The following is a 72,089-nucleotide window of genomic DNA, read 5'->3' as shown; positions in this document are numbered from 1 at the left end:
TCAGAGCTTTTGCTACCGGTGGAGCCACAATCTCTGAAAAAACTAAGTTTTAAATCAGTAAAACGCGCTCTTGATCTCTTTTCACCTCTTCACTCTCAATTACCCCCCTCTGATCCTCTCAGGTTTTCCTTTCTATTCCCCCCTTCATTCTATATACACACACATATATACATACATATATCTATATATATATATACTCCAATAATAATATAACCTAATTGTTTATTCATTTATTTATTTTTTCAATATTTCTTACAGCAAGAAGATACGTATCAGCCATAAGGTTAGTTTTAATAATTCTTACGAACTATTGTTTTTGATATTGAATTTAAATTAGGTTTTTTTTTTATGTGTGTTTTTTTATTGATACTTTTTTTTTTAATTTTAATTTAATAATGTGGATTTATTTTTGTGTCTGTTTCGGTGATGGTTATTAGATAGATGTTGAGTATGGTGGAATAAAAGCGTCTTCGAATCAGCCTGCGAAGAACACGTCGCAGAGTCAAGTTGCGCCATCTAGCTCAACTGCTCTTGCTAGCAGGTACCTTGATAATATGCCGTATATTGCATTGTTGATTATTGTATACGCTGTAGATATAGACTATAGAGGTCGTTTTATTTTGGCTAAAAATGTATAAATGTTAGAACTTGGATGTGAACTATGTGACGCACAATCAATGCTCAACGATAATCTTTTTCCGGTTTGTTTTAGAAATGATACTTTGTTGAAAGGGACCAAATTAATTACGGATAGGGTAGTAAGTAAACAAAATGACGAATTTATTGATATTCGATGCAATATAATGTTTTGAACTACATTAACCTTTATTTGTAGGTCCTGAAAAGAAGAGTGGTACTCAGAGTGATTTGTCCATTACTCCTGCTATACCAAAGAGCATGTAAGCAGTTTTTTTTTTATTTTTTATTTTTTTTTACTTTGAATTTTAAGGCCTTTCCTGCCTGCATCTGTCCATACATTAATCTGTTTCTAGTTTATTAGCTGTTGAAGTTGAACTGATTTATGTATGTGAATTTCTGTTTGACAGAGGTGATGGTAATATGAATGCCAAAAGTACTGCTGTCATTCCTGCTCACGGGACTTCAGACAGGTTGGATTTGCTTTTACTGCTTATTGTTATCAAGAAAGTTGTATTTTTTTTACCTTGTTTTATTCATCAATCCCTGTTTCAAGTTTATCTGTACGGTCCTACGATCAACACTTTTTCAGGCAATGTTACTAAAGTGATAATAGTTTTACTGTTATACCATAGTTTGAAATATTACTTGATGCATTAGGAGTTAGGAGTGCTAGAAGCCTAGAAGTATATTAGAATCATGCAATGTTATTGGTTGCTAGAATACTTGAAACGCACAAGACCTGTTTTTTGTTTATATTTGTAATGAGTAGAATTCTGTTGGTGCCTTATGTTTGAAAATTCAAATGTGACATTGTTATCCAATATGCTATAATTGCTTTATGCTACCTTGAGTTTGATGATTAGGGTATTATATAAGGTTATTTGTTTGCATCAGCTTCTTCTTTTACATCTGCAATCAATGTAATTTCTTGTGAAGTTTTGTCTTTCTGTTCGTAATAGTTTCACTCGTTTCTTGTAGGAATCTCTCAACTGCAGCCCTTATGGAGAGAATCCCTAGCAGGTGGCCGCGTCCTGTATGGCATGCTCCATGGAAGAACTACAGAGTGAGATTCTTAATCGTAATGACTTTTGTTTGCATCATATCAAATAAGAACGTTTTATTAGCATACTTGAGTTGAGTTTTTTCAAATTCCCAGGATAGCCCTTATGCAATATATATTATAGGGCAAGAAATCGATAGTCTCTGCTGCTCTGCATGATCAATACCCACATACAGATGAATAGTAAAGCTATGTTAACTATATTTGTTTTGTGACTCAGTTTATGCAGTATATAATTAGTTGGTATTTTTAGGGTAAATTAAGGGGTTATTGCCGATAAATTAACCTAACTTTTACCGATAAAGATCTTGTGAAGAACACCACACATTCGCATGTGCTAAGTTCCATGTAAAAAATTACTTTGGTAAAGCTTCTATCAAATTATGTTTCTGTATCATTATATATGTATTACAATAATGGTAATTTGTGGGTCAAGCATTATTAATTTTTAATTATTTTAGTATTATGCTTTCTTTGGTTGCTACTTTCTCATTAATTAGTTAAAAAAAATAATTTTTACTTTAATTTTTGATCAGTCCCATTTGGCTTGAAATTCCAATCAGCTTATATGTGCTATGTGATAATCTGACACATATATACTCAACGCAAGTGGGAGCCTTTTTTTATAAGTATATATATAATGTCTCTAGTTGTTATTTTTTCCTAGCTTGTCATCGGCTTGTATTTTGCATGTATGTATGAATTAAGTATTAATTGTTGTAATAATTAATAATGTGTCTTAGATGTTTATTTTGCTTATCATGTAAAAAGCAAAATAAACATCTAAGACACATTATCAAATATTACAACAATTAACACTTAATTCATACATACATGCAAAATACAAGCCGATGACAAGCTAGGGAAATATAGCAACTAGAGACATTATATATATACTTATAAAAGAAGGCTCCCGCTTGCGTTGAGTATATATATGTCAGATTATCACATAGCACATAAAGTTGATTGGAATTTCCAGCCAAATGGGACTGATAAAAAATTAAAGTAAATTTTTTTTTTTTAACTAATTAATGAGAAAGTAGCAACCAAAGAAAACATAATACTAAAATAATTAAAAATTAATAATGCTTGACCCACAAATTACCATTATTGTAATACATATATAATGATACAGAAACATAATAAAGATAGAAGTTTTACCAAAATAATTTTTTGCATGGATTATTTTCTTTATAGACTTGGTTGAAATAAGATATTTTAGCACTGTTATGACTTTGAACTCATGTTTTCGGGAATATATTTATTATATTCTATTTCTTTTAGCAGTATCTATATAATTCCATGCCGTGCTGTACTTTTCATGACACCTCATGTTTCCGCCAACGGTGGGGTGTTACATTGATAGTGAAAGGATGGTGGTTGTCAACGTCCTATTGGCTCCATGTACTTCTATGCAAGAACATTTGTCTTATTTACCAAAATGGGTATGAGAGAGAAGACCCTAGTTTTGGTCCCAAATGTACCTTTTCCATCCAAGGTAAATTACAATTGGAGAAACCACCATGTGACTTTTGTCTTCATCTGATTTGAATTCTTCCCACCTTAACTAACAAATTGGGCAGCATACAACCCGCTGAAGAGTGTCACTGGACTCGCTGACGACCAACGTCAGCGAGCAAGTCTTATCAACGAATCCAAGAGTCAACAACTTCCTACTCTCTCCAACTTGGCAACCTGTTCCTTAACCCTCTGCTCCAACCCGGCTACATATTCCATTGTCGAAAGTTCCATCACCTCCATCTGTTGGTTGAGGACTTCATTCATTCTTTCCAGATCATCAATCTTCTTGTCTTTTCTCTCACTCTCCCCATATAAATGTTCAATGGTATTCGTGGTGATAAACGCATCTACTTGACCATCAGCAGACTTAGTTTCTCTCAGAACCACATTCTCAGCCTTTGCAACGTTACTTTGTTCAATAAGCACCTTGATCACATCGTCATAGTACCGGGAATCCACTAGCATGGCACTAGACGAAGTGCGATCATCTGCCGGTGAATCCTCATACTCAAACGAGTATTGGTTGAGTTGATTCATTAAACTTGGGGCACCCAATTGCATCCTTTCAATGGCCTAAAGCAATAAAAGGTTCAAAAGTAACTTCTCAAGACACTATTTGTATATTATGCATGTATTTTCAATTTTCACTCTTCAGCGGGTTGTATACTGCCTAATTTGTTAGTTAAGGTGGGAAGAATTCAAATCAGATGAAGACAAAAGTCACATGGTGGTTTCTCCAATTGTAATTTACCTTGGATGGAAAAGGTACATTTGGGACCAAAACTAGGGTCTTCTCTCTCATACCCATTTTGGTAAATAAGACAAATGTTCTTGCATAGAAGTACATGGAGCCAATGGGACGTTGACAACCACCATCCTTTCACTATCAATGTAACACCTCACCGTTGGCGGAAACATGAGGTGTCATGAAAAGTACAGCACGACATGGAATTATATAGATATTGCTAAATGAAATAGAATATAATAAATATATTCCCGAAAACATGAGTTCAAAGTCATAACAGTGCTAAAATAGCTTATTTCAACCAAGTCTATAAAGAAAATAATCCAAGGCATGTAGCCATAAAGTCTGAAACTAAATAAAGAGCACTAATCTCCGAAGTCCAGTCTAGCATAACAATCTTTATCCTCGATTAACCTGAGCACATGAAAAGTATACTAAAACATGTCAACACAAAGGTTGGTGAGTTCGTAGGGTTTAAGTCAAGAGTCTAATAAAAGAAATAAGTCTTTTGTCGATTGTTTAAAGTCTAAACCAGTAATAATTCAATATATAACGAGCAAAGTTACGCCATAATAAGTCCAAATGCCTCAATGTCACAAAGTCCGGCCTTACGGTACCTGCCTTAGTCCAAAGTCTCAAGTCTCAACACACACAATAAGTACGTCCAAAGCACAACAAACAACACATAATCACATACATACAACATGATCAAAGCACGTCATATGGCACAAGTAACTCTATACGCACAGGCTCAGTATTAAACATAAAACAGAAATCGACAAAACTGTTTGAAAATAAGTATACTTTCCACCCCAAAACTTGTAAAAAGAGGGGCTACGAAACTCACCTAAAAGCAGCACAAGCACAAATACCCTAGATGAACGAACAAGAACACGAACAGTCAAATACACTTGAAATGAGCTCACTATCTGTCCAAAAGTCATACATTGTCCACAAGTCATCCAGTAAGTACTTACTTAATTGTATAAGTCCATGTCCTATACTAGTGTCTTAGGAAATGCCATTATATCTCATCAAATGTCATACTATTATTAATAGTCTTTTTGTCCTTATAAGTTGTCCAAGGAAATAGTTCATTTAATAATGTCCCGTTTTACTGTTTATATCCGTTAAGTCTTCGTGTCAACGTCATTATAAAATATATTAAGTCCGGAAAGTCATATAGTTGGTACATCGTCTTTACAAAGTCTTTTTATTCTTTGTCTATCCCTACATTATATAAATCTCACTTCAAAATTTGTTAGTTATTGCCTATGTGGCATGCTTAAAAATGCAAGAAAGCCCAAAAATAATTACAATATTGCTCCTTGAAAGGTCTACGGATTAGTTATGCTTTTAAGAAGTTCAAATTTTCGAAAACGGATTAGTTATGCTTTTAAGAAGTTCAAATTTTCAAAAATTTGAAAGTGTAACCGTTCGTGTATTGCCTGTGGCGGTTACTTCCTTGCATGTCTATGTCTATATAAGGCCACTTTCATTCAGTTTTAAGGCATTTCAAAACAAAAACACATTTCAAAACGTAAACACATAACATAACAATTTTAGCATGGCTTCACTAAACCATATTTCAATTAGAATTTAGCGTCCACATAATAAGCCATGTACGATAACGGTTAGAATTTTGCGGCTATGGTAGCAACCTCTATATGGAGATGTTAATAACATAGGTAGTATTGAGATGATCCTGATGGACGAACATGTAAGTATTCATTGTTTGTGAATTTTTCTTTTTTATTAGATTACTTTATATATTGTATTGTATACTGTATATATATGCAGTATATCATATTGGTTAATATTTATTTTTAGAACAGGGAGATCGTCTTCAAGCATCAGTTAGGAAAAACTTGATGAAAACCTTTGAGCCTTTGTTAATTGAGGGCGAGACAGGGAGGTTCACAAACTTTTTTGTGAATGAGAATGTTGGTTCCTACATGATTCTAGACAATCCAGTGAAGATCATGCTTCATAAACTGAGTTCGGTTAAGGTGTTTGATAACTTTGATGGTCCGCTTCATGGATTCATGTTTGTGTCTTTTCGTGATATTTGGACGGAAGAGTGGAAAATAATCAAGTCATTGGTATGTCTCTAATTTATGTAGTCAAAAGTTATAAATAAATTTATGCTTCTATTTTCCCTATTTGCGGTTATATTCGACGAATGCAGATGTTATAGGACATGTCAGTGGATGTTCCGATGTTGTGTTTGGAGAAAAAAGTGGTCATCCCAATAAAAGGCTTGATATTCAATTGCAGGATTTGGAGTAATACTTACTTTTATTGATTTTATTTTTTTTTTTTTTTTTTTTTTTTTTTTGCTTTACTGAGTACTGATCTGAATTTGTGTTTTTGAAGTGGTGTTAAACTTAAATGTACATTTTGGGACTCTTATGCTGATGATTTTAAGGCCAAGTTTGCTGAAGAAAACTGTGACATCAATGTTTTAGTGATTCAGTTTGCGAAATTACGTGAATGGAGAGGTAAAATGATGATCCATGTTACAGTTTTTAACCTTAACCGCCCATTTTTAAAATGACTTGGTGGTTGTTGTTTAGATTATGGTTTTGGATTAATTTGTTGTTTTAATATATACTAATTCAAATTTTAATTATATGTAACTTTGGCAGGTAATTATACTGTTTCGCATGGATTTCATGCGGCAATGCTTATGATAAACACTGATGATATACCTGAAATTAAGAATTTCAAGCTAAGGTTGAATTATAATTATAATGAATAAGTTGTTTACTTTATATTGTTACGTTCAGTTTTTTGATTTATATATGATTCCCAGATTTGTTGATATTGTAGGCAAATCTAAATGATGTTCTTTGCTTCCAATCTTGACGTATCCAAATATTATATTGATAACCAACACTTTGTTTACACCGTCACAAAAATTTCACGTGATGAAGAGTTAATTAGGGGCCTTGATACTATATTCCATAGAGTGATCAGGTATTAACTATTGTATTTTATGATATGATTTCGGATGATATAAATTTTGGAATCAAATAATTTGTTACAATATAGACCGTATGTTGGCATTGTATAATAATCAAACTTACATTATTCCAAATGGCAGTTAGGGAGTACTTTGAAAACGAGAGGAAGAACATTGAAAACATAATCAAGCCGAATCTTGGAGTTGTAGATATCTTCAAACGCGAAAATTTGCAGGTTATCCTTTTTTTCTAAGATTTCATTTATCAAAAAATATGTGCCATTTATAAACCTATGCCGAGTTATTTTTTTTTTAATTTTCAAATGAGATCTTGTGGAAGAGGTCAAAGACTCTGTTGTCGAGTTTAAAACCCACCAGCACATGGGTATGATGAGAGCGTTCGGGAGCAGGTATACTAAATTCGTGAATTTTGTTTTGGTTTTTACGAGTGGTTGGATCAATTATTTAAAGAGTGGTTAGATGACTTGGATCAATTGTTTGAAACAAGGTGTATTGTGTCTCACAATTAAGACTACTAAGGTAAAAGATCTATTTTAAATTACGTTGAGCAACACCATTGTCGAAATGCTCTTTTTAAGTATAGGGGCCAATGGATGGGGCAGGGAGTGATTGATGTTCACACACTTCTTTTGTAAACATACCCAAATCATTGACCCATTCACAAACAAGTTGGTCGAATACTCGAATAGCCACCTCTGTAAAAAAAGTGGAAGAAAAGAAACCACAAGCCTTCATTTATTTTCTGCTCAACCCTAAATGCATTATAGTATGCTTCTATAATCAGTTGTAGTATAATAGATTAATAGGTTAAAGTAGTGATTGAGTTTGCTTTTGATGGTTAAACACAGAATACTAGAATAGCTACATTTTGTTCGGTATATAAAAAACCAAAAGACTTCTCTTGTGGCTTCAATTATAAGTAGGGACTCAGATGTGAAGAAGAGTGGCTGATGCAGATGGGTTTGTAGCAAATTTTGTGGAAAGTGAAGAAATTGTACATTTAAAAAGGATATACAACATCGATTGTACAGGTATACCTCTATATAATTCTGTGTTTATGTTTATTTGCAAAATTAAAAATAGGCTTGCTTCATCATGCTCTTGCTTAGAGGTGGAAAAATGGGCTAGCCAGGCAGTTTGGGTAATGGGTCAAAATTGGTCATTTTTGGTACGGTTTAGAGTAGGTCATGTTTGATTCTTTGAAAAGTTCAACTACTCTTTCCAATTTGATTAGAACTTTCATAGATAACATGCGAGAATACAAAAACTACAAACACCAATAACAAACTAATTAGTGTCAAAAGAAAAGATATAGTTTATTTTAACATTAAGGTTACACCCTGGGCAACTTTTTTCCGTTGAACATTTTCCACACAATCCTGATTTTTATTATACAACTTACTAATAGTGAAATATTTGGAAATTTAGACATTTACACTTTAATGTGCTCTTGAAATTTGCAGGGCACATGATTTTAGCAAGTCTAGATTCGACCCTATAACTGCCATAATATGTGATCAGGTGCTTTCCATTATGGAATAAGTTTTTTGTTTGTGGTATACATTGATTCCGAGTTCCTTTGGATTGTATTGGTCATTTTTTACCTATTTATCCGGTGTGAGAACGAGTAGCATGTTGACGGCATGAAGTCACCAATGCTGATAAACTAATATCCGGATGCACCATTATCGGTCAGGTTAGACACAAATCATCATGTTGGCACCATTTGGTTTTTATATTAAATTAAAAATCTTTTTTGGCTTATGGTTCTGCAACTCTGCAAGTTAAGGATCAATGCTCAAAAGATGTCAAGACCTGGAGCAGTTAAAGATCAAGCAACAACAGACAACACAGTTCTTGACCAGCTTTGAAAGGTACATGCTTTTCTGCAAGATGTAAAAGGGGTTCACTAGGTTGAAAGGAGGCCAAAGCATATTAAATGCAGGGCCACCTTAAAAAAAATCCTTTTATATGGCATTTTAGGTCAATGGCATGCAACATGGAATATGACACATCCTGACCCAAACCCTGTATAACAGTTACCCAACCTGCCCAATTCACCAACTCAAAGACTCAAAGATTAAGCATTTATATGTTTTTATATTGTTAAAGTTGCTTCAAATGGTCATTCTCATTTGCAGGTTCATGATGTTTTTTGCGGATATGGGTCATATGTTGAGGGTCTGTTGTAATCTCTAGATTCATTCATGATAATTCATGTCCAATGCTACAGTTGGTGCGTTTTATAGCTGCTGTTTGCTGGTGGTATCTTTGTGTGTTGATATAGACTATTAGTATGGTTCTACTTCTATATTTAGTTAAAGACAAAATGTCTTCAAATGCAAATTTTTTTTTTTTTTTTTTTTGTTATCGCCATGAAAGGTTTGATATTTTGGTGTCATAAGGTCAGCGTTTCTCCCCCTTTTTATGTAGAATGTTACTCTGTATAATAGTAATCGTATATATCGATGGTAATACTTTCTTTATGCCATTTATCCACTTATCAGTTTCATGTTGATAAGACAATGAGGCAGTACACTTTTTCACTATTTTCTTCCAAATAAGTAAGCCTCTTTTTCTTTTATTTTCCTATTTTTATTCTTGATATATAATATAAAGCATCAAACTTTAAGTCTTTGAATCCAAGCTTGTGGTCTAAATGTAGAATCAATTGTGTCAATAAAGCAAAACCACCCGTTGGATGTACTGTAGTTGCAGGCCAACCGTAGATCATTGGTCGTGATATCAAGGCTTCCAATAATCTTAATGATTATAATTTTGAAGAAAAGGTATGTGTGTGTATTCATTTATCTGGTTGAATTGATATGTCAGGTTACTGATTTTGGGCTTGCCAATATAACTTCTGATGTAGCTACTCATGTCTCTAATATTGTGATGGGAACTTTTGGGTATGCCTATTTCCTTGATCAGAATGGGTAAGATCTCCCGCTGTTACTATAAGTCACAACGGGTTAGCACAATGTTGTTATATTCACCTGCTTGACCCATAACTTTCTTTCCATTTATTTATATATTTGTTTGACCCGTTTAAGGTTGACCACAACTCCTATCAACCGTTGAAGTAACCGGCTGAAGTTCCTACTCTAACATCACCTTCTTATATCAGCTTCTGTTAATAGGAAGGTCATGTGAGTTTTGTGGCAACTAACTCTGTCCTTGCAGGGTGATGATTCAGATGACGACAATGATGATGAAGATCTTAAATCTGTTAGTAGTAAGATCTGTTAGTAGCTACTGAATGCAAGAGTTTGAACGATATACACGCTGGAAAGGGAAAGGGTTGGTTTAGAGTGGATACTAGAAGTGTTAGCTTAAGTGAAATCGCTTGAGAAGGCAGCAAAAACTCGTGGCCCGCAAATTGTTAGGTATTAGATATCTTGTCAAACATTATTGGTGGATATGTCGTACTGGGAGCATTTCGACATAGGGTTTAGTATCCGAAAGCGTAAGGAACTTTTACACATTTCCTATTGTATGAATGAAACTTACATTTGGTGCATTGTAGGAAGAAACTTTGTAAAACTGTTCAAATAATGTAACATTTTTATATGCACCAATCAGAAACTTACACGTGGCAGCTCATATCTTTTGCCACGTATACAAATTTACATTATTTGAACAATTTTCCAAAGTTTATTCCTACAATGCACCAAATATAAGTTACATTTATACAATAGTAAAAGTATAAAAATTTCTTTCACTCCTGGATACTAAACCCTTCGACATATGGTTCTAACTTCTAAGTTTTTAGATTTAAGGTACTACTATACATGAATCAAGTAATACAATCTTTTAGTGAAAGAAACCGAAAATACCTTGGTATAAAGCAAGTACATGAACCGTGAATCTGGGTTCTACTTAAGTAATATTTTCATGTTATTTTTTACTTCTTTTTTGAACAGCAAATATTGCAACTCTCTATATGCCCCAAATAATCTTAAACTACCTCATTGTCAGGGTTTAACCTTGGTCTTTTACACCAAGAGGCAAGACCTCTGCCACCCCACCGGGTGCCTTTTTTTTTAATAGCAAATATTACAATTGTATATATACCCCAAATAATCCTAAACTATCATGTTATGTTGTTGCCATTAGATATGAGTATATGACCGGTGTATATAGGGAAGTCATAGGAAAGCCAGAGGTGGTAAAAATAGTGGCCGGTTGGGAATTGGGTTAGTGTTAAAATGTGTAATTTTAAGTTCAAGTCATAACAAGGTGTGCCGGCCGAATTGCAAACGTGGTTTTCTGTTCATTTATTAAAATTCTACGATCAAATAATGCGAAAAAGTTAATTACAAAAACTATAATACTAAAAAATTCATAACCTCTTGCGATGAAGTTGATTTATGCAATTTTTAACCTGTACGTACTTGAAGAGTTTTATTGAAAAATATCTGATAGTTGTAATTTTGCATTTTTAAGAGATTATTATAAGTTTTTTTTAGTAAAACTTGCATGTAATATTAATGGATTTGAAATGTTCGTATAGGAACACATAAACAACACTTAGGATATTAATATTAAGATATAAATTATGCAATACTTATCTTTGTATTTACTTTTCGGGTTGAGGTTTACTGTATATATTAATTGGTCATTATCATTTTACTATATTGAATGTCTTAATAAGAATAGAGTTATTCAATCCAAGTCAATAATGTCTTAATAAATAATTGATATTAAATTCTTATGTCATCTATTTTATAGCCATAATAATGATAATGATAAATGATGAGTTTTCTTTTTCTATAAATTACAATGACAAATGAAAAAAAAGTATGAGCTTTACTAATTACAATGGTTTACAAGTTATAAGACACATGCATACAAATATATAATGGCAAAACATGTCAACTTTACTACACATTCATGCATTTGACCAAGTTAGGTATGCCGATAACTGTAACATCACATATCTAATGTATGTGAAGCGGTGAAGTAGGCCAGACATCAAATGGGTAAAAGATAAATGTCCCTTACAATTAATCTCCCATAGAGTGTTGAGTTTCTATTCCTAGAAAAGAAGGCCGGCTAAGAGTAACGGTTATGAGATGAAAAATGTCTAATTTAATGATTGGCTTTTATGCTTTTGAGAAAAACTTGGGCATAGTTGATGAACAAAGTCAAATGGGGAAGGAAAGGTATGTAAAACGCCAATCAACTCACGTTTTTGGATATCAAGGTTGATGCTTTTGTTTTTAAACTCTTTTTTCATACTATTGCGTTCATTTTTTTCGTATCAACTTACCTTGATTGCAATGTATTCTGAGTTCTGACTAATTCGTTCCCTCTCAGAGCCTACTTAGACCTGGGGGTGTTATTAACAATCTGCCCAAATGTATATGCTGGAAATTTACAAGCGTTTATCACTTCAATTGCGGAACTTATCATAGATTCCCTTGAAGGTATGCTTAAATAATGGGTTTGCATTATATGTGCATCACATGTTTGTGTCCTCCAACCATTGAAACTTCTGTTGTTTTTCCTTTTAATGGCAGAATTCAAAGGTAAAGGTCAGGTCATCCGAGATTTATAAACATAGGGAATCCAGGAGTTTTTGATGACAAATCATTTAAAGATGCAGATCTTGACACCATTAAACAATAAGAAACTGTACTCCATTTCCCCGAGGTCAGTGAAGATTAATATGGAGTGTTTATACCTTCCATCAGGTTAAATGGTTGTTTATTTGAGATAGGGTTTTTAAATAATTGATTCCCATCGTTGTTGATTGTTTGAGATTTTTCTATTAAAAGCAAAGAAAACTGAAGCCATTCAGGTATCAATTAAGAGATTTTTGAAATTTCAACATTACGGTTCTTATTTTTGATTTTATCTCTTTTGATTTTCCTATATAATTTCATGGAAAGTCACTTGATCATTATAACCAATTCCCCAGTTTCTCATCTACACAAGTTGTGTACTTATCGAGTATTAAACAAAAGATTATTTTCAAAAGAGAATCTTTTTTATTTGCTTATATACATTAGGATTGACTTTTAGGCTTTTAATTTGTTAGTTGGATTTTGAAGATACGAAAGAGGATGATCACGATTTCATAATGGTTGAAGGAAGAAGATGACGATTACAAGATTTCATTGGTATGACATATAGTAAACTTTCTGACGATCCTTTTACTCATATAATCAATCCTACAAAATAAATTATCTCAATGTATTACTTTAAGTTAAACTATAAGTATAACTGTAGATTGAGTATATATATTTGAGGATAACATACCTGCTGAAACAAAGAGGCAATTACCTACTTTTCCTCTCACATAACAAGGATTTTAAAAACATGGGAATATTGATAATTGGTTTATAATGTGAAATGCATGGGCGCCTATTTATTAAAGTAGGTATTATTTTACATATATATATTAATAGTTTTTGTTATCTAATACTAACTGTAATTCTTATATAAGTTTCATTATATTTGTTTGTTTGACTCTGTTTTTGAAGTTGTCGGATCTTTCTAGCCGGTGACACACATCAGTTACTTGATGAGCCAAAAAGGAAATATAGATTCAGTTACTCGATGAATTTGCATGCTTAGGTAAGAATTCTATCTCCTTTGGATTTTGAAAGATTTTTTGTGGTTGTAGGACTTCAGTCGATGATGCGTCGATGATGCCTGACTTTAGGCGCCAAGTTTTTTGATAGTTCACACCACCTTCACAATACTTAGTCATGAAAAAATGTGGTTGACTTGGTAGATCGAGATGAGCTGATATATAAATTTTTTTTCAATTTGTGATGAATACGAAGCTCAATTGGATTGCATAATATTATTCGGACATATGTATGGATTAAACATGGAATTTATGAGTCACTTCTAGAACCTTTTGTTGGTCGATAAAGAAATGAGAGATTCATTAGGTTCATAATTGCCAGACAAAGTTACCAATTGTCAGTCGACGTTACTGCCTAAGGTGATGAATCAGAACTTGGGCCATCACCAAAAGGTTCTTTCAATTTTAGATCACCTATGAAATATTTCTCAAGTGATTACCTACGAGTTACGAGTGATAATGGTAGTCAAGGCTAACTCTACACCATGTTATCAAGAGCCTCTCATGTAGTATTTCAAATTTTGGTAACTGTGATTGTTACCTTCTTATTATATATATGGATTATATTTTTTTTTTTGTCTTATTTTATTACTTTAGTTAAATATGTGTAGTTCTAAATTTTTTTCCAATACAACCTTCTAATGTTAAAGAAGCATTTTTTTGTTTATGGTTAAGTAGTCAATTAAGCTATTGATTTGAACCACATGTCAATTAGACGGGTCTAAAGACATACTAGAATGGGATATTATGCTTATGGTGTTAATAACCTTTTAATTTTCGTGTTTGATCAAGTATTTTAAAAGAAAATAATTTATCCTCCTAAAAATTCTCTTAAAAATCCTCCCAAAACCTCTCAGTCATGACAAGTGTATTTCACTAACCCTCTTTCTTAATTTCAACTCTTGATTTTACCATTAAGAAGATTTTTATGAGGTTTAATTAAGAGGATTTATCATTTCTCATTTTAAAGATAGGGTTGCAACAAAATTAATATTATGGAAAATCGTACGAAAATAATGCTCTCTACATCTACAATACACACCAGAATTACATAATTAGAGATACAAACATATATTTTGCATTTAAATAATGGGTAAATACTACGAAAAGATTCTCACAGTTTGACTTTTTTTTTAGTTCTATCACTCTATCCCATTCAAATAAATAGTTTCACAAAAATTAAAAGATTTTAATACATGTGAAGTTAATTCTAACGACAAGACAAATAAAAAAAATATGAAAACTATGTAGTCAAGTTTCTGAGAGATGATTTCCTTACCCGTTTAAAATAGAGAGAGAGAGAATTGAGATGTGAAGATTGAAAAGATGAAGAAAGAAGATATGTGATGTTTTACAAGTTGTTTTGTTCACGTTGTAAGCTAAAAGCCTAGAATGGTTTTTTGTATTTAATTGACTTTAGAAGATAACTGTATGATAAAATAAATATAAGGGTATAATTTATTTATTGCTAATCCTGTAAACGTTTGTGTTTGTAACGCTTAATTTATTATCTACTGCTTAAGCTTAATAATATAAACAACGAAATGCACTTTTGGTCCCTGCGTTATCACCTCATTTGCAAGAATCATCCAAACATATGCAAATTGGCATTTTTGGTCCCTGTGATATCAACTAATTAGTGGCGATCTCAGTCCAAAAAGACAGATCCATTTATATTCTACCGTTAATGGCATCATGTGCCCCTCATGTGAGGGGCAATACTGTCTTTTCATATAAAAGAGGACTATTCTTGCAACTAACTATACATGTCATTATCATCATCAAATCATCTGTGAGATATATATATATATATATATATATAGAGAGAGAGAGGGTGAATTTTTTCTTTTTATTTTGAAATAGATCCTCAAATCTTTTTTATCTTCATATATATGTTCACTAGCTAATTCACCCGGGTTCAATTCGGGTATTCTAAACAAGTTTTGTAAATATATGTCTATTATCATAATAAAGCATAAAAAAACCATAATGTAAAAATGTCTACTTTTTTAGTGGCAAGTTATCAATGTTGATATAATGAAAAGAGAAAATTCAACCTTTACTACATCCAAAAAAGAAATGTTAATATATTTTGGGATTATTTTACATTAGACTTGATAGTTTTAAAAAATTTCAAATAAAAAGACTAAAAACTAAAATTCAAAAGATGATGTCATAAATTAATTAGATAAAAATAAAATAAGAAAAGGTTTAATGATGACAAATATGATTTTCTTAAAAAATATAGATGTCATCACAATTTTACTTTATTTTTATAAGAGACTTTTCTTTCAATTCCTCAACATCAATATCACTACTATTAGATTTATATATATATATATATATATTTATATATATATATATATATATAATATAATATAATATAATTTATTGAATGAGATCCATATAAATAAAAAGCCAGGTTACGAAGATTCGAAAATGAAGATCCGACCAAGAAGATCCGGTTTCGAAGAATGGGTGGTGGAAGATCTAAAGGTAGCGGGTGCAGTGGATCTCAAAAGCGACGGCAGTGGTAATTCAAAAGGGCGACGACGATGGTGGTGCAATAGTGGTGGTGGCTATTAAATCATTGATTGATGGTGGTGTATGATGGTGGTCCTTGGTAATAGCAAAGATAGTGATGGTGGGTAGTAAAATAAAGAAGTTTTTGAAGGTGAAGGAAATGCTTTTATTTTTGTACCAACACACAAGGAGAAATTGCTTTTGTTTTTTTATTATTATTTTTGCAAAAATGGTCCTATAGGTATTAAATGGACGAAACTACAAAGTTAACTTTTGACCAAGATTGCAACGGATGTGATATCACAGGCACCAAAATCGCACTTTACAGCTCTTTGGACCGAAATTACAACGGATCAGAGGGACCAAAAATGCATTTTGTTCTAATATAAATCTATATTTTTGTTATTAATCATACATTATTTTTTATTTCATTATCTTAATATTAACAGTAACACAGTTATTATACTATCAAAATTTGTTGAATAATGTATCGTCTAATACTCTAATATGCACATAACACAATTATTATATTATTCAGATATTATAATCCATGTATCGCGGTTATTTTCTTACTTAATGGGTGGTTAGTTTTAAATTTAAAAAAGAAGTTATAAACCTGTATTTACATATATTTACATACAGTTGATACAGTTTTCCACTAACCTATTTGATTTCAGAAATTCGATAGAACATATCATGTGATCATACATTTATGGACACTATCTATAACTGTCATAACTTTGAAACACTTATACAATCAGTTATTTTAACAATTAACTACCCTTCATAAAAAAAAATAAAAAATAATGATGGCATTTCACACAAAGTTTAGGTTCATTTCAACCTTTGAAGTGTTCTTTTGTTGATGTTGCTTCCAGTAAATTTAAGGACGTCATTTTGAGAAGATCGTTTATAATCGGACGACCAATTAACAAGTTTAATTTTGCATCTAACAATTTAATCTATCTTTTATCTGATTTTGGTGTTTTATCTACGGTCACCAATCTATCTGCATTCACAACTAAAGTCATTCATGAATTTTATGCTAATTTACGACTTAGCATAACTGATCATACATTTCCTATATTCCATCATGTTTTTGTAAGGGATCACTTCTATGAATTCTCGCCCAATATCAGTGATAAATATTTTGGATTGTCTGGTAATGAAACAATCGGCATTATTGATATTCATGACGTTGCTCAAACATTATCAAGTGGAATGGTTAATTCATGGCCTAAAGAAAGTTTTACTTCTAACATACTAATTCCAAAGTATAAGGCTCTTTTTGATGTTGGTATTTTTAATTGGGTTCCATCTTTAAATACCAACTTGGTTTCTGAATTGATGGGTAGAGTTCTGTATGCTATTGGTGACAGTATTGGTAAGTTTTATAATATTGGATCATTGTGTTTTAAGCAAATAACTAAAATTTGTGAGACGTATAATGAGTTTCATCCTATTATATCTCCCCGTATCATATATGGTATTATGTTGAATCAATATAATCCGTCTTCCGTATATGAGCCAATTTTTATTCCACGAGACAAGATTTATGCAGTTGGAAATGAATCTAATAATCCAACATGTTCTTGCAATAATGTCTCTGGTATACAAGAAGTTGATTATGAAGATGTAGCCAAGTTAATAAAACGGAAGAAATCAAGCATGAAGTCAACTTAATAATTTAATGTTTAGGTATGTAGTTTGTGGTTTTTTTATGTTAATATCATGTTCCCATGGATCTGTAATCGACACTATTGTAATTTATCCTCCTATTTATGATGTTATTGGCTTACACGATTATGATTCTAATTGCTTATGTGTATAAATTCTTAAAGAATAATGTTTGAAAAATTGCTTACGACTGCAAGCGCATCGCGCGGGTCTAAGCACTAGTATATATATATAGTCGTTATAAAGTCTAAGAAGTCCGATAAGTCATTACTATCGTTAAACGAATGTATAATTTATAAATGTTCCTTTCAACGTCTTTATAATACATATATATATATATATACTTAAATTAGTCCTTAATATATTTATATATATTAATTTAATTATTATAAAAATTTGGGATTAATAACATTGATCAAATTGTTTAAAAAGTAATTTAACTTTATTTAAAACTTTAATTTGACTAATTCATCAACTTAAACATTTCTGGCCGGTTTGACTAACTTTGACTAGTGTTGACCGGCGTTGACCGGAACAAAAATCGAGGTTCCGGATAGATCTATGAACCATAACCGATTTCCAAGACCAAATCACTAATACAATCCACTTTTACAATGATCTAACCAAGAACAACCCAAAAATCACATCTTACCCACGGTTTTTAAACAAATCCGGATTCAAGTTTCCGGATCTAAAAGATTTCAGGTTTAAACATTCGAATTTAAAGATTTCGGACCATAGCTCTTAGATTTAGAAGATTTCGGGTCAAGATTTCGGATCTATATATATATATATATACATACATATATACCTCCGATTTGTTTAACATAATGTAAGATTTTCGGATCCAAGAGATTTTCGGATATATATATATATATCTATAACCTTAAACAACCGAAAATTTATATATATATATTTTCTCATAGAAAATCGATTTACACAATCTAAGAAAAGATTTTCGGATTCATATGTATATATTTACATATAATCCGAAATATATATATATATATTTTGCCAAAACTCGAGTATACATAGATATATATATATAACATATAACCGAAAACAAAGAAAAGATTTCGGATTTAAGAGGAGGAAGGAAGAGATTTAAAGCCGAAAATGTATATATATATATACATAAAAATATCGTGTATATATATACATATATGACTAAAACGGGTTTCATACAACCGAATATATATATATATACATACACGAAAATCTTAATTTTTGAATGAAGAACACGCAAATAAATCAATGATTCGTGCCATACTTACCACGATCTAAACAAAATAGAAGGAGAAGATGATAGATGGTGGTTCGGTGGTGGTCTTATGGTGGTTTGCGGCCGGATTTGAGAGAAAGAGGGGAAGGGGGGGCGGCTGGAGAAGAGGAGAAAGAGAGGGAGGGAGAGTGTGTGAGAAATGAGAGGGGTTAGGGTTAGTAAGGGTTTTGTTGGTTCATGTTTCCCCCTTTGACCGAGTTTGACCATCTTTGACCTTCACAAAACTCGTTTGACTCGACCATTTTACAAGACTCATGACCCGTAAATTTATTTTGTCGTCATATTTAAACGTAACTTTTTAATAGCTTTCTAACGGATATAAACATGTCTATTTTTACTTATTAAATCTTTGATTGATTTAATTTTAAGTATTTTACTAAGTTTGGCATTTCCACAAGACAACTAGCATTCCTCTTGTTCTCGAGTCCATATAAAATTTTTCTAACGTCTAAACGCTCAATAAGCCCAAATCTAATAGAAATTCATTTATTCCGTGATAAAATCTTATTAGACTAATTACGTACATAAACAATACGAACTAAAAATGACCGGAAAGTGCTTTCGGAAAATACGGTCAGATGACGGTTGTCACAGCATTACCCCGTTAAAAGAATTTCGTCCCGAAATTTAACTCGAACTAGTCCCATTAAACAATTTGGGGTATTTTGTCTTGAAATGATCTTCCGTTCCCAAGTATACTCAGGCCCTCGCTTTGAATTCCATCGAACTTTGATAAGTGTATACTTGGTTTTCTTTAGTTTCCGCATCTTGCGGTCCACAATCTCTAAAGGCTCTTCAACAAAATTCAACTTATCGTCAATACGGATTTCGTCCATAGGCACATGACGATCTTCTTCAGCTAGGCATTTTCGAAGATGGGACACATGAAATACGTCATGAACTCCCTTAAGCTCTTCTGAAAGTCTCAATCGATAAGCTACTTCGCCAACTCTTTCTAGTATCTCAAAAGGTCCAATAAATCTAGGTCTAAGCTTTCCACTCTTGACAAATCTAACCACTCCTTTCCAAGGGGAAACCTTAAGGAGTACACGGTCTCCAACATTGAACTCTAAAGGTCTACGTCTGACGTCCGCATACTTCTTTTGTCGTTCACGTGCTAATCTAAGTCGCTCTTTAATCTGAATTATTTTCTCAGCAGTCTCTTCAATAAGCTCAGGCCCAACCAATTGGCTATCGCCAAAGTCAGACCACGCGACAGGTGATCTACATTTCCGTCCATACAATGCCTTGAAAGGAGCCATATCAATACTCGCGTGATAGCTATTGTTGTAAGAGAATTCTATCAAATGTAGATGATCATCCCAATTACCACCAAAATCTAAGACACAGGCTCTCAACATGTCTTCTAACGTCTGAATCGTACGTTCACTCTGACCATCGGTTTGAGGATGGTATGTCGTACTCATGTTTATCCTAGTCCCAAAGGCCTTCTGAAACCCTCGCCAAAACTGAGAATTAAAGCGAGTATCTCTGTCTGAGATAATCGAAATTGGTACGCCATGTTTCGATACGACTTCCTTTACATATTTCCTCACCAATTTCTCCGTGGGATCTTTTTCACGAATGGCTAAGAAATGAGCAGACTTTGTCAATCTATCGACGATCACCCATATCATATCATGACCCTCCTTCGTCCTAGGTAGTCTGGTAATGAAATCCATAGTTATGTTCTCCCACTTCCATTCAGGAATTTCCGGTTGTCTGAGTAATCCCGCAGGCTTTTGATGTTCCGCTTTCACCTGTAGACATGTCAAGCATCGACTTACAAACTCAGCAACATCTTTCTTCATGCCAGGCCACCAATATAACTCACGCAGATCATAGTACATTTTGTCGGTGCCCGGATGTACCGAATACCTTGTATTATGAGCTTCGTTCAATATCAATGTTCGTAAATCACCAGTTGAAGGAACCCATAGTCTGTCCACGAAATACAAGCCATCATCGTCTCTTCTATCCAAATGTTGTTCCATTCCTCGTAGTTCCTTCTTAAGAAGATCTTTATCGCCAACAACCACCAATTGTGCTTCTATGATCTGATCTCTAACACTCCTTTTCACTGTGATACTCATAACATGTACTCGTCTAGGCTTAACCTTTTCCTTACGACTTAAGGCATCGGCCACTACATTGGCTTTCCCCGGGTGATAACGAACGTCACAGTCATAATCGCTGAGTAACTCAAGCCATCTTCGTTGTCTCATATTCAAATCTTGTTTATTGAAAATATGTTGTAAACTCTTGTGATCCGTGTAGATTACACACTTGGTTCCATATAAATAATGCCTCCAACACTTTAATGCAAAAACCACTGCTCCTAATTCCAAGTCATGGGTTGTGTAATTCTTCTCATGGACCTTCAATTGTCGTGAGGCGTAAGCAATCACTTTGCCTTTTTGCATGAGCACACAACCTAATCCTTGACCTGATGCATCGCAATACACTACAAAGTCATCAGATCCTTCAGGTAGACTCAAAATCGGTGCATTACATAGCTTATCTTTCAAGATTTGAAACGCTGCCTATTGTTTTTCACCCCAGACATACGGCCTATCCTTCTGAGTTAATTGCGTAAGCGGCAACGCAATCTTAGAGAAATTCTCGATGAACTTTCTATAGTAGCCAGCCAGTCCAAGAAATTGTTTGACTTCAGTCGGTGTCTCTGGTGTTCTCCAGTTCTTGACTGAATCAATCTTGCTAGGATCCACGTGTATTCCATCCTTGCTCACGACATGTCCCAGAAAGTGTATCTCATCAAGCCAAAACTCACATTTAGAAAATTTTCCATACAATTTTTCCTTTCTCAGTAATTCCAGTACTTTTCTCAGATGTTCAGCATGTTCTTCCTTTGTCTTTGAGTAAATTAGGATGTCGTCGATGAACACAATTACAAACTTATCCAAATACGGTCGACACACTCTATTCATCAAATCCATGAATACTGCTGGAGCGTTGGTCAATCCAAAAGGCATCACAGTGAACTCGAAATGTCCATATCTCGTCCTAAAGGCAGTCATTGGTATATCGTCCTCGTGTACACGCAGTTGATGATACCCTGAACGTAAGTCAATTTTTGAGAAACACTTTGCACCTTGAAGTTGATCGAACAGAGCATCAATTCTAGGAAGAGGATAACGATTCTTTACTGTTAACTTTTTCAACTCACGGTAGTCGATACACATGCGAAAAGAGCCATCCTTCTTTTTGACGAATAAGACAGGTGCTCCCCACGGTGACTGGCTAGGTCTAATGAATCCTTTGTCCTGAAGTTCTTTTAATTGCGTGGCCAATTCCTGTAATTCAGTTGTTGCTAATCTATAGGGAGATTTTGCTACAGGAGCCGCATTACGAACGAGACTAATGCGAAAATCAAGTTGTCGAGACGGAGGTGAGCCAGGTAATTCATCAGGGAAGACATCCTGATAGTCCCGAACGACGGGGACATCAATCAAGCTAACCTCTTTAGTAGACGCACTCATGACACGACCCTCAAAAGAATCAGACATCTCGCCCTGAACTTCTAGTATCTCGCCATTTAGTAAGGGAATTCTAACAATTTTTGCGCTACATAGAATCGTCGCATCGACCAAAGACATCCAGTCCATACCAACAATGACGTCAAAACTCCCCATTTCAAAAGGTACTAAGTCAATAAAGAAAGCATAATTATTAAGAACTAATGTGCACGAACGGATGACCTGGTCTAATCTAACTAACCCACCATTAGCCATTTCTACGTCAAAACATAAATACATAGGGCTCGGCTTAGCACTCAATAAAGGAACGAAACTAGTCGCGACAAAACTATAATCAGCTCCAGAATCAAAGAGAACAGTAGCATAATGACCATTTAGAAGAAAAGTACCTGCAACAATGTTCGGGTCGTTGCGAGCCTCGGCAGCATTTAGAACAAAAGCACGACCTCTAGCAGCTGGAGCCTGATTGCCCCTATTCTGATTGGGTCCAGTAATCTGTAGCTGGTTAGGATGAACTGCCACTTGAAACTGTTGTCCAACCCACTAAGGACATGTGTTCCGATAGTGATCAGTGGCCCCCCATTCATAACATCCTCCACGAACTTCGGTTGGTCTCCTTTGATTCAATGGCACAACATTCAATGGTGCTCTATTCAATGGTGCCATCTGGGTCCTTGGTTCCCGACAGTAATTCGCCAAATATCCAGTCTTATTGCAGTTGTAGCATGTTAAACCGTTCTGATTTGCTGCATGGTGAAGATTGCACTTGGTACACTTAGGATGAGGACCCACATAATCCTTTTTGTCAACATCAGTCACTGCAAATACCCTGCCTCTGTTTTGTCTCTTTCCATCAGATCGCCAAACTTTCTTATTATTACTCGTCCCACTGATTTCCTTCCTTTTTGTCCCAACAGCAGTAATAGTTCCACACTGAACCAACTCCTCTGTCATAGCTTCAGACCTCAATATAGCCTCTGTCTAGGGTAAGTGGGTGAACAACAGCCATAGTCGACCTAACTTGAGAAATTAACCCACAAAGATACTTCTCTATACCTTTGTTCTCAGGTTCAACCAAATGTGGAACGAGCCTTGAGAGTTCATTAAAACGGGTAGTGTATCCAGCATGATCAGCACCGACCATCTTATGTTCTAAAAACTCTCGTTCTAGCTTCACCAGTTCGGTTGCTGTGCAGAACTTTTTCATCATCAACTCTCTGAAGTTATACCAAGACATCGCCTCTGCCGCTATTCTGCCTCTGATTCTGCACTGAGTGTTCCACCAAGACAAAGCATCTTTAGTGAAAGAGTTTGCCACATACTTGACCCTCTGTTCGGGAGTACATTCACTAATACCAATCACAGCTTCCATCTTCTCTAACCATTGAATAAACTTGACTGCTCCACCTCTACCATCATACTCTTGTACACCACAATCCTTAAAGTTTTTGTAAGTACAAGTCCTGACACCACTTCTAAGTCCCCTTGGCACATTCCCAAGTCGAATTCCTTGATCAACGTCTTCATAATATTCACCATCCTGATCATCCTCAGCGTCTTCATACTGAGCATCATCATCATACTGAGCATCCTCATTCTCTGCATTTTGTGCATTCTGAGCATTTTGTGCATTCTGAGCATTTTGTGCGAGTATAGTATTAACCACTTGGGTGATCATGGCAATCATGGCTGGGTCTGGTTGCATTCCAGTTTGCTCATTAGTAGGTTCATTTTCAGCTTCACCACGACCGCGTCCACGACCACTACCTCGGCCGCCACTGCGGCCTGCACCACGACCAACACCACGACCAGTACCTCGACCTCCAGTTTGTTCACTTCCACGACCTGCACCGCGGCCAACACCTTGAACTACTTCAGGCCCCGTGCCACGACCAATACCACGGCCTCGTCCACTTCCTCGGCCAACACCACGACCTTGACCAGAGTCTTCATTTTCACCACGGCCTCCGCTAGTTCCAGCACTAGATCTTGTTCTTGCCATTATCCTATAATCATGTGTCATTAGTCGGGGATGAATACACTCGACGATGTTAATATCACAAGATACTCTTAGTACGCTCTCTCATCTTATAGTCTAAGGAATGCTATCTAGATCCTAAACTATTCATGCAATTCATGTCAATGTAATACATATATATATGCTAATAATATATAACCCTTAATCGCAGTTAAAATGTGGTCCGAATCTAACACCTACATCCGTTGCACTAGTGGTGTATGTATACAGGGTGTACCAGCGGCTAACCCTCCACACCCCTAGTACATCTAATGCAAGGTCGGATCACGGTACTGGTATGCTCCCTAGGTATTGGTCGGGTATGTATACAGGGTGTACCAGCGGCTAACCCTCCACCTAACCAACACCCATTAAGCATCCCAGAGTAGCTACCACACTCTCACTACAAGTGCAATCACTGATGTCAATAACTGTCGCAAGGCATGGCGGTAATCATAGAACAGTTGATCAGGCTTTTCTATAATTATCGTTATGCGATGCTAGTTAGCGCCATCACTTCATCTTGCTCTAATACACATAAGAAATGACGATAACACTAAAAGCACACAATCATCAAATGATAGCCATAGTCAAAATAAACACTGGGACAATAAGTCTCAATATGATATGAACTCAAAATATAAGCGACGTTAGCACGTCTAGAATGCATCTATGATTCCTATCGTAAATGCTATACGGGGTTCTTAGGTTATAGTCTAGGTTTTTCCACCTAATTCTCTACAACCACGGCTCTGATACCATTCTGTAACACCCCACCGTTGGCGGAAACATGAGGTGTCATGAAAAGTACAGCACGACATGGAATTATATAGATACTGCTAAATGAAATAGAATATAATAAATATATTCCCGAAAACATGAGTTCAAAGTCATAACAGTGCTAAAATAGCTTATTTCAACAAAGTCTATAAAGAAAATAATCCAAGGCATGTAGCCATGAAGTCTGAAACTAAATAAAGAGCATTAATCTCCGAAGTCCAGTCTAGCATAACAATCTTTATCCTTGATTAACCTGAGCACCTGAAAAGTATACTAAAACATGTCAACACAAAGGTTGGTGAGTTCGTAGGGTTTAAGTCAAGAGTCTAATAAAAGAAATAAGTCTTTTGTCGATTGTTTAAAGTCTAAACCAGTAATAATTCAATATATAACGAGCAGAGTTACGCCATAATAAGTCCAAATGCCTCAATGTCACAAAGTCCGGCCTTACGGTACCTGCCTTAGTCCAAAGTCTCAAGTCTCAACACACACAATGAGTACGTCCAAAGCACAACAAACAACACATAATCACATACATACAACATGATCAAAGCACGTCATATGGCACAAGTAACTCTATACACACAGGCTCAATATTAAACATAAAACAAAAATCGACAAAACTGTTTGAAAATAAGTATACTTTCCACCCCAAAACTTGTAAAAAGAGGGGCTACGAAACTCACCTGAAAGCAGCACAAGCACAAATACCCTAGATGAACGAACAAAAACACGAACAGTCAAATACACTTGAAATGAGCTCACTATCTGTCCAAAAGTCCTACATTGTCCACAAGTCATCCAGTAAGTACTTACTTAATTGTATAAGTCCATGTCCTATACTAGTGTCTTAGGAAATGCCATTATATCTCATCAAATGTCATACTATTATTAATAGTCTTTTTGTCCTTATAAGTTGTCCAAGGAAATAGTTCATTTAATAATGTCCCGTTTTATTATTTATATCCGTTAAGTCTTCATGTCAACGTCATTATAAAATATATTAAGTCCAGAAAGTCATATAGTTGGTACATCGTCTTTACAAAGTCTTTTTATTCCTTGTCTATATATATATAGTCGTTATAAAGTCTAAGAAGTCCGATAAGTCATTACTATCGTTAAACGAATGTATAATTTATAAACAGTCCTTTCAACGTCTTTATAATACATTTATATATATATATATATATATATATATACACTTAAATTAGTCCTTAATATATTTATATATATTAATTTAATTATTATAAAAATTTGGGATTAATAACATTGATCAAATTGTTTAAAAAGTAATTTAACTTTATTTAAAACTTTAATTTGACTAATTCATCAACTTAAACATTTCTGGCCGGTTTGACTAACTTTGACCAGTGTTGACCGGCGTTGACCGGAACAAAAATCGAGGTTCCGGATAGATCTATGAACCATAACCGATTTCCAAGACCAAATCACTAATACAATCCACTTTTACAATGATCTAACCAAGAACAACCCAAAAATCACATCTTACCCACGGTTTTTAAACAAATCCGGATTCAAGTTTCCGGATCTAAAAGATTTCAGGTTTAAACATTCGAATTTAAAGATTTCGGACCATAGCTCTTAGATTTAGAAGATTTCGGGTCAAGATTTCGGATCTATATATATATATATACATACATATATACCTCCGATTTGTTTAACATAATGTAAGATTTTCGGATATATATATATCTATAACCTTAAACAACCGAAAATTTATATATATATATTTTCTCATAGAAAATCGATTTACACAATCTAAGAAAAGATTTTCGGATTCATATGTATATATTTACATATAATCCGAAATATATATATATATATATATTGCCAAAACTCGAGTATACATAGATATATATATATATAACATATAACCGAAAACAAAGAAAAGATTTCGGATTTAAGAGGAGGAAGGAAGAGATTTAAAGCCGAAAATGTATATATATATATACATAAAAATATCGTGTATATATATACATATATGACTAAAACGGGTTTCATACAACCGAATATATATATACATACACGAAAATCTTAATTTTTGAATGAAGAGCATGCAAATAAATCAATGATTCGTGCCATACTTACCACGATCTAAACAAAATAGAAGGAGAATATGATAGATGGTGGTTCGGTGGTGGTCTTGTGGTGGTTTGCGGCCGGATTTGAGAGAAAGAGGGGAAGGGGGGGCGGCTGGAGAAGAGGAGAAAGAGAGGGAGGGAGAGTGTGTGAGAAATGAGAGGGGTTAGGGTTAGGGTTAGTAAGGGTTTTGTTGGTTCATGTTTCCCCCTTTGACCAAGTTTGACCATCTTTGACCTTCACAAAACTCGTTTGACTCGACCATTTTACAAGACTCATGACCCGTAAATTTATTTTGTCGTCATATTTAAACATAACTTTTTAATAGCTTTCTAACGGATATAAACATGTCTATTTTTACTTATTAAATCTTTAATTGATTTAATTTTAAGTATTTTACTAAGTTTGGCATTTCCACAAGACAACTAGCATTCCTCTTGTTCTCGAGTCCATATAAAATTTTTCTAACGTCTAAACGCTCAATAAGCCCAAATCTAATAGAAATTCATTTATTCCGTGATAAAATCTTATTAGACTAATTACGTACATAAACAATACGAACTAAAAATGACCGGAAAGTGCTTTCAGAAAATACGGTCAGATGATTGTTGTCACAATCAATGTAAGGTTGTGTTGCCCTAATCCTCCCCTATAAAAGGCAACATAGCCGCAACACATTATGTGTGTTAGTCACCATAAAAAGGGTGTGTCACTTTGCTTGTAATTGTTTAAGTTTGTAGTGTGTCTAGACTTAGCAATAACTTTGTTCATTTGTATTCTTGTAAGTCAAGTTTGTAATATCGACCATGTATTCATCGTTTAATCAATGATACATATGATTAGATTTGCTTAGATTTATTGCATTTGAACTTGTTATTGTTCTTGTTATTTAGTTTCCTTTTTATATTCTTGTCTAGTTAATTATAATACAAGTTGTGCATTCTTAGACTGTCAAGTGGTATCATAGCCACCGTTCCTAAATCATTAGAACAAGACCATGTGTTTACATTAATTTCTGTTTTTTTTTCTTCTCTTGAAAACTTCTTTCTCAAAACAAGAACATGTCTACTGTTCCTTCTCCTGTGAACCAATGTGACTTTGCTTACGTATCCGTTCCTCCTAAATTTAAACCCAAAGACTTTGGGTCGTGGAAGGAGAGAATGTTACTTCACATTGTTGGGGTGGAACCTTATCTCATGACCATTCTAACCGAAGGTCCTTATATACCCATGTATGTCCAAAGAACTCCAGGAGCTACACCTGAAGCTCCTGAGATTGTGATGGATCTGGTAAAACCAGAGGTCCAATGGACTGATGAAGAGCGTAAGCTGGTCAATCTTGATGCCAGGCTTAAGAACATGATTGTCTCCACTCTTCCTACTGAGATCATGAAGCTCATCATCAAATATCCCTCTTCAAAGGAAGTATGGGATAGACTTGTCAGCACCTATGAAGGGTCTGCTGAGTTAATAAAAAAAAAAAAAGATTGACTTAAAACGTGCTTATGAAAATTTCTTTTCTCTTCCTGATGAAAGTTTTGAGAGCACCTATACCCGTTTCAAAGGGTTGCTCAATGACATGACCAATGTTGGCATTACTCATGATAACTTTGAAGTATGCCACAAATTCATCGATTCTCTTCCTCTTAAATGGCAGAACTTAAGAAAGATGCTTCGTACTACCAAGAAAATTCAAGAGTTAGATCTTGAGTAACTGTTTGGCACTCTTCAATTTAAAGAGAAGGCCTTGGCTCAACACATTCGAGCCTCTGTTGAATCTAGGAGACATGTTGGCTCTTCTTCCTCCACCAACATGTCTGCCTATTCTGTTTCTGGCCCTCTTACTCTTGTTTCTGCTGAGCCCATCAATCTCTATGATGGCGCCAGCACTTCAAATCTCCCTGATCCTATTCAAACTCTTGTTGACGAGCTTGATGCTGATGAAAAACAAGAGATGTTTAGTGACTTCATGGGCTTTGCCCTTCTTGCTGGAAAGAAATATTCCAGAAAAATGGAACAACCGTAAGTCGGGTGCTCCCAATAAGCTTCCTGTTGATAAATCACAGGAAGAATGCTGGAGATGTGGCAGAAAAGGCCACTACCAAAAGGAATGCAGGGTTTCTATTCCCTCTCCTGCAGCTCCTAAAACTAACTCTTCTAAGTCTGCTGATGAGTACAAGAATAAATACTATCAACTAAAGGCTAAGATAGCAGAGACAGAGGAAGCCAAAACACCAGCCAAAGGGTTGGTTGCTGAAGAGCATGATTGGGCTGATTCTGATGAATCAGATAATGAAGAATATGTTGACACCATGTTCCTAATGGCACTCGCTGATGGTGATGCACTGACAAAAGATCAAGTCTCCTCAAGTCAGTGGGTGAATGTCACCGTCAAAAAGGTACATTCTCTTCTCTCTTCTTTTGATGAGGACAAGACCAATATTATTGAGTCTTTGTCCTGTGATCTTCATTTTGTAGAAACTCTACGTGCTGAACTTCAATCCAAACTTAACACTGCTGGCACAGAGTTAAGTGATAAATTAGAAAAACTCATGAAATTGAAAAACGTTCATGTTGAACTTCAATCACATGAGTGGCTGACTCAAAAACTTCATCTTGAGAATGAAAAACTCAAGCTTGAAGTCTCTAATCTGAAGAAGATTGTGACCTCTTTGTCAAAAGCTTCTAAGTTTCACCATCAATGTTTAAGTGAACAAGTCCCTGCACAAGTCCAGGCAGTGATTGGTGGTGATTATGACACTACTGCTTCACTTGCTGACTCATTCAATGATGATGTGAAGCCTGAAATTTCTATCCCTCCATCCTCCATTATCTCTCCTGAAGAGTGAAGAAATGGTACTTTGTTAAGGGACAAAATAACTACCATACTGAAGTTGATGTTGGTGCTACCCCATCTTCTTCCACCAGCGATCCTTCTACCTCTGCTGAGGTAAAAGGTGCTAGTTCTTCAATCAGCACCAATAATGTGTTCTCTCACCTCGCTATTGTTGGTATGATGCCAAATGAAGGGAGAATTCAATATTCTCCTTCAAAAAATTTTAAAGGAGATGTCTCAAGTGATGGCTACAAACCCATTACTCCTCAGCAGCTGTCTATCAAGTCTGCTAAACCCTTTAAAAGAAGCACTGTTGTCGTGCCCTATGACTATAGCAATCCGCAGCGAGATGCTCCAATCAGCCAACAACGATCCAGTGCTCAATCTTCCTCTTCTCTGCAAGAACCTACCCATGCTGGAAACAAAGATGACCAGCATGTGCGTCAAATGAAAAGACGTGTTAGGTTCGCTGATACTAGATATCAGCAAGTGCATCCCTCAAAGATTGCACCTGCTGATGTACAATTTCATCATCAGACACCTCAGTATGCATCTGTTCATTCCATTCCAAGGCATAACACTCCTCAAAGAGGAAGGATGCCTTCTCAAAATAGGTCTACTACTCCTTAGAGATGACACTTGCCACATCAGCAAGTGAGACCCATTACTCCTCAGCGAGGACACTTGCCTCATCAGCAAGTGAGGCCAATTACACCTCAAAGAGGACAAATGCCATATCAGAATTTTCAATCCTCTGCCCCTAACAGGGAGTATCTGCCTCATAGGCAAATGAGGTCAGCGACTCCAAATCGTCAATCAAGACCTATCACTCCAAGTATAGTGCATCAATCTCAGCAGGGTCCCTCTACTTCTCACCCTGCTGACAGACAAGCTTGGACTATGATAAGAGGATCATAAAATTCTCATCATTCAAATGATCACAATGGTCACTCCATTCTTGGTCCTGTACCTCAGATGCCTCAACCAAGACCTAAACAAAGGAACAAGTCTAGGTCAAAGCAAAAAGGGTAAGGCATCACTTTCTGACCCTAAAATCAATGAGCTAACTCAGCGAGTTAACGATCTCTCGTCTCATCTGAAAGACTTCTTCTTTCAAAGTCAAAAAGGCAACACCTCTGACAAAAAATGTTATCTATGTAGCAGCAGAGGACATGTTGCCTCTGAATGTGAAAGTGTTAGCTCAAGGGAAGCTCCAGAGGTTGTTATACAACCAAATTCATCTTTATCTGCTGGAGCATCCTCTTCTTCTACTAGGATCAGTGAGATTCCTTCTCCTGAACCTATCTCCAGTGACACCTCTTTTGTCATTGATGCAAACATTGCTGAACATATTTCCCTTCAGCGCATATCTCTTCCTCATTCACAAAGAATCATTTCAAACAATTTTGGTGAGCCTGCTATGTTAATTGAATATAGTGCTCCTGATGTTGTCAGCAACTATGTATTTCTACACAGCAATGGTAGTAATATCATGCCCCTTGATTGTTCATCAGAAACTGAATTAGAGCAAGTTGCTGCTCATATCTATATGATTGAGCTAGTTAAGCTTATCTTAAGGTCAATCCATGCAGCATCAGCCAAACCTAGATCACTGGATGATGATTTGCAAGTTGATGACTCCACTGAAGATGAGTTTCATGTTGCGTCAGCAAATGCTGATGATATGGAGCCTGTTGATGACTCTCACATCAATGATGACTCAGTTCAGTCAAATGGCGCTACTGATTAAAATTCTGAACCCATTCTTACCATTGATCTTTCCTCCTATAATACTCCTGCTGCTACCATCACTCAATCTTCCGCTGACACTCAGCTAGGTGCATCAAGTGTTCTGTCACTTAAATGGACATCTAGTCATCCAGCTCACCAAGTAATTAGTGACCCTCAGTAGGGTATTATCACTCGATCAGTGACAAGAAACACATGTTTGTATGTTAAATTCTTGTCTATGATCACTCCCAAGAACATTGGAGAAGCAATGGTTGACCCCTCATGGGTTGCTGCCATGCAAGAGGAACTCACTCAATTCTAGTGACAGCATGTCTAGTTTTTAGGACCTCTACCTCCTGGCAAAGAACCCATCGGAACCAAATGGGTTTACAGAAATATAATGGACGAAGATAGTGTTTTTATTCGTAACAAGGCTAGGCTGGTTGCACAAGGTTACCTTAATGAAGAAGGTGTCGATTACGATGAAACATTTGCTCCAGTGGCCCGATTGGAAGCTATACACTTATTATTGGCACATGCTGCTTACAAAAACTTCACAGTATATCAAATGGATGTAAAAAGTACTTTCCTAAATGGAAAACTTGAAAAGGAGGTTTATGTTGAGCAGCCACCTGGTTTTGAAGATCCAGCTAAGCCTCACCGTGTTTATCGTCTATATAAGGCATTATATGGCCTTAAACAAGCTACCAGAGCTTGGTATGACATACTCTCTGAGTTTCTTCACTCTAATAACTTTTAGCGAGGATCCATTGACAGTACCCTCTTCATCTTTAGAAAGGGTGCTCATCTCCTATATGTTCAAATATATGTGGATGACATCATCTTTGGATCCTCCAGCAAGAAGCTTTGCAGAAAGTTTAGCTCGCTATGTCCTCTCACTTTGAGATGAGCATGATGGGTGAACGAACCTTCTTTCTTGGTTTGCAAATTCGCCAAGTCCTTGATGGCATTTTTATAAATCAAGAAAAATACATTAGAGACATGTTGGCTAAGTTTGATATGTCCAATATCACTACCAAGCCCACTCCTATGTCCCCTCCAAATAATCTCCATGTTGATCCTGATGATAAGCATGTGAACCCCACTCACTATAGGGGAATGATTAGCTCGCTGATGTATCTCACAGCGAGTCGTCCGGATATCATGTTTGCCACTTGCCTTTGTGCAAGATATCAAGCTTCTCCTAGGGAGTCTCATCTTCTCGCTGTTAAGCGAATCTTCAAATACCTTAAAGGGACTTCTTCTTTAGGTCTATGGTATTCCAAAGAGTCTAACTTTGACCTAGTTGCATACTCAGACTCTGACTATGCTGGATGCATGTTAGACAGGAAAAGCACCAGTGGTGGATGTCAACTGTTGGGGGGGGGGGGGAGACTGACTACTTGGTCTAGTAAGAAACAACATACAGTGTCCATCTTCACTGCTGAAGCTGAGTATGTATCTGCTACGAGTTGTTGTGCACAAGTCCTCTGGATGAAAAACCAACTCGCTGACTATGACTTAGACTATTCTAAGGTCCCCATCAAGTGTGATAACACGAGTGCAATTGCCATCACACATAATCCTGTTCAGCATTCCAAAACCAAACCCATAGATATTAGGTATCATTTCATTCGTGACCATCTCATGAAGGGTGATGTCGAAATCTACTTCATTCCCACTGATGATCAGCTCGCTGACATTTTCACTAAACCCTTAGATGAAAAGAGATTCAAGAATCTCGTCAGCAGGTTAGGTATGCTGAATGGTGAATCTGCAACTTAACTTATATTTCTGTTATAAGTTATAAAACTAACATAGTGCATAACTAATTATCATTATTTAAGTGTTTAACAACACATTGATCCTTCAAAATCAAAAAAATCACGTTTTTTTTTTGTTTTGTGCATCCAACAAAAAACGTGATTTTTTCGATTTTGACGGATTCATGTGTTGTTAAACACTTAAATAATGATAATTAACTATGCACTATGTCAGTTTTATGGACTTTTAATGCATCAAAATATAGTTTTTAAGTTTTCTCATTTGTTCTTATTTTAAGTTGGTTCTCATTTGATTGTCACCCTATCACTTACTATATCTATCGATTATACTTTAAAATCTAATCTAATATCTAGCTAACATCGAAGATAGATAAAGAAATACATTATATTATATATTTATAAATAACAAAATTAAGTAATATTAATATTTAACCAATTATAAAGGACACACGTTTAACTAATTAGTTATTCAATTTTTTATACTTTAAAATTAGATTAAAGATATAAAAAACATTTAAGTTTATTGTTTAGTTATAGATAATTCTACTTGTATATGAATATACTATTCATAATAACCGTACGATACACGGTAGCTATATAGATTGTATCATAAAGAAATTTGAATATGCCTCATACATGATTCGTGAGTATGAAATAAATTGTGGTTAATGTAAATCGATGATCAAAATTAAATTATAATAAACAGTAATTATATAATATATATTTAGTTAAAACTTTGGATTTACCGTAAACTTCTAAAACCACATCAAAATTAAAACTTGTAGGCATAGTGGATTTGGATGATAACATATAGCCTTGTGATTTGCTAACTAGTGCCCCTAGTGCACTAGTTAAGAAGCATTTAATAAAGCATTTAATGAAGTCCAACTTTCCTAAAATATGAAAATATGTATTAACTGTTTATTTAAAAATAAAAATTGTTAGGTTGAATTAATACACATTAAATATAGTTTTTGATTAATAAGGAAATAACAAGTTTATTAAATGCTTCTTAACTAATGCACTAGGGGCATTAGTTAGCAAATCCCTAGCTAATAGGAGTTGAATAATTAAGAAAAAAAAGGATACAATTTATTAATGACAAAGTTAGAGATCATTAATGACAATAAATTTATTAAGTCAAGATTTATAGTTTAATTCTAAGTCTAATAAGAAAATTGAATTTTTATACGAGTAAAAAAACTAATTTAATAAAATAAATAAATTAAAAGAACACGTGTCGATGAAGGATTACGCCACATGTCGTTTCAAGAATATGTCAATCCCCTTTTAATTTATTGGTAGATATCAATAAGGAAATACATGATAGGAACTAGCACGATACCCGCGCAATGTGAGAACAACGAATGAGACAACAGTCGAGTGGTTGTGATGACTATTGGTGGTAATGGTGTTGAGTGGTGTAGGTTGATGTAAAGGGAATAGTGGATATAGTTTAGAAGGTAAAAGTTTATGATATAAATCAGTAAAATAAGGATATAGGTTCCATTAAGAACAATTGAGTAATTTCTAAACTAAGTTTTCTATAACTATTTTTAAAGATGAAAAGGTGGATAGCTTTTATATAGTAATAACGATAACTAAATCAATGGAAATAAATATTTAAAAATTAGAAATGACACATGTTGCGTAAGGAAAGTGGCAAGTGTTGGTTAGACAGTGTCTTGATCTTCTTAGTAACAAAGTTGTAGCTTGTAATTCGACTAAGTAGTTAGATATGTGTTGGGGACAATAAGAAAAAGAAAGCAGTTCATGCTATTACCATGATTGTCGTCTGGTGCATATGGTCGGCTAGGAATAGGCTCACTTTCAACCACATCAAATCGTCTCCAGATTATGTTATGGCTGAGATCAAGGTGTACTCCCAATTGTGGTTATCCACGAGATCTAAAGGGGTTGCTACTAATTATATCTCATGTTTGGCTTAGCCGGTTTTATTTTTATTTTATGTTCTGTGATGTATTTGATATATTAAGGATTTGTCTAGATATTGGTGTTTGTATTTTGGATCTTCTAGCACCTTGCTAGTTAGTTGTTCTTATATAATATTTCATCTTTGCAGTTAAAGAAAAAAAGTAGTTAGATATGTTCCTGTTTCACAATTATTTGTAATTTTTTATTCCTTTAATAAAAAATTTGTTAGAAAAATCTACAATCATATTTTTTTTTAGTTAAAAGGTTTTACTTTAGTTATAATGATTTTTTTAGAGACCCTCAATAATTCACGCCTGGTGAAATATCCCAGAGTCAAAGATCGGCCCATTGGCAAGAATGATGTTTCTTGAACTCCACTTTTAGTTATTTGTTTCTCGTATTCTTTTTTGATATTAACTTTAGTTGTTTCTTATTTTCCGTTTTGATCTTAAACTTATTTTTATCTTGTTAAAAATGAATTTATTTTAGTGGTACTTAAAATCATATTAAAATTAAAACTGAATATATTTATTAAGTGATACTTAAAGCCATATATATTAAAAAGGTAAAAAAAAGTTGTATTCACCGCCTCCACAACTATTTGATATACGAGTATTATAAATATCCTCTTTAGGACATACCACATAGTATTCGCATAGCTGTAATTTAACAGTTTTTTATATCATCGTAAACTATAAATAATACTGACTATCAGTCGTATTTAGTCAGTTTTATATAACATACGGATTTAATCTATTTTAAATATACATAGAGTAATTTTTTCATGAAAGCTTTTTAATCTAGTTTAAAATATATACATAGAGTAACTTTTTAATGAAATTTGTTTCCTTTTATATGAAAGGTAATGTAACAGTTTACATTATTTTTGGGACATATCACATTTTATTTGCATAGTTATAATTTAACAGTTTTTTATATTATCATAAACTAGAAATAATACTGTAACTATGAATAACTATTTATTTAGGTTTTTGGTCAGTTTTATACAACATACGAGTTTAATCTAGTTTAAAATATACATGAAGTAACTTTTTCATTAAAAACTTTCCTTGATAAATATGGTAATGAGGTGTTTGTTTATTTACATCTTTAATTTTCCATAAATCTCAAGGGCTTAATCTTAGCCCTTGGATTATTCCCATCAATGGTTAAGATTAACATTTACCCCTTATTAAAAATAAAACACAGAGGGGTATTTTCGTAATTTACACCAAAATAAAGAATCTTACCTTCCATTTCTCTTCTTCTTTTTTCTCCTGATCAAAACATACACACACACACACAGTCTCTCTCTCTCTCTCTCCCTCTCTTCTCCTCCATGGACGGTGACCACCACCACCACCATATCCAACCGCCTCCACCACCACCACTACAATCTGGATCTTCATCTCAAATCACTAGCAACAACAACAAATAGAAGATGATATTTTAGATATTATTATAGTGATATTTTATGTAGTTTATGTTTTTTATATAAAAAATGGATAAACAAACCATTTTTATCCATGATTTATAGTTTTTTCTCTTATTTTTGTTTTTTCATATGATAAGAAGTTGTATCTTCGGTTGTTGTTGTTTAAAATTTCTATAATGAGTTTTGCCCACAAAGTGTTTCATAAAATGTCTAAACCAAAGTGTATGTACGAAATCAAATTTGATTATATACGTATTTACTGATTGTACAGCCAATCATACTCGATTGTACATAGATCTATTCTAAAATTTGAATTTGTTAAATTTGTGTTTTGTAACTTTGTTTGTGCAATCAAATTTGATGATGTATTGAGTTTTTAGTTACATGTGTGTTTATGACTATATGTCTATAATCAAATTTGATTATATGTTGATATTTTAGTAATTTTTCTATTTTTGCAACTTTATGTCTAGAATCAAATTTAATTATGTATAGAGATTTTAGAGATTTTGATTTCGTAACTTTGTTTGTACAATCAAATTTGATTATGTATTGAGTTTATAGTTACAGTGTGTTTGTGACTATATGTCTACAATCAAATTTCATTATATGTTGATATTTTTCATGATTTCTGTTTTTACAACTTTATGTATAGAATCAAAGTTCATTATGTATAGAGAATTTAGACAAAACAAATGAGTTCCATATCAAGAAACCTATTCAAAATCAAATTTGATTTTGTGCACACATTGAGACAAAACAAATGAGTTCCATACAAAGAAATCTATTCAAAATCAAAAAAGATTTTTGGTATACAGTGTAAAAAGCTATACAAAATCAACTTTGATTTTATGCATACATTTAGACAAAACAAATGAGTTCTAAACAAAGAAACCTACACAAAATCAAATTTGATTTTACGCATATGGTTTCAAAAACCTATACAAAATCATATTTGATTTTGTGCTCACATTGACACAAAACAAATGAGTTGCATGCAAAGAACCTATTCAAAATCAAAACTGATTTTACGCATACAGTGTGAAAAAGCTATACAAAATCAAATTTGATTTTATGCATACAATTAGACAAAACAAAGTTAGTCCATATCAAGAAACCTACACAAACCCCTTAAGCGTACGGTATACTTCCATTCCCCCATTGTAGGCTTTAGCATTTTATGGTTTAGATTTTCCCGGGTTTTTACATGGTAGCTTAGGGTTTAGGGTTTGAAGTTGTAGGGTTAGCCACGACTTCAAACCCTAAACCCTTAAGCGTAATGTATACATCCGTCCCCCACTGTAGGCTTTAGCATTTTAGGGTTTAGCATTTAGGTTTTTAGAATGCAACTTTTCTAAAATGTATGCATAAAATCAAAAATGATTTTGCATAGACTTTCCCGGGTTTTTACATGGTAGCTTAGGGTTTAGGGTTAAAAGTTGTAGGGTTAGCCCCTACGACTACAACTTCAAACCCTAAACCCTTAAGTGTACCGTATACACCTGTTCCCCACTGTAGGCTTTAGCATTTTATGGTTTAGATTTTCCCGGGTTTTTACATGGTTGCTTAGGGTTTAGGGTTTGAAGACGGCTAACCCTACAACTTCAAACCCTAAACCCTTAAGCGTACCGTATACATTCGTCCCCCACTGTAGGCTTTAGCATTTTAGGGTTTAGCGTTTAGGGTTTTAGAATGCAACTTTTCTAAAATGTATACATAAAATCAAAAATAATTTTGCATAGATTTTCTCGGGTTTTTACATGGCAGCTTATGGTTTAGGTTTTGAAGTTGTAGGGTTATGTAGGGTTAGCCTAGCCGTTAGGCTAACCCTACAACTTCAAAACCTAAACCCTTAAGCGTACCGTATACCTTCGTCCCCCACTCTATGGAGTTTTTCCCAAATATATGTGTCAAATCATTTTTGATTTTGGTTTCTAATCATTTTTGATTTTAAATAGTTGATTTCATATTTGACCTAAGTGAAGGTTATTTTAGTTTTTGACCTATTTTATCTTCTGATAGACAACAAAAATGATATACACAAAAATGATTAAAAACAAAAACAAAAAGGCACACACTTCCCCCTAGGATTAGCTTTTAGCCCCCAAGGTTTTAGAATTTAGGGTTTTATAATACAACTTTTCTAAAATGTATGCATAAAATCAAAATTGATTTTGCCTTGATTTTTAACATTATATATGTGAAATCAATTTTGATTTTACACAGATAGTCTTAAAAAGACACTTATACCTTAAAACCTACAAACTTGAACAAAATCATTGTATAGCTTTTTCACGCTCTATTCTTAAAATCAATTTGGATTTTGAATGGTTTTCTTTGTATGGAACTCATTTGATTTTTGTATAGGTTTTCCCCAATGTACGCGTAAAATCATTTTCCCGGGTTTTTACATGGTAGCTTAGGGTTTAGGGTTTGAAGTCGTAGGGTTAGCCTAGGCTAGGCTAACCCTACGACTTCAAACCCTAAACCCTAAGCGTACCGTATACATCCGTCCCCCCACTGTAGGCTTTAGCATTTTAGGGTTTAGCATTTAAGGTTTTAGAATGCAACTTTTCTAAAATGTGTTCATAAAATCAAAAATGATTTTGCATAGATTTTTCCAGGTTTTTACATGGTAGCTTAGGGTTTAGGGTTTGAAGTTAGGCTAACCCTACGACTTCAAACCCTAAACCCTTAAGTGTATTGTATACATCCGTCCCCCCAATGTAAGCTTTAGCATTTTAGGGTTTAGCATTTAGGGTTTTAGAATGCAACTTTTCTAAAATGTATGCATAAAATCAAAAATGATTTTGCATAGATTTCTAACATTATACATGTAAAATCATTTTTGATTAGAAATTAAGCTTTAGTTTAGGGTTTGAAGTGGTAGGGTTAGCCGTTGACTTCAAACCCTAAACTAAAGCTCAGGGCCGAAGGCCCTCGTGATCACACTTTCCCTTCGGATTTGATTTTGAATAGGTTTAGTGAAATTCCATATATCTACACAAACAAATGAAATTCCATCAAATTTGATTTTGAATAGGCTTAATGATATCGAACTCATTTCTTTTGTCTAGATGTATGAATAAAATCAAATATAATTTCGTATGGGTATTTCACACTGTATGCTTAAAATTATTTTTGATTTTAAATAAGTTTCTTGGTATGTAAATCATTTTGTTTTGTCTCAATGTACTATACAAAATCATATGATTTTGTATAGTTTTTCCCTAATGTATACGTAAAATCATTTTTGATTATGAATAGGTTTCAAACTTTATGAGTAAAATCAAAAATGATTTTGAATAAATTTTTTTTTAAGGAAGCCATTTGGTTTGACTCAATGTGCTACAGAAAATCATATATGATTTTGTATATTTTTTCACACTATATGCGTAAAATCAAAATTTATTTTAAATAGGTTTATTTGTATAGAACTCATTTGCCTTGTCTCAAATTTATACGTAAAATCGTATATGATTTTGAATATTTTTTCATGGTGTATGCTTAAAATCGATTTTGATTTTGAATAAGTTTATTTGTACGGAAGAATATACAAAATCATATATGATTTTGAATATGTTAATGACACCGAACTCACTTTTTTTTGTCTAGATATATGAATAAAATCATATATGATTTTGTATAGGGTTTTGACACTCTATGGATAAAATCATTTTTGATTTTAAATGGTTTTCTTTGTATGGAACTCATTTGGTTTTGTCTCAATGTGTTATAAAAAAATCATATATAATTTTGTATAGATTTTCCCCAATATATGCGTAAAATCATTTTTGATTTTGAATAGTTGATTTTGAATAGGTTTTTCACAATGTATGCGTAAAATCATTTTTGATTTTGAATAGTTCATTATATGTAGAATTTTCACACTGTAAGAGTAAAATCAAATATGATTCTAGGCATAAGGACACAAGTAACTAAAACCTCAATACAAAATCAAATTTGATTGTACAAAACAAAGTTACAATACACAAATCTATAGAATCTATTTACAAAATCAAATATGATTTTACACATACAGTTACAAAAACAGAAATCTCTATAACCTCAATCAGATGTGATTTTACACATACAGTTACAAACAAATGGGTTTTATATCAACAAACCTATACAAAATCAAATTTGATTCAGAATCATAAAGGTTATCAAACTTTGGTTTAGACATTTCATCAAACACCTTATATGCAATACTCAATCAGATATGATTTGATACTAAATCATATATAAGAAACTTTGGTTTAGACATTTCATCAAATACCTTATAGGCAATATTATACCAAACAACAAAGTCAATTAAATAACTAATAAAATTTAACAAATTCAAATGTTAGAAAGATCTAATCACATGTTCTTTAATTACATTTGAATATTTAGAATTTACACAACAAAAGTCATCTTCAAGATTAATTAATGATGAATGTTGGAGATGATGATGACAGAGGCAACGATGGCTATACCATATCGATTGAAACGCGATGGTGACCTGAGCACGGTGGTGGTAGTTGTGGTGGTGGTGGTGGTGGTGCTACTAGTGGGTGGAGAGAGAGAGAAAGAGAGAGAGAGAGAGAGAGAGAGAGAGAGAGAGAGAGAGAGATCTAATCTATGTGTGTTTGTGTGTGTGTGTTTGAAACTGGAAATAAATAATTGAGGTGTGAGATAATGTGCAAAATTACCAAAGTACCTCTCCGTATTGTTTTTTTTTAATCTCAGTCGTGGATTGCTTTTGATCCAAGGGCTGAGATTGAGCCCTTGGGTTTCACCAATTTTGGTGGTTTATTATTTTTTCAACTATTAATACGTAAGGATATATGGAATGAAAACTGATTAATTCTTTTAAAGATAAATTTAAGAATTATTTTCAAATCATAAAAATATATAAGAGTAGTGAGCTGAGTATTTATTGAGTACCCAAACACTTTCCATTATATTCCTTTCTTTCTACTGTCAATATTTTATGAATATAAAAAAAAAAAAAAAAGAGTAGTCTGCTGAGTGTTAATAAATAACATGAATATGAATCCGATATATATGTAAATTGTGGACAAGTGACACCGAGAGAAGATGCAGTTCAGTCTCGATCGAGCTAGCTTACCCTCTAGTAATTATTTTCAATAACATGACATATAAGATGTCTCAGAATCAATATATATTTACGGGGTGTTGGATGGCTGTTTTGATAGTGATTGTACGATATTCAATTAACATAAATTACATAATCTGATCTAAGAAAATAGAAGATAATGTTTCTAGATTGGCTCATGCTGTTTGAATGTTTGGAAGATTTGGTTCCACGTTAATGCTACAGTTGTTGCGGTGTGTTTCTATTCTGGTTTACGGGTCGGGACGTTTTTGAGACAATTGCATATACGTACGAGTTTATTAAATAGCCATCATTTCTTAGGAGTAATTAATTAGAAAACATGATCCTATGGAATAAAGCTTGATAATTATGATTGTTAATTCACTCTTAAATGGTAAGAATAGTTGAATTGATACCGAATAATTTTAATGTGAAAGTTCTAAAAATATAATAAAGTTGAAAAAACAGTTTCAAGTTGTAGTAATTGGGTAAAAAAACTTGTACCTTCCATATTAAAAGTCCGCCTCTTGATTTTAATGGTAAATGCACAAACAATTTATGCACCTTAAACACAGCCCTAAGGGTTGTATTTAGTAAACCCCTCTTTTCCAAAAAAGAAAAGGGTCAAGATAACTTTTAAAAAGTAAATAACAATGGATTTTTATAAATTCCATTAAATTCTAAATAACCGAAACAAAATTCACTTTCTTCAATGTAGGGAAAGGTAAGACCTACAATGACTATGTAGTATGTTATTGTGTTGTTTGAATGCCAAATTTAACTCATTCTCAGTTTTATCTTCATTTGGAATGGATATTCACAGCTTTCGTATGCACTAAATGTTAATGATGCACTTTTTAAGAATCAACTCAACTCACTTAACTTCAATCCCAATTGAATGACTAGGTTGAGCTTAGGAAGTCGTACTTAGAGTGCAAGTTGGAAACTATGAATCAAACATTAAAAACAGAGAATTTTTACTCACAAGATTATAATAGAGTTCCCAAGCTAGAAACATAAGCATTTAAAACCTAAACCTAGACAAAACTTTATTATCAGGCAATAAAAAAAGAAAAAATAAACTTAATTAAATGCACATACTAATTATAAAAAATAAATAGCTAAATACGAGTAGTTCTCAGCTTGTAATCTCAACCCAGATCAATTGGGCTTGAAGTTGGGCCAATTGGGTTGATTTATTTTGAACAATTAACTTGTAGTTAGAGGTGCAAATACAAGTTAACCGGTTCCGGTTATTTTTTTTAGTAACCGATTCCGGTTACTTTTATAAAAAAATAAAACTGATTACGGTTAACTGGTACCGGTTAATAACCGGTTTGGGTTTTAAAAAACTATAACCGGTGTAATCGGTTTCGGTTAATAATAACCGGTTAACCGATACCGGTTAACCTAATAGGTTATTTTTTTAACCGCCCACTATCAATAATATATAAGCCAAAAGGGGTTTTCTTTTTCAACATAAAAGAAGTTGTTCCGTCCGGATCTACCCACAAACACCACTGATAACACCATTTCCCTTCATCATCATCTACCCCTCATGGCCGCCACATACATCGATGTATATATATATATGACTAGGGGTTTTCTTTCTCTGGTCTCCGATGTTTTTTTCTTTCTTTCCAGATGTATGTGACTTCATTTTTCTTTTTATATCTCGATGTGTATATATATATATCACCCAGTAAGTGGTGAGTGGTAAGTATAAAATAGAAAACAATCCCAATTATATATAATTAATCAATTAACCGGTTAAAACTAAAAATAAAAACCGATTATCGGTTAACCGATTAGGAATCGGTTTTTGGTTTTGAAAGTGCAAATCGATTACTAACCGGCGGTTTTTCCTAACCTATAATCGGTTTATACTGTATCGGTTACTAACCGGTTACGATTATAGGTTAACTTTCGAATTGGTTCAGTTAACCGGTTTTTTTGTGCACCTCTACTTGTAGTGACCTTGAAAAAAGGCTAGATGACATAAAAGAGACGCATGAAAAAGATAAGTTACTTGGTTGAAGTATGTGTTGTATTCTAGTCAACTCAAAAATGGAAAAGAAATTAAAGTAACTTATCTCTCTTTGTGTGTTTTTTTTAATCATTTTCTATTTCCACCCCTTCAAATATTACAAAAAAGCCATCAAACTATGTTAACCATTGATCTAATTGATCATATGGATATGGTTACTTCTTGTAGTTTTCGAAGTTCTAGATTAATATTTTGTTCTCATAATAACTCTATTTCCATATATATATATATATATATATATATATATTATATATAGTAAAAAGTTAAAATGAGAATCATGTATTTTGTCAAAAACTGTAAGAACTATTTTGGTTCATTGGATTAATAAGATCAAAGGTTGAGATTTTTTTATGGCATAAATGTATTTATTATAAAATATATTAATTTGTGATTAAATGAAAATTAAAAGAAGGACATAATAGGAATATATGTAAATTGAAAAAAAGCACACGCATAATTAAAACAGAAGCCATGAATTATAGATCTAGTGAAACTAATTCCTTTTAGATTTTCAAAATTTAACAACAAATTTAAATTATGTTCCATGTCTCGTCATAATGCTTTCACTCTCTTTTTTTCTTTTTAAAGTAGTTCATTTTTTTAAAAAAATGTTCAAACAAATTCTATGTAATAAAACAATAATGAAAAAGTTTTTATAAACTAATAGTGATTTCATCATGTTCACATATGATGATTTATACGATCATCTTCGTTTACATATGTACTTTTATTAATTTCTTGTTGGTACACATGCAAACATCTTTATTTACATGTGTACTTTTATTAATTTCTTGACGGTACACGTGCGAACATTTACATGTGTATTTTTATAAATTTCTTGTTGGTACACGTATGAACATCTTCGTGTACAAGTGTATATCTGTTCACATATGTAAAATATATGCCGATATTTATATAAAAACAAAAAAAATGAAAGCATGTTTAAAAATAATTAAGTTTTGATGTGTTCGCATGTAGAAAGAAAATATATAACATGTACAGATATGAATCATAAAAATACACAAATTTTAAAATAAAATATACCTTAGAATTTTGATTGTAAACATGTGACTATAAAAATATTTTTAAAAAAAATGATATCCAAACGCACAACCTGTACCAAATGTTTGATACAAAATTTAACATAAATATGTGGTTGTTTTGTTGTTTAAATTAAAAGGGAAAGATTTAAAATAGTTGCACTTTTTCAAAAATTGTAACCGTAGAGTAATTTAAGGAATTTTAGAATAATTATATATTATATTTCAAAAATACGAAACTACCCTTATTATTATTGGTTCTCACAGTTCTCGACAAAAAAATCAGTTCTCACAATAACTCAACTCTCTCTCTCTCTCTCTCTCTATATATATATATATATATATATATATATACATATAAATTAAAAGTACAAGTTATTTTAGTATCACTCCTTATTTTATGACTAATTAGGACATGTGTAAATTGTAACTTAAACATCGTGATCATCATCTCCGACCACCACCATGATCTTCCGACGACGGCAAGCACCGGAAAAATCATGTTTAAGTTAACTTACACATGTGTAAGTTATATACAACTTACACACGTGTAAATTAACTTAAACATGATTTTCCGGCGATGACGACCTTGATCATAGTGGTGGTCGGAGATAATCATTGTAGTGGTGGCGTTGGTAGTCGGTGATGATGATAATGTGGTCCTAATTAGTCATAACATAAGAAGTGGTCCTAAAATAACCAACCCCTATATATAATATATATATATATATAAAGAGAAAAAAAAAAGTGAGTATACTGTTAGACACCCAAGTATTTTATTAGGGTTATTTATGACTAATTGCATTTTAGACAAGCAGTTGTAATGGAGTTTTAGGTGAATTTCATGCTCAAATTATAGTGGTTATTGTTAATTCTTAATAAGAGTGCATAATTGTGTATGAAGTCATTAGATGCAGGTCACTCAAACAATGAATATACGTACGTGATGGCAGGAATTTATGTTAGTGTGACCATTGTATTGTGTATTATGAAGGATCGATGATGAAGGATCAATAAGAAATCAAATATAGCAATTCCAAACACCGGCGTAATGGCATAATAGACATGTAACTATGAAAGACTGAAACACAAGATACTGCAGCACTGCCCTTTAAAAGGAGGATCTCCCGAATCATTCTGGTCAAGATCTACTTTAAGAGCTCCATTACTACTGTTTGACATGGTCGTACGTCATCGCAAACAGGTTTTCATGAAAACTTAGAAACTCGAGATATGTGAAGTCTGATCAGAACCCTTGGAAATCGACATGATCAGATAACCACAAGTTACACCAACACAGATCCTGCCACTACGTACATGGGGATCAGATCCTGCTACTTTCTTGTTTCACAATCATGCAAGTAGCAAGCTAGCTTTCTCAGCATCATCAACAGTACAAACGACTAGTTAAGACTTCATCAGCCAATATGTGTACTACTATGTGTTTATTAAACACTAATGCCAAGATGGATTTAAAACAAAGTTTATACGTTCTAATGTTGGATCATTATACTCACCAAATTAAGAACATCTCAAATATACCAAACACAAAATTAATGTATATGCTTATTCAGTAAGCTCCTGTTTAAGACACTAAAATAAAATGGGAAATGTAAGGGCTGTATTTAACGTGCATAAAAAAACTTGTACCTTCAATATTAAAAGTCCGTCCTCTGATTTTCATGGTAAATATACAAACAATTTATGTACCTAAGGGCTGTATTTAGCAAACCCTTAAATTTTTGTGTTTAAGGTGCATAAATTGTTTATACATTTACCATGAAAATCAGGGAACGGACTTTGAATATGGAAAGTACACATTTTTTATGCACGTTAAATACAGCCCTTAGGGCTGTATTTAGTATTTTCCTAAAATTTAATATAAAAATCTCAAACTGCAATCATTCATGAGTTATCAATTAAAGAAGTAATTAATTAATACGAGTATATCCTAATAAGTACTATGGATCTTCTCAATCAGAAAATTGTTTCTCAACAAACGGTATTTCAACCAAGCATTATAAACACCCATTAAGTATATATATTTGTTTAATTCTGTTCACCTGATTCTCAACTTCATTCTAGATATAACCCTTCAAGATGCATTAACTATACATTTGAAACTAATACACGCGGCTTGATTTTTAACAAACCAAGATTATTCAACATAATCAATTAACGAACAATAGTGTCCGCACGTTGCGGCGGTGAGATGGTGGGGTTGATAGGTTAAGTTATAAAGTATGATAGTCAAATGCCTTAGCTGTATGGGCTCTACCCTCGGATTTAAAAATTCGTCGAAAGTATATCGAATGACATCTCTAATGAAAGAGCATGAAATTTTAAGAACACCCATACCATTTTTATAATTTATCGATATACGGTTTTTGAGATAAAAGATTTTAAATAAATTAGAAGAATAAAATGATTTATTGAGGAGAGAGGAAACAATGAGTGGTTGAAATTTGAGAAGAGAGAAAAAAACGAGTAGTTAAAATTTAAGGGTATTATAGGTATATTAAGTAGAGATTTTTAAATTGGTGAATAAAAAAAAAAGGTATATTAGGTATATCAAATTATTAATTGAGATTTTAAAAAAGAGCAAAATGCTTTATAAGATAATATTAGATAGATGACATAATCAATCAAATCAAAGGCTCTGCACATTCTAGAACCCAACGAGTTATATATTTCCCAATAAAGATCAACGTTTCAGTCAACTACTCAGAAGAAGTAGTCAAATGAGTACAACGTGGCAAAGCTTGATTGGTTTGAACAGTTGTTTGGTAGCCACCGGTTCTAGACAAGTGTAAAGACAAGTAAATTCATCAAAAAAAAGTCTTTTATTACGCCATACTAGTTAATCAAACCCGGATTTAACCCAAACATGTTAATTAAAATTTTAAAATATAAAATAAATTAAAATTTTTTTATGTAATATCTATTTTTAAAATATTATAACTTGATATAAATCTAATAATTCAATTAAAACAATAGTTTAAATAAAAAAAATACATTTTATTTGTAATAATATTATATAAAAAGGATTTTTTATTCTTTAAATAAATGATTGATATTTTAATTAAATATGTAAAGAACTATTTCTATTTTATTTATATATATATGACATTATAATTAAATAAAAAAAAATTTTAAGTGAATTATGAATTTGCTACATCAAAATTTTTTTAATAATACCTATAAAAAGCAATCTTGTTGTTTATTATATATATAGTTATAGAACTCTCCATTGATATGAGCTAAAAGTCTTAACGGTGGAGTGGAATTTGGGTCAACCATTCGACTTTAAGGTGTATAATGTCAGGCACCCCTCACATTTAATCTCCCAAATCAGGCCACTTGTACTTATTCGTGGGGGTTTTATTCACGTTTCAATTTGGTTAGTCATTTCATCAAGCGTGACCATTTTCTGTATTTTCATTTCTTTCTCTTGTACAAGTTTAGGTAACTTTGAAGCAAATGTGATGGAAAATATCTTAAGTTCTACCAACCTCACCAGCTAATCACAAAGTTCGTTTAACCAAGTCTTTTAACTTTAAATTACGCTGAATTAGATTTAGAACATAAGGTTTAGAACACAAAAGCTAAAAACCAAACATAAGAGCTATCTTAGATTTACATATCGAGTATATATACATATCGAGGAGTTATAAACATAAGCTTACTTAGATTTAGAACACAAAAGCTACTCTACTCAATCTAGAGCTATCTTCTTCTTGCCATTTACGAGTATATATACATATCGAGGAGTTATAAACATAAAAATAAAAAGTTGCTAAATGGAAACATGAGATTGCAAACATACAATTAACTAAGGTGAACTGAATTAGAGAAACATAACGATAATAATATTTGTAATGTTATAGTCTTAAGCCAAATTTGACTTTGTCTTTATTAATTCAACAACATTAAAAAAAAAAATCTTTTCTTTTTATTAGAATAAATGTTGGTGATAGTTGTTCCTACTACTTAGTACTATTATAATTAGAGTCATGTAAAAGTGTGAGTTGGTGTTTCAGTTGTTACATGTATCATTGTTTGACATTTAAATTGCTACATATAGTTATACGAAAGCAAGTATCCGTGTATTGCGGCGATGAAATGGTGATGGTGATAGGTTATAGGAGATGATATGTCATAGAGTGTCATAACCAAATATCTTAATTATAGGTGCTCCGACCTCAGATTTAAAAATTCGTCGAAAGTATATCGAATGACATCTCTAATGAAAGAGCATATAATTTTAAGAACACCCATATAATTTTTATAATTTATCGATGTACAGTTTTTGAGATAAAAGATTTTGAAAGAATTAGAAGAATAAAATGATTTATGATACATTATGTATTATCATGTGTACATTGTTGAAATTGAAAATTGAAACCCTATTTATTTTATAATATACTGTAGATATTATATTAAACTTATTTTACCCGAACAACAAACTTAACGTCACTAGCCTCCTCAAATATCTCACATCTAATTTATGCCCCGCTAGAGTGTTTTTTTAGATCCGCCACTGACCCCATCCCACCCGATTGGAAAGACTTGAGATTATGTTGAAATATATATAAAATTTAACTTTTGAAATTATGCTGAAATGTAAATTTTAATTTTTCTTTTGACTCTTTTCAATGTTAGAATAATGGTTAACATTACCTCATCTTTTTCTAACTACTTAGAATTATTCAATGTTACGTCTTTGAATATTACATTACATAATATAACTAATTATATATGTGCATATATCGTGAGATAAGGGATGCATGTATGTGTGGTGTAATACATACCCCCTTCATATCTTTGGAGTTCTATCTTAGTTTTGCATGTATGTGTGGTGTTAAATCTTTGCTCAAATTTCTCTTAGAATTCTCATTAACCATCAACATATCCAATGACTCACGTAAGACAATTTGACCACCTCAAAATCCCATTAGAAAGTATAAAATCAGCAACCAACAATTTTGCTCAAGAAAATTTCATTGGTAAAGGCGGATTCGGGAAAGTTTATAAGGGGGTAATCGACCATTTTAGGGACCAACACACCAAGGTTGCCGTGAAGCGTTTAGAACGTTGGTGTGGGCAAGGAGATCCAGAGTTTTGGAAAGAGATTATGGTGCTTTCCTTATACAGACATGAAAATATAGTTTCTCTCTTTGGGTATTGCGACGCTTTCAATGAGAGGATCCTCGTGTACAGGTATGCGTCTAAGAAAAGCCTCGACTTTTATATCGACAAAGAGGAACTAAGCTGGGTTCAACGGCTTCACATATGTATAGGAGCGGCACGTGGACTGGCATACCTGCATGCTCCTACTGATACCCTGCTTAGGGTATTGCATCGTGATATCAAGAGTTCTAATATATTATTAGACGAAAACTGGAATGCTAAAATCGCAGATTTTGGTCTCTCCAAATTAGCTCCTGTAAACAAACATTTCACATATCTTATCTCCAACGCTGTTGGCACATTTGGTTATTGGGATCCGGTCTATGCAGAGACAGGTTTATTAACGAAAGAGTCGGACGTTTACTCTTTTGGTGTAGTGTTATTTGAGGTATTATGTGGGAGGCTATGTATTGGCAAAAACAATAACGATGGTCAGTCTTTTGTACAATTTGTAAGACAATACTATGAAGAAAACAAAATAAGTGAAATTGTTTTTGGCAAAATAAAGGATCAAATAAATCATCATTCTTTAAATGAGTATACAAAAATAGCTTATCAATGTTTAATGAGAAACCGTGAAGAACGTCCATTGATGGACGACATCGTCAAAGCACTTGAAACCGCACTTAGTAGTCAAGTAAGCTTATTTCCAATGCAATTTTTTCGCTTTTAGTTCTGTTCTCTCTTAGGATATAAATGTAAACATGTCATTGATATTAGTATGAACTAGCACCGTACCCGCCGTGATGGTGTGGTGGTGGGGCGGACTGTTAACGGTGGAGGTGACATCGAGTCATGTAGATAGTTGATATATAAGTATTTGATTTAAAGGGTCCATGGAAATATTTTAAAAGATAAAAAATTGATAGTGTAATTACTTTAATCATTAATGTTAAGGCAATCGTGTATGTGAAAATATTTTAAAGGGTGTTAAGTGAAAATATTACATAGTATAAATAAGGGGAGGCATTTAATTAGACTTTTCCCTCCATAGTAATTTTCAACAAGGGTACGTGTTCTTTTTATTAGGTAGTATAGAAAAAATGCAACATTAAGAAGTATCGGATATACAGGACGTACTTACTAAAACTGTTTTACTTAGTGTTTTGACGCTGGTTTGGGTAGTAAACAAACTCGCATTGTTGGAATCCTGAATGTAAAAGTACTACAAGCACTGGAGCTTAATAAGATCTGTTTTACTTAGTGCTCTGATGCAGGTGTCGGCGGTGAACAAACTCGCATTGTAGGAATATTGAATGTAAAAGTACTAAATGGATTGGAGCTTAATCTTGAAAATCCTTATGTGATACTCAAACTAAAGAAGTGGGGTGATCATTTAGACTCGTATTGCCTTCCATCCATGAAGAAAACGACCATATGGCACGGCTACAAGAAACGGAATTCATATTGGAATGAAGAATTCACTTTATATGTTGAAGATCCTGATCATCAATGGCTAGAAATATGGGTTTATAACAGCTCATCCATATATAATCAAGTAATATATTGACATTATAATCTTCATAGGGTTTAATTTTTAATTTTTTTTTACGAAAGCATTTTATATTATTATCGCACATATATAAGCGGTTAACATCTTTGCCTCTGAAGTTAGAGGTCAAGAGTTCTATCCACATGTCTTGCAAGGTTAGAGGTACTATCTTAGGTAAAACCTAAAAGTAATCTCTCTATGTCGTCGCGCTAGGGGTAAGACAGTCTACATCTTAACCTCTATATACACCACTGACTCGTTGAGGTATTGAGACCTAAAACGTAGAAGACGGCATTGGATGATTACTATATATTCAAAATTTGTCCACAATGAGACTGAAACCAACAAGTTCATGGTTGATGCATGGGTGACTTACAATACCACCACTAGCCCAAAGGCCCTTTAATATTTACTGTTTTCTACAATGAAAAAACGGATAATATGAAATTATACAGAGGTTTGGAAATTGAAATTAAGTTGCAAATTTGTATGTAAAAAATATATTTTATAACCACTTTTTGCGTAAGATGAATGAATAGTTCTATGATAATGTACGTTTCAATGTATGGAATTATCACAAATATGAATTTTGTAGTTAAATGCATGGTTTCTTTGCTATATAGGTAGAAATCCATGAACAAGTCGCGGTGAACAGCTTACAATTTAGCCAATTGACTCATGAAATTCCACATGCTCAAAATGTTAAGCTCTTTAGTGTGAAGGATGGCTTTTTTGTAGGGCGCTACTATCGAGGGGAAATCAAGGTCGAGACGATATACAAACCGTGCACAAATTACACTATCTTTGAAGAGGTATGTCCACTGCAAAAGGCTCCAACAGGGACTCCACAAGAGGGAGGATTGCTTGTCGTTATAATCCATGAAGCGGATCACCTTAAACCAAAGCATCACAGTAATCCATATGTTTCGTTGCTATTCCGAGGCGAATTAAGAAAAAGCGTGGTTTGTTTTTCTAACTAATTACAAATAAGAATTCTTTATTTTTATTTTTTTTGAAATTGGCATACTTGAGCCCTTACTTTTCAAACAAGTTTTCTCCAAAAAAAAATATTGAACTCGTGAATCTGTAACAATTAATAAATTCCGCATTCGTCCACGCGCGCACTACAACAAAAATGTAATTTGTCCACACATATGTCTTCACATTTTTAATGAAGTGTGTAGAAATATGTTAATTTATTCATATTTTAAGTTGTGTAGAAAAAGTTCATATTTAAAAGTGTGAACAATTTTCAAAAATCATAATTTCTACACACTTATAAATGTATTAACATAATGTTTATACTTAAAAATGTGAAGAAGTGTCAAATATTTTCACACCTAAAAGTGTAAAAGTTAATTTGTAACATCTAATTTCTTCACGCTCCCCCTAGCACGAAGAAATATAGTGTTACAATTTGACTTTTCACATTAGAAAATGTGAACAATTAATATACTTTTACACACTTTCAAGTGTGAACTAATTTTTCTCACAGTGTGAAAAATTTCAAAATTTTCAAATTCTTACACACTCATAAATGTGGGTTATTTATATACATTTTGAAATATGAAAAAGTTTACAAATTTGTTCACGCTCTTTTAAAGTAAGTGTGGACAACTGACATATTTGTTGTAGTGGCGTATACAAAATATGGAATTTATAATTCCGACTTGAAGCTTTAATACGTTCGTGTCATCGCTTTTTGGGACATCTTAAGGCTTGAATTTGACAATATTAATTCCGGATTCGAACACAATCTTAAGTCCGGAATATAAATGTCGGACTCAAGCCTAAAGAGGCCACGTCCCAAAAAAATGATACCACGTACATATTAAAGCTTCAAATTGGAATTATAAATTCTAGATTTAGTCTACGTGGATACGTGGACGAATAATTCAGGATTCATGTGTTCAATAAATTTTTATTGGAGACAAATTGTTGACAAACGAAGGCTCAAATATATGCCCATTAATTAATCCAAAAGAATTTGATCATAATTTGGCAATACCTAAGATCTTTTTGCTTTCCCTTATTCTTTTAACTTTTGTGTCTTGGAATTTGATTATGAAGCCAATAAAGAAGACAACTAAACCAAAATGGCAAAAGGAGTTTACATTTATGTTGGAACAGCCACCAACGGACGAAAAACTGCATTTGGAAGTCATTAGTACTCCTTGGAAGAAAATAATATATCGAAAGGTATAACTATCAAATGGATCCTAAACTATTTGGTCATTAAAGATTTTGCTAGCTAGTGACATTCGATCCCTTATTGCAACTGCATGCATAATATAGAATTGAAAAAGTATATTACGTTATAAATTTAGGGGTTAGAATTTTATATCGGTTTCGGTATCGTATCGGCCGACCCCCGATATGCGATATATCGGATACCCTAAATTGTAAAAGAATTCATCTAAATATATATATATATATATACACTAACAATATATACAATTTGACATAACTTTACATATCTTTCGATCTTAATTGTTATGTTATGAAGCAAATTTTACATACCTTTTAATCTTAAAGTCAGAAACCTTATTTTAAGTTTATAAAAAAAAAGGAAAAAAAATGAACTTTTTGACCGATATTGACCGGCATTTGACTGAAACGATAAGTTCAGCCGATAACCCATATACCGTATCAGTTGAATGCCGATATCCGATATATCACTGATATATCGGCCGATATGGCCGATATTTGCAACCATGGTAGTACCATTTTTTTTTATGCATGTAACAACGTAATAGTGATACCTATAAATTGATGTGTTGTTGTCACTAGGAAGAATTGATGGGATATATTGATATAAAGGCTGTTGACGCTGTGAAAGAAAAACGGATCATCAAAACATACCGTCTTCAGCATGATGTAGTATCTTATGGTTGGCTTATGGTGGAGTTGCAATGGAGATCGTTTAACTAGATTACCACCGGTAATAACTAATTAACAGTCAATTAATGATGGCACCCACATTGATCATCATGTCATTCTATTTGAAGCAACAATCTTTTTTATCACATATAAAAATAGATACAAACATAGATCGTACTTTAGTCTGCAGGTTTAAATTAACCGAATTTGCAACCAATTTTACAAATCAATTGACTTTCTTTAATTTTACACATTCCTTGTGTAACGGAATTTATTTGACACATGCATCTGACATTTGTTATTGAAGCCAGTCAAGATACATACATACCGCAAAACACCTGCCGCTGTAAGTCATAATCCATCAGCTATCACTTACGGCATATAAACAAGCACCACCACATTTGTAATTTTATCCAAAAAAAGTCTTTTATTATATATGCCATTGAACTCTCCATTGATATGAGCTAAAGGTATTAACAGTGGAGTGGAATTTGGGTCAACCACTCGACTTTAAGGTGTATAATGTCAGGCACCCCTCATATTTAATTTCCCAAATCAGGCCACTTGTACTTATTCGTGGGGGTTTTATTCACGTTTCAATTTGGTTAGTCATTTCATCAAGCGTGACCATTTTCTATATTTTCATTTCTTTCTCTTGTACAAGTTTAGGTAACTTTGAAGCAATTTGACGGAAAAAACATATTTAAAATATCTTAAGTTCTACCAACTTTACCAGCTAATCACAAAGTTCGCTTAACCAAGTTTTTTAACTTTTAATTACGCTGGATAAACACGATTATAGCAGATAGACATAAAAACACCCATTCAGTACGAAAGAATAGCAGATTCGACGTACACCCATTCAGTCTCTGTCGTTTTGTTCCAGTCAAATGCAGTTGGGCCCGGTCATCCCTATATTAGGCCCGATAAAAAAAACCCATTTCTATTTCTATCTTAGTTCGATCAGTTCATAGGCTCATACATTGTTATTAGCCTGGCCCAGTCCAAGACCTTGTCATGTATAAAGTTCGGCTTGAGACCACCAGACCGTATTTCGACGATATGGACACGAGGCTCGGTTGATATCCATTCAGTATATACTGACTATAGTTTTTAGACGATATGGACACGAGGCTCGGTTGATATCCATCTTTAATGAGATAAAGGATGAAGTTACCCGGTGTTATACAATAAAAATTATGTGTTTTTCATATGGAGACAATAAGTGATTATAACTAGGGCTAATTGTTTGAGAAGTGCTTTAACTTTGACATTTTAATTTTTGTGGACTCTAACAAAAAAAAGTTCTATTAAAGGGATTAAAACCGGTTAAAACATCTATCATGGAGCTCCGTATTAGTAACCAGTCACTTTCTAATTTTTATGTAATGTTAAATTGAATAAAATAAAAGAAGTATTGCCATGTCTTAATATATATGCCACATCAAATCCATTTTGTTCTACCAATTTATGCCATGTTATCCCATCATTTACATCATATCTCTTTCTCTCTTTCTCTCTCTCTCTCTCTCTCTCTATATATATATATATATATATATATTCTCACTGTCAAGATCCAAACCCATTACTAGATTTATGAGCTAAAAGAAAGAAAAGTAGGATGCATATTGACTAGTATTATAGTATACACTCTTGTTATTCAACCTTGCTTCAAATAAAAGTCTGAATGAAAGTCACAAATTACAAAAAGAAACCCCATTTCTCCCACCACCGTAAACCACCATCACCATGGGCCATAACCACCTACCCACCTGACTATCGAGTATTTGAGAAGTGACCCATCAAATTTCTTGTTCGCCGGAATCTTTTGCCACTGGTGTTCTTCAAATCATCGGATTCATTTGCCATCGGTACAATGTTCCCATCGGTTAGCCAATGGAATCTTTACTCAGTTCAAAACCAATGTTTCTATCCACTCGAATCAGATCCGAAATCAAGGGGTGGTGAAGCCATTGGTGGCGGCACCGATGGTGACGGTCGGAGATGCAAAACGATAAAAGAAAGTCGGATGGCGGAGAAATGCAACTCCAAGCCTCCAACGATGAATTGTGAAAGATTGATTAGAGTTGCTCATTCCTTTGTTTTGTATTTGAAGTATGTAATTGATAGATGTATAGATACGTGTTCTTTGATTGTATTTTAGGACTTGTCCAAGAAAAAGATTGGGAGTGCTAACTAAAAACACATGATAAAGAAATTCACATGACGTGGCATATTAGGTGTTAAAAAAAAGCTACAATCGGCTAAATATAGTCCACATCGGCAGAAACAGGTCATAGCCCCACGATAGATGTTTTAACCGGTTTCAATCCCTTTAATAGAACCTGTTTTTGTTAGAGCCCCACAAAAACAAAAGTATCAAAGTTAGAGGAGCACTTTTCAAACAATTAGCCCTTATAACTAACTACTATTACTTAAGAAATATACACTTAAAACCCATCTGCTTAAACATTTAGAGGGAGAGTTATTAAATAACCTTTTAAAGGGAAATGTGAGAATTATTCTTAGACACGCAGTTTTTTTTTTCCCTTTTTCAATTCACTTACGTATGTTATAACGTACGTTATATCTCCCGCTGTCGAATAACGTACGTTATACCTCTCGCTGTCGAATCGTGCGCGACAAAAAGTTTGAAGGAAATTCACCTTTAAAAAAATTGTATAAGTGACACTTTTCAAAAATATTGATTCTTTTTTATTTGCTTTTACATGCTTTACAGATACAAATGGAAATGTACAAATTTCAAGATGATGGTTGACTTTATTAAACCATGACTAAGTCTACGCTGAATTAGAAAGATAGTAGACTTAATATATCATAATATATGCGGAAAATATGTGTTATAATATATACAAGTATACAAATTTATAATTCAAATGTCAACTGTACGTAACGCGTGTAGTCTACTCTGCATACAAAAGATGAATAAGGGAAGCTTGTATGTGTTGTGTAATACAAATCCATATCATATCCATTAACTAAAAGTGTTAAATCTTTGCTCAAATTTCTCTTAGAATTCTCATTAACCATCAACATATCCAATGACTCACGTAAGACAATTTGACCACCTCAAAATCCCATTAGAAAGTATAAAATCAGCAACCAACAATTTTGCTCAAGAAAGTTTGATTGGCCGAGGCGGATTTGGGAAAGTTTATATGGGAGTAATCGACCATTCCACAGGCCAACACACCAAGGTTGCTTTCAAGCGTTTAGATCGTGTTTTTGGGCAAGGAGATCCAGAGTTTTGGAAGGAGATTATGTTGCTTTCCTTATACAGACATGAAAATATAGTCTCTCTCTTAGGGTATTGTGACGATTTTGGGGAGAAGATCCTCGTGTACGAGTATGCATCTAAGAAAAGCCTCGACTCTTATATTAACAGTGAGGAACTAACTTGGGTTCAACGTCTTCAGATATGTATAGGGGCGGCACGTGGACTGTCATACCTGCATGCTCCTAGCGATACACAACTTAGAGTATTGCATCGCGATATTAAGAGCTCTAATATATTAGTAGATGAAAACTGGAATGCCAAAATCGCAGATTTTGGTCTCTCCAAATTTGCTCCTGTAAACAAAGATTTCACTTATCTTATATCCAATGCAGTTGGCACATTTGGTTATTGTGATCCGCTCTATGTAGAGACAGGGTTGTTAACAAAAGAGTCGGATGTTTACTCTTTTGGTGTAGTGTTGTTTGAGGTATTATGTGGGAGGCTATGTATTGGCAGTAACAATGGAGATCATGATTCTTTTGTGGGATTTGTACGAAAATGTTATGAAGAAACCAAAATAAATGAGATTGTTTTTGGCAGTATAAAGGATGAAATAAATCCTCATTCTTTGGAGGAGTTTACGAAAATAGCTTATCAATGTTTAATGAGAAACCGTGAAGAACGTCCTTTGATGGATGAGATCGTCAAAGCACTTGGAAGCGCACTTAGATGTCAAGTAAACTTCTTTTCTCTGGATCACTTAGTTACTATTTTATCATACTCTGTATTCGAAATGCAATTTATTTCACTTTTAGTATGAAAAAAGAAGCAAGATATAGAAGTTTTGGATCTATGGGACTTATTAAAATCTGTTTTTACTTAGTGCTCAGATGTTGGTGTTGGCAGCAAACAAACTCGCATTGTTGGAATTTTGAATGTAAAAGTACTAATTGGATTGGAGCTTAATCTTGCAAATCCTTATGTGATACTCAAACTAATGAGCTGGAGTGACAAGTTAGGCTCACATTGCCTTCCATCCATGAAAAAAACGGCAATAAGGTTAGACTACAAGAAATGGATTCCACATTGGAATGAAGAGTTCAATCTATATGTTGAAGATCCTGATCGTCAACAGCTAGAGATATGGGTTCAGAACAGGTCATCGATATATGATCAAGTAATATATTGACTTTATAATCCTCTCAAAAAAAAATTCTTAAGGTAAGCATATAATCAAGTATGAATTTTGAGTTTAAATGCATGATTTTTTTATTTTTTTTTGTTATGTAGGTAGAAATCCATGAGCAAGTCGGAATGAACAGATTAAAATTTAGCAACTTTACATCTGAAAATCCACATGATCAAATAATTAGGCTCCTTAAAGTTAAGGATGGCAGTGAGAAGTATGGGAGCTACTTACAAGGGAAAATTAAGGTCCAAATGAAGTACAAACCGTGCACATATTACACTGATTTTGAAGATGTATGTCCACTGCAGAAGGCTCCAACCGGGACTCCTCAAGACGGAGGAATGCTTGTCGTTATTATCCATGAAGCCATTAACCTTCAGTCAAAAAATCACAGCAATCCATATGTTTCGTTGCTATTCCAAGACGAATTAAGAAAAACTGTGGTTTGTGTTTCTAATTACCCATAGTGAATCTGGTAATAATACCCTTGTTGCAAGATCTTCTTATTTTTCCCCTGTTTTTCTAACTTTTTTCTTTGGAATTTGATTTTTGCAGCCAGTAAAGAAGACAACTAGTCCGAAATGGCAGAAAGAGTTTACATTTATGTTGGAACAGCGACCAACGGACCAAAAACTGCATTTGGAAGTCATTAGTTTTCCTTGGAAGGGAATAATATATCGAAAGGTATAAACTTGTAATGAATCTAAACTTACGTTATAAAGTTCAAGGGTTGGTGTTTTATATATAAAGTACCACATTTTATGCATATAATCGTAATATACTGATAAATATAAATTGATGTATGTTGTCATCAGGAAGAATCAATGGGATATATTGATATAAAGGCTATTGATGTTGTGAAGCAAAGACGGATCAGCAAAACATACCGTCTTCTGAATGTAAGACATGGTTGGCTTATGGTGGAGTTGCAATGGAGATCGTCTAAATAGATTACCACCGGTATTGACAGTCATTGATAGCAGCCACGTTTATCATCGTATTTCTTGACTAAATGATCACCATGTCAAGTTATTTTATCAAACTGACAAAGTATTGGGATCATGTCTTAGATTTTTTTGTTCATGATCAATTCACAATTTTCATTTTCCTAATTTAATTAAGGTTTCATCTGAAAGTGTAGATGTTTTGTATATGAAACAATAATCTTGTTTTATCTCATGAAAATAGATGTCGATCGTCATAGATTGTACTTTAGTCTGGTTAAAATAAACCGAGTGCACAACCAATTTTAAATCAATAGACTTTATAAATCCATACAGAGCAATAATTTGACACATTCCTTGTCTAACCATGTATCTTTGAAATATGATGCATTTGACTTTTGTTCTTGACTTCTTGTCTACGAGTATTTTATAAAATGGCAAACTATCCAACTTTTAGTAGCTTTCTGAACATCAAGCTGAAGTGGTTTACCTAGAGTTTCCATAATCTTATTGGTAGAAATAATTTTGAGTTTGGATTATTTAGACTTTTTTCCAGATAATCAAGTTAACTACCAAATACTACTTATATTCATGATTATTGTTACAAATATAAAATATGTTGTTGAATTGTAACTATATAAGTGTGTAAGGGGTATTAGTGAAAATAAGATAAATGTATATAAAACCCCTTACACCTCATTTGTGAATTAAGTTTTTCATATCAATATAATCTAATTAGTAATTACACACAAATGTAAGGTTTTTCTCAAAACACACACAAACACACACTTGATCTAAATCTATCATAATCCATCGATCAAGCTCAAATCCATTATTATAATTATATTGCAACTAATCGGTGAAATTAAACACAAACATATATTATTATAACACCCAATGCAATCTTCTAAGATTATGAATTAGTTTCAATACCGTTTTTGACTGTACAAATACAACAAATTAAAAGGTCAACATATATAAAAATAAATAGTAATGCAAATAACAGTAGAAAAAAATAATAATTCAATTTTGCATAATATACGGAGTCTCTCTGTTACACAATTATTACCGAAACTTTTAACCTTTTAGCCATATGCCTTTGGTAAAAAATTTAAAAACACATTCAATTCAAGTCCTGTACATCACACGCACATTCAACCACCGTACATCACACGGACACATTTCTAAACTATCATTCATTTCTATTATATTAAATGAGCGAAATGGATATGTACAAAGTTCAGTAGGCCAATATTAACTTTATTATATTATGACTATGACTAAGTCCACGCTCAATTATGGAGACTTAATATATGTGCAAATTTGTGTAATAATACCAGGGAATAGGCAATTTATTATTTAAAATGTCAAATTGTCAATTGTGTGCATAACGTATCCAATGGCAGTCTATGTGAGACAAATTGTCAATTGTGTGCATAACGTATCCAATGGCAGTCTATGTGAGAGATGAATAAGTAAGGGATGCTTTTATGTGTTGTTTATACATCTCCATCCCCTTCAAATCTTTGGAGCTCAATCTTCATTAGTATTGCTTTCTCTTTGAATTCTCTTTGACCATCAACATATATATATAATGGCTCACGAAAAACAGTTTAACCACCTCAAAATCCCATTAGAAATTATAAAATCAGCAACCAATAATTTCGATAAAGAAAATTTGATTGGCGAAGGCGGATTTGGGAAAGTTTACAAGGGACTAATCAACCATTCCATGGGCCAACACACCAAGGTTGCTTTCAAGCGTTTAGATCATGCGTTTGGGCATGGAGCTCCCGAGTTTTGGAAGGAAATTATGTTGCTTTCCTTATACACACATGAAAATATAGTCTCTCTCTTAGGGTATTGTGATGATTTTGGCGAGAAGATCCTCGTGTACGAGTATGCATCTAAGAAAAGCCTTGACTTGTATATAAACAGCGGCGAACTAAGTTGGGTTCAACGTCTTCACATATGTATTGGGGCGGCTCGTGGACTGGCACACTTACATACTCCTAGTGATACCCAACTTAGAGTATTGCATCGAGATATTAAGAGTTCTAATATATTATTAGATGACAACTGGAATGCCAGAATCTCAGATTTTGGTCTCTCCAAATTTGCCCCTGTAAACAAACATTTCACATATCTTATCTCCCACGCTGTTGGCACATTTGGTTATTGTGATCCGGTCTATGTAGAGACTGGCTTATTAACAAAAGAGTCGGATGTTTACTCTTTTGGTGTAGTTTTGTTTGAGGTATTATGTGGGAGGCTGTGTATTGGCAGCAACAATGGCGATCATCAATCTTTTGTGGGATTTGTGCAAAAATGTTATGAAGAAAACAAAATAAAGGAAATTGTTTTTGCCAACATAAAAGATGAAATAAATCATCATTCTTTGGAGCAATTTACAAAAATAGCTTATCAATGTTTAGTGAAAAACCGTGAAGAACGTCCATTGATGAATGAGATCCTCAAAGCACTTGCAAGTGCACTTAAACATCAAGTAAACTTTTCTTTCTGGAACAACTTACCAATTGATGATGTATAGTGTAAATTCGAAAAAATTCAATTCTTTTTAACTTTTAGTTCTTCTTTTCTTTCTTTATTAACATGGAAACACATTGGATCTATGGAACTTATCAAAATCTTAATGCTCAGTTGCAGATGTTGGCGTCGAATGGTAGTAAACAAACTCCAATTGTTGGAATCTTGAATGTAACAGTACTAAAAGGATTGGGGCTTGATATTGAGAATCCTTATGTGATACTCAAACTAAAGAACTTGAGAGATAAATTAGAGTCATATTGCCTTCCATCCGTGAAGAAAACGACCATATGCTACGGCTACAAGAAAGGGGATCCGCATTGGAATGAGGAATTCACACTATATGTTGAAGATCTTGAAAATCAACTGCTAGAAATATGGGTTTATAACAAGCGCTCATCAACATGTAAACAAGTAATATATTGACTTCATAATCTTCACAGGGTTCAATTTTTTTTCCTTACAAAAGACATATAATCACACTTATATGCCGTTCAAAAAAAATCACACATATTTACAAACTGGTTTGTTCATTTGAAAACTAGTAGATTTCAGCCTTTTACCCATTTTGAAAGATCATGATCTTATTTACAACATGTCTACAATCTGGTTAATGGGTCACTTGGTATACGATTAGGCTAATTGCCTTTAGGTTAGAAGGCGTACTTAAACCATCACTTAAAAAGATCATATTTATGAGAGATATGATGGTTAGCATATCCTATAAAGAGGAAATGATTGTATAGTATTGGTCAATAATTATCGGGTAGAAATTCCCTCAAGTTGTTAGTCTAACTTAAGGAGTCACCCCAAGTTAGAACAATTTAGACCATTGGATAAAAATCAATGGTCAAGATTCAAATATGATATTTGAATCCACACCCATAATTAACGGATAATTTTATATTATACAGATGTTTGGAAATTGGAAGCTGAAATTCATATGAAGAACTAATATATGTTGCGTAATATGAATAATCATGTTAATGTGTGGAATCATTACAAGTATGAATTTTGTAGTTAAAACACTTAAACGCGCGCATGATTTATTTGTTTTGTAGGTAGAAATCCATAAGCAAGTCGGGAAGCAGGATTTAAGATGTAGTGACATTACATCTGGAACTCCAAAGACTAAAAAAATCTGGCTCTTCAACCTGGATGACTGTTGGGGGGTGCGCACCTATCGAGGGGAAATCATGGTGAAAGTTATGTACGAACCATGCACAAATTACACTATCTTTGAAGAGGTATGTCCACTGCAAAAGGCTCCAACATGGACTCCTCAAGAGGGAGGATTGCTTGTCGTTATAATCCATGAAGCGGATCGCCTTGAATTCAAGCATCACATCAATCCATATGTTTCGCTGCTATTCCTAGGCGAGTCAAGAAAAACCGTGGTTTGGTTTTCTAATTCCACGTAGCAAGACCCTTGTATCAAGATCTTATTAGTTTTCTCTATCTTTTAAGTTTTTATGTTTTGGAATCTGATTTTGGCAGGCAATAAAGAGCGCATATGATCCGAAATGGCAGGAGGAGTTTACATTTATGTTGGAACAGCCACCAACGAACGAAAAATTACGGTTGGAAGTCATTAGTTCTCCTTGGAAGAAAATAATATTTCGAAAGGTATATATAAGTATTCCCGAACTTTCATCACAAAAGTTTTGATCATTATTGAAGATTTTGCTAATGACAACATTTATAATAATAATTAATTGTATGCACAAAAAGTTAATACTTTTACGTCATAAAATTTAGAGATGGTGTTTTTATTACAGTATATAAAGTACAATTTTTTATACATGTAAATCATTAATAGTAAATGTTTAAAAAAAACCTTAATAGTGATTATTAAATATAAATTGATGTATGTTGTCATTAGGAAGAATCGATGGGTTATGTTGATATAATGGTCGTTGATGTTGTGAAAGAAAGACGGATCATCAAACGTTATCGTCTTCAAAATGTAAGTTGGGGTTTCCTGACGGTGGAGTTGCAATGGAGATCGCCGAACTAGTTTAATTACCACCGGTAATACTAACAGTCATTGATGGAGACACATTTATCATTATGTTTTTGGAAGGAATAGAATCTTTCGAATGAAATCAGATTCCTGCTTTTTTGAACAACCAAACGCACTAAAGAATGGAATTCAATTCCAATTCCATCAGATTCTATCAAATTCTGTAAAACAAACGCGACCTAAGTATTCTTCAAGTTTCAGACCACAATTTTCAATTTCTTTTTAAGGTTTTATTATCTAAAAGTGTAGATGTTTTCTATTTGTAACGATAATCTTTTCTATTATATGAAAATAGATGCAGACGTAATCAATTTTATAAATTAATACAATAAGGATTAATTAATAAATCAATACAGGGTGATAATTTGACACATTCATTTTGAAACACACATTTGACATTTGTAATTGAACCCAGTCAAGATTTTTCTTGGCATATATAAGTGATATTCCCTCAAAAAAATTACCAGGGTAAGTCGGGATTTTGACCATTTCCACAAACAATACTTGGCAAAGGCGATTCCACCTAGCCGATTTTGTTTGTGCGATATTCTGAGGGATTCACAATTTCACATAATAGAAGGCCATATCCCATACTCCCATACAAGTAGAGTCTGACAAGTATTTGGGTCATGTCTTAGATATTGTTCGTTCAAGCTTCAATTCACAATTTCCATTTTCCTTTAAGGTTTTCTATTTGAGACAATACTATTGTAGATCGACATAGATCGTACTTAATTTAAAATTAAATCGAGTTCAAAACCAATTATACAAGTCAACAGACTTTATTAATCTATAGAGAGTAATAATTTGACACATTCATAGTTTAATAATGTATCTTTGAAACATGCATTTCACATTTTTTATTCAACCGGTCAAGATACATACATTTTATGTTTGAACTGAAGTCTTCAATGTAAAACTCATGAGTCATCACCCACCTAATCTAATATAAATACGATATATATAGTATGGAAACCATCTCACAAATTCACCACCACAACAAAACACTAAGACCAACACCACGAAAACAACTCCCGCTATAATTATAGTCGATGAGTTATAACTTTAGGCACCACCACAAAATTATCATCTTGGGCAACGCAAGACATTTTCTTATAACTTCCAGTTATAAATAAATCATCCTTTTCCTTCTTTTCTTTTTTATAAAGAGGGTGATACCTCGTTTATTTTATTACCCTAGAAAAATATTTATATAATTAGATTCACATCTATGATGGAAAGCCCACCTTTACAATACACAACCAAATTGCTTTAGAGTCTATTTTATATTACCTACAAACCATTCTATTAATTCTCTAATCAACTTCCAAACTCTGAAAATGAATTAAAGAATGAAATGGTTTGTAAATGGTATAGAATATAGAAATTATAGCGCAATTTGGTTGTGAATTGTTAATGATGGGCGTATCCAGCATAGATGAAAAATAATGGATCTAATTTAATAATTATTTTTATGTGTTAATGAAATAAACTAGTTTTTTTTTCTATGAAAATCAAAATCAACCGCTTGTGCACACATTTGCAATAATTCATTACTTTACAATCGAACATAAGATAAGACGGTAAGTTATCCATAGATTATAATGTTGTAGTGGTGCGTGTGTGTAATGTTTTTTGTATTTCAAATTTTTCAATCTTCGCGTCAAGAAATCATGTGGAAGAGAAATGAAAGGGAAAGAAAAAAAAAAGTAAAAGTAAAAAAATATGAATTTTCTTATTACATTCTTTAGTTTAATAGAAAATAAAATAAAGGAAAAGTTAGTGAGAAATCATTTATGTTTAAGTTGAAAAGAAAAAAAAAATGCAATTTTACTATTATGTCCTTGAATATTACATGTTAGTCAAGTAAAATTCTGTTAAATCAATTTCTAGAAATGTTGTTAGGATGTTACAACCTACTATACATTTTTACATCATGTATACAAAACTAAACTTCAAACCATCCTTAAATTGATCAATATTTATGACAAAAGTAGTTTGCAAATCGTACGTAGCAATAGGCCTTTGAGGCCTCAACATAAAAAGTATTAAATTTTGACGAAGGTTGAATCTTAAGACTCAACTCCAACCGTCAATCGTAGACATTAGCAAATACTTGTAGTATTGAACTACACAATATTCATTTATGTAAAATCTATTATGTATATATACTAGTCAAGACCACTATTTAAATGTTATAAGATTACTAATTCACGAGGTAGGATTGGTTACAACTTACAATAGCGATCGATTTGCAACAAAGATAAATAATCAAAAGTAATCAAATTTGTATGTCAAGATATGTCAATTTTAGTGTTCGGTATGTTGAGGCCTCGTGGGTTATTGCTACGCACTATTTGCAGATATAGTTTCCACTTTTGTCATCGATTTAAGGATATACTCGTAATATTAATATTATATTGCATAATCTTTTTCTTTTCTTTTTTTTTTTTTTGTTTTTTTCAAGAGCATAAATAATTTTTCATATCTTTTCTTTTATTTTTCATAAAACTAACAAATGTAGTAGTAAAATAACTCTTATTCTTTTACTTTAATTTTCTTTTCTATCATTTTCATTTCATTCGTACTTATTATAAGAATAACAATATAAATATTAAAGCCTTTTTAGATCACGAACGAAATTGATCATCACCAGTTACGCCACCACCACCCTGACGATGTCATGAGTGTTGATGATACGTGTCCAACTTTCCATGTTTCCAAATTTAAATTAACTTGCATTCATATTTTCTTATAGTGACAGTTACATTATTTTAGGATGAAGTTAACTGTTCAAATAAAACGTCAATAACATAGTTTTAAAAATAGATTAAATTACAAATGGCAAAACAAAATTTAATAACTAATAATGAAATTTTATATAATTTACATAGCATAAAAAATGTTAAGTATTTGAGAAAATTTTAAATAAAAATGTCACATAAGATTTTTCATATCATCTTCTCTTATTGTTATATATAAAAATTACCATAAATATAGATTTTTATCATCAATCTTATTTTTAGTGTAATTTATAATTAATTTAGGATATACTTTAATTTATCTTTTAATATAATATAATGGTCTTCTTGAACTATTTTTAGAAAAAAATGTATGAAGTGGCACTACATTTTTCTAAAAAAAACTTTTATTGTGTTTATGATGTCATAATTAATTATCTATAACTTCTTATAAAGCACATTGACTTCTCTTATTTTTAGAAATTCAACACTTTTTTATACCTAAAATCCCTTATTTCTTAATTTTAATTCCTCTATACGCCTAATCTATACTTTTATATTATTTAATAAATAAAACAACTTTCTCTTTAAAAGTTATGAATAAATTATCTAAAATACTATTAATGATTAAATCACAATATTAGTCATTTATTCAAAAATCTCCATTAACCTTTTACATCAATTTTTTTTTTAAACAACTATAATATTAATAGAATGCTTTGACAAGACGCCTAGGTAATAAAAAGAGTAGTACAATTACAATCTGGAATATGGACTCATAACCCATAATAACGGACATGAAAGACTAAACTTCCTATCACAATTAAAAATCCAACAATATAATGTATAAACAATAGACTCGAACACTTTGAAGCATGTATCATCGTTAGCCTTATGAGCAACTTGATTTCTATGTCTCCAAAGCGACCACTCTCATACAAAACAAGTAACATCAATTACCTTTACATCAATTATATACATCACTCAATGTCGTTTCTGCCACCAAAATCATCGTCTTATTGTGCGAGTAGCGTGCTGGTAATATTTTAAAAGATAAATAGTCCATGCTTATTTAAAATTTTTACTTTTTGGTTGAAATATAAAAAATTGTTTTTTATATAATATAACGAAATGTCTTTTATTGTTTTGTTAATGCAATATGTACTAATATATATTATGTTAGTCAATTAAGTATCTTTGAACCGATTTATAATATATCAATAACAAAAATTACATGTATATATTTTTTTTATTTTTTTTTTTGTTTTTAAAATTTGAACTAAAATGTCTGGGTTGAACCCGAGTTAATTAGCTAATAATATATAAAAGTTAAATTTATTTATCTTAAACTATGGATATTTTAAATTAATTAGTAGATAATAATAATAATATATATATTAACTTATAATTTAATATTACTTTTTTTGAGCAACGAGTTAATAGTTAGTTGTTAGAATTCAACACACCACATTACATTCAATTGGTCATTATTCGGAGTTCGAACTATACATGTCTGAGATAAAACACATGACTCTCAAAAACCTCCCTAGTAATCCACTCATGAAAACGTAACAAGTGGGATTCGAACCCGATGGATTTTCCCTAATCTAATATTACTTACTATTTAATTATTTATTCCTCTCTTATTGTAATGAAGTGCATTTGAAAATTGTAACTTGATACGAATCATGTTATAATATTATAACTTTAGATCATGTGATATCATTACCAATAGCAAACGTAATACTAGATATTGATAAATTCGGTTGTGATACATGTTTATTACTATTAGATTATCATTAGCAAAATTACGTTAATGTTTTATTTTTTTATTGAAAAATTAAGATAATATATATACAATCAATCTGTATAACGTATATGTTTTAAAACTAACTAATGCATAAATGGCTATGTTGTTGTTGATGTGTGATGTATCGTCCTTTTAAAGAGATCTATTTCAAATCAAGGGGTAAGGGTGTAGCAACAGAACTTGTCAATCGGTAAGTTTTGACAACATTTTTTAATCAGTCATAAGTCAATACATGTACAATGCAAAATGTGTCAAAATTTGTCAAAAAGCAACTGGTAGTGCCAAATTTAGCCAAAATGTGTTGTGGCAAGAAAATTTTTAATGAAACATATATAAACAATTAAGCATATGGTCAGAAACATATATATTGTCAGAAACAATATAAAACTTGCAACGTAAAAAAAATTAGGCTCAGAAATTGGGGTTCGGGATTTCGGAAGTCGGGGACTCCATGACTGTGAATATGAAGTTTCAAGATGTTCACAAGCACCAACACAATAAAATCGATATATATAACTGATGCTACTTGCCAATTTGTACCGGAAAAATAGTGACGAACCGAAGGGCAAACAAACGTCAATGGAATGCACCAAAAAAATAAACCGATTACACCATTATCCTTAAGAGGTGGTTATAGCAACACCCATTTTAAAAATTGATTAGCATTGTTTTTGACCTTTTAGAGTGGACGGGGTGGTATCGGTACCGGGGAGACACCGCCCGGTGGTACCAGTACCTGTTGGGTGGTGACCGGCGTGGAGACCACTGTCCCCGGGTTGCTCTCGATCAAATTCAACCGTTGTAGAAAAAAAAAAGAGTAGGGCCCACATGTAATGTTACATTTTAACCCAATATTCCTTTTTCTTTCTTCCCCTTTGCATCATTTCTTGCCTCCATTTATTTCTTCTTCATTTTGTTATATTTCATTTTACATTTATCACACAACACACACATGGCAAACATGAACCTAGGAGATGTTAAGATGACGATACAAGCCCACATGGTCAACCACAATAGACACCGATCTCAATTGAACATCGTAATTCAAAGTGTATCTGACAAAAAGGCGGCTTACCAAGCCGAAATCAACCAAATAGAAGCTCCCGATCGGGCTCAGAACACTGTCGAAATTGAGTATTTAGTATATCTTCGGTAGAAGATCGACTGGTTGAACCAAGTTATTTTTTAACTTACCGCTGCCTCTTCCACTTTCGCAGCCACGCTTGATCACGCGTTCTTCTCGCAAGGCAATGTCGGTGGTGGTCAGCATGTAGATTATCATACTGACCCGGAGGAGGAGTACGTATCTCGTCAACCCGGGGACGCTATTGGGTCTCCTGAAGTCTATCGATACATTCATCGTAACGACGACGACAGCACCGTGGACTCGGACTATTCCGAGCGTTAGGTTTATGTAATGTTTTGAATAATTTTAGTAATATTATGAAATGTAATGTGTTTTAATGATTTTAGTAATATAAATGTAATGTAATGATTTTAGTATTATTATTAAGTAGTTTATGGTTTTAGTAATATTTGTTTTAAATTAAAGTTTTTGGGGAAATGTTAGGTAATACATGCAGTACCTATATTAGGTAAAACAGAGGGTATTATGTATTCAGGGGGGTTATGTATGTTTATCAAATTTAAAGGTTTAATCTGTAACTTTTTTTTAATGTGACAATACCTAAGCTTAAGGAAAGTCTGCATTGTGGATTATTTTCCCGAAATTAAATAGAAAATAAATAAAATAAAAAAGGATGGGAAGGGACGGGAAAACATTTCGTGCATGTAGGAAGTAGGCTGCGAGCACTCCTCAGTCCCTACACCCTTATTCTCGAGTTTTTTTTAAAGGATAAGAAATGAGAAGATTGGAAAAGGAAAGAAAAGAAAAAAAATTATATGTCAAAAAAGTAATTCTCGAGTTACATGAAAAATTAAAGAAAAGAAAAGAAAATACAAAATTAATAATATTCTTGAGTTAGAAATAAAAAGAAAAAAAAGGGAAAAAAGTTGTAAATTTACAATTATATCATTTTTTAATAAAGTTGTTATTAGTTAATAGGGACTAGCATTGTACTCGTGCGATGCGACGGTGGTCGTGACGGCGACGGTGTGGTGGTGGAGGCGAGTGTTGGTGGTGGATGCGACGTCGAGTGCCGTAGATAATTAATATAAAAGTAATTGATTTTAAAAGGTTAATGGAGATATTTTAGAAAAATAAAGAATTGATAGTGTAATTTAATTATTAATGTTAAGAGAATAATGTATGTGAAAATATTTTAAAGGATTGTAGCCTTGCAGGTGTAAATATTACATAGGAGAGCATTTTAGACATTTCCCCCCATGTAACTTTCAACATGGGGGGTATTTTCTTTAATATAGAGTATAGATAAAAGTAATTGACTTAAAAGGTTAATGGAGATATTTTAAAAACATAAAGGATTGATAGTGTAATTTAATTATTAATGTTAAGATAATAGTGTATGTGAAAATATTTTAAACGGTTGTAGCCTTGTAGATGTAAATATTACATAGGAGGACATTTTAGATATTAGATATTTTCCCCCATATAACTTTCAACATGAGGTATTTTCTTTAATATAAAGTATAGATAAACTGGTAATTATATACATAACTTAAAAGTTTTTCAAAAATCACTTTGTATTCTTTGTCTTTAAAAAAAAAAAACTTTGAGAATG

The 72,089-nt window shown here is 33.1% G+C and overlaps 4 protein-coding genes and 3 long non-coding RNA genes across 8 annotated transcripts in view; 6 read left to right on the top strand and 1 right to left on the bottom strand.

Annotated features, from left to right (window-relative positions):
• The window catches only part of LOC122595959 (protein pleiotropic regulatory locus 1-like), a 1,774-nt gene extending 70 nt beyond the window's left edge, over positions 1–1,704 (top strand). The window contains exons 1-6 of the mRNA XM_043768447.1: positions 1–122; positions 259–283; positions 438–541; positions 836–899; positions 1,047–1,109; positions 1,618–1,704. The exon at positions 1–122 is cut by the window's left edge and continues 70 nt beyond it. Of these exons, the coding sequence (XP_043624382.1) occupies positions 1–122; positions 259–283; positions 438–541; positions 836–842 (258 nt within the window). The 3' untranslated portion in view covers positions 843–899; positions 1,047–1,109; positions 1,618–1,704. The remainder of the gene's footprint in view (positions 123–258; positions 284–437; positions 542–835; positions 900–1,046; positions 1,110–1,617) is intronic.
• Positions 1–19,040, bottom strand: part of LOC122595960 — a 27,466-nt gene extending 8,426 nt beyond the window's left edge. The window contains exon 1 of the long non-coding RNA XR_006323272.1: positions 19,024–19,040. This is a non-coding gene — a long non-coding RNA (uncharacterized LOC122595960). The remainder of the gene's footprint in view (positions 1–19,023) is intronic.
• LOC122595961 lies at positions 6,171–14,117 on the top strand. Its single transcript, XR_006323273.1, has 17 exons — positions 6,171–6,250; positions 6,342–6,466; positions 6,614–6,701; positions 6,798–6,944; positions 7,072–7,340; positions 7,800–7,982; positions 8,415–8,647; positions 8,741–8,825; positions 9,093–9,356; positions 9,459–9,515; positions 9,617–9,740; positions 9,824–9,887; positions 10,135–10,337; positions 12,271–12,380; positions 12,474–12,606; positions 12,995–13,076; positions 13,583–14,117. It is a non-coding gene; the product is annotated as an uncharacterized LOC122595961 (long non-coding RNA).
• Positions 19,041–50,141: 31,101 nt separating the features above from the next.
• On the top strand, positions 50,142–55,146 carry LOC122598058 (receptor protein kinase TMK1-like). Its single transcript, XM_043770670.1, has 5 exons — positions 50,142–51,160; positions 51,728–52,021; positions 52,639–52,977; positions 54,086–54,214; positions 54,806–55,146. The coding sequence occupies exons 1-5, from the start codon at positions 50,249–50,251 to the stop codon at positions 54,944–54,946; spliced, it is 1,815 nt and encodes a 604-aa protein (XP_043626605.1). The 5' UTR covers positions 50,142–50,248; the 3' UTR covers positions 54,947–55,146.
• A 2,811-nt stretch (positions 55,147–57,957) lies between these two features.
• On the top strand, positions 57,958–58,745 carry LOC122597184 (probable serine/threonine-protein kinase PBL28). Its single transcript, XM_043769815.1, has 2 exons — positions 57,958–58,620; positions 58,734–58,745. The coding sequence occupies exons 1-2, from the start codon at positions 57,958–57,960 to the stop codon at positions 58,743–58,745; spliced, it is 675 nt and encodes a 224-aa protein (XP_043625750.1).
• A 992-nt stretch (positions 58,746–59,737) lies between these two features.
• Positions 59,738–60,439, top strand: LOC122594895. Its single transcript, XR_006323140.1, has 3 exons — positions 59,738–59,765; positions 59,878–60,006; positions 60,138–60,439. It is a non-coding gene; the product is annotated as an uncharacterized LOC122594895 (long non-coding RNA).
• A 1,235-nt stretch (positions 60,440–61,674) lies between these two features.
• On the top strand, positions 61,675–65,072 carry LOC122598216 (probable serine/threonine-protein kinase PBL26). Of its 2 annotated transcripts, XM_043770819.1 has the most exons (5): positions 61,675–62,772; positions 62,928–63,227; positions 63,875–64,210; positions 64,311–64,439; positions 64,696–65,072. In XM_043770819.1, exons 1-5 carry the CDS (start codon positions 61,861–61,863, stop codon positions 64,828–64,830), a joined length of 1,812 nt encoding a protein of 603 aa, XP_043626754.1. In that variant the 5' UTR covers positions 61,675–61,860; the 3' UTR covers positions 64,831–65,072. The 2 variants fall into 2 exon arrangements, with proteins under 2 accessions (XP_043626754.1, XP_043626755.1); XM_043770820.1 differs by lacking the exon at positions 64,696–65,072 and having other exon boundaries at positions 63,875–64,190; positions 64,311–64,414.
• Positions 65,073–72,089: the final 7,017 nt, after the last annotated feature.

Source organism: Erigeron canadensis, chromosome 4 (assembly GCF_010389155.1).
Source record: "Erigeron canadensis isolate Cc75 chromosome 4, C_canadensis_v1, whole genome shotgun sequence".
Classification (NCBI taxonomy): Eukaryota; Viridiplantae; Streptophyta; class Magnoliopsida; order Asterales; family Asteraceae; genus Erigeron; species Erigeron canadensis.
The sequence above is the reverse complement of the archived record's forward strand: the minus strand, read 5'-3'. Positions and strand labels throughout refer to the sequence as shown.

Excerpts from the sequence above, each read along its gene's own strand:
- LOC122598216 (XM_043770819.1), top strand. The coding sequence starts at position 61,861 with ATGGCTCACGAAAAACAGTTTAACCACCTCAAAATCCCATTAGAAATT. Across the intron at positions 62,773-62,927 it reads CAAGTGCACTTAAACATCAA|TTGCAGATGTTGGCGTCGAA; the intron begins GTAAACTTTTCT and ends CTTAATGCTCAG. Across the intron at positions 63,228-63,874 it reads GCTCATCAACATGTAAACAA|GTAGAAATCCATAAGCAAGT; the intron begins GTAATATATTGA and ends TTTGTTTTGTAG.
- LOC122598058 (XM_043770670.1), top strand. The coding sequence starts at position 50,249 with ATGACTCACGTAAGACAATTTGACCACCTCAAAATCCCATTAGAAAGT. Across the intron at positions 51,161-51,727 it reads AAACCGCACTTAGTAGTCAA|TGCTCTGATGCAGGTGTCGG; the intron begins GTAAGCTTATTT and ends TGTTTTACTTAG. Across the intron at positions 52,978-54,085 it reads GCGAATTAAGAAAAAGCGTG|CCAATAAAGAAGACAACTAA; the intron begins GTTTGTTTTTCT and ends TTGATTATGAAG.
- LOC122597184 (XM_043769815.1), top strand. The coding sequence starts at position 57,958 with ATGACTCACGTAAGACAATTTGACCACCTCAAAATCCCATTAGAAAGT.